The sequence below is a fragment of the Schistocerca gregaria genome, chromosome 1 (genome assembly GCF_023897955.1).
Source record: "Schistocerca gregaria isolate iqSchGreg1 chromosome 1, iqSchGreg1.2, whole genome shotgun sequence".
Taxonomy (NCBI): Eukaryota; Metazoa; Arthropoda; class Insecta; order Orthoptera; family Acrididae; genus Schistocerca; species Schistocerca gregaria.
This window is the reverse complement of record NC_064920.1, coordinates 142,863,722-142,935,810: the sequence shown is the minus strand read 5'-3', so window position 1 is coordinate 142,935,810 and position 72,089 is coordinate 142,863,722. Positions and strand designations below refer to the sequence as shown.

General features: G+C 37.8%; 1 protein-coding gene across 1 annotated transcript; it reads right to left on the bottom strand.

The window, feature by feature from the left end:
• Positions 1-38,174: 38,174 nt before the first annotated feature.
• LOC126335040 (cilia- and flagella-associated protein 57-like) lies at positions 38,175-71,432 on the bottom strand. The gene is made up of 7 exons (XM_049997948.1): positions 71,313-71,432; positions 69,959-70,143; positions 54,035-54,134; positions 45,368-45,549; positions 38,652-38,802; positions 38,380-38,570; positions 38,175-38,313 (listed from the first exon to the last, which is right to left on the bottom strand). The coding sequence occupies exons 1-7, from the start codon at positions 71,430-71,432 to the stop codon at positions 38,175-38,177; spliced, it is 1,068 nt and encodes a 355-aa protein (XP_049853905.1).
• Between the last annotated feature and the right edge of the window lie 657 nt (positions 71,433-72,089).

Below are 72,089 nucleotides of genomic sequence, written 5' to 3'. Positions count from 1 at the left end.
AATTACAAATCCAGTCACATAAATGATATATTATACCATAAGCACGCAATTTCACTACAAGTTGCTTGTGTGGTACAGTGTCAAAAGCCTTCTGGAAATCCAGAAATATGGAACTGATCTGAAATTCCTTGCCAATAGCATTCAACACTTTATGCAAATAAAGAGCTAGTTGTGTTTCACAGAAATGATGTTTTCTAAACCCATGTTGACTGCGTGTCAAGATTACTCATTATGTTTGCCCTCTGAGAATATTCTGCAATTCCACAGCGGATTCCACAATTGGATTCAACAGCAGTTTTGAAGATGACTCCTGCTATTATTTTTGTAGACAGGAGTGATCTGTTCTTTCTTCCAATTTCTAGGCACAATTTTTTGTTCAGAGCACTATGGCATAGAATGGTTAAAATGGGTGGTAGTGCAGCAGCTAATTCGGTATGGAATCTGAAACATATCCTGTTCTATTCTGGAGCATTGTTTAAATTCAAGTGACTTTAAATAATTTATTAGTAAAGGAGACAACTCGCTGTATAAACAAAAGGACTGTGACATCGACAGACACACAAGAAAGAAAGAAAACGTTTATTAGCTTTCATCCGAATTCTTTAAAGAATTAGAATACATATAGCTACACAAACACCCTCTGAGACAGACATTTGAGAAGTAGACTAGGGTGAGGGATTGTGTCAGGTGTGGTGGGTAGAAAGAGAGGCAGAAAGTGGGAGGAGGTGTTATGGAAAGGCAGCTGATGGCTCAGTGGGAGGCAGCAGGTGTGCAGGACAGGAATGCAGCAGGGAAAGGAAGCAGGTGCACAGGAAGGGAATGAGGCATATGGGTACCAGAGACAGTGAGTTCATGTACAGAATGACACTGACATGGAGAAGTGGACAGGGTGGAGTGACAAGACTGGGTAAGGAAGACTGTTGGGTAGAGCACGTGGGTACAGTGGCTCAATGGAGGTTGAGGTGTTCCACCACTGGGTGGTCTGCTCTGGTTTTGGCCACTGTTCGACTATGGCCATTCATACTGGTTGACATCTGGTTGGTGGTCATTCCATGTAGTATTCTGGAGAGGAATTTCAGCAGAACTGGTATATAACATGGTTGCTTTCACAGGTGGCCCTGCCTCTGATGGGATAGGATAAGCCTGAGACAGAAGTAAATAGGATATGCTGTGTGAGTGAATAAGGCATATCTTGCTTCTAAGTCTTCCATTGTAGCAAGGGATTGGGAGGAAAAATGCTTTAAGGATGGACCAGGAAGTTACATATTATGGGCAGGTGGTGAAATATCTCTTTACGAGGGGGCAGGATGGATAATGGATGTAATTTTCAGGCATGATGACTGGTAGTTGAAGTCCTAGCAAAAGGTGTGGTTCAGCTGTTTCAGTCCAGGATGATATTAGGTGATGATGGTAGTTCTACTCTGCAGCTGTTTCTTGAGGATTGTGGGAGAATTATGGGTGTGTGGGGATATGGCTTGTGCAGTCTGTCAGAGGACCAGATGTGGGGGATAGTACCTGTCTATGAACACCTTTATGAGATCTTCAAATACAGGGCAAGGGAATTCTCATTACTGCCAATACAAGGTCTATGGATTACACCTGTTTTCTCCCTCTGACCTCGCTTTCTCACTCTACCCACCTTTCCAACACCATTTCAACCCCAATCTACCTGCGAACTGCAGTTCCAGCATTGAGTGTTTGGCCAGCACAATGTAGCTGCAAGGTGTGTGTGTGTGTGTGTGTGTGTGTGTGTGTGTGTGTGTGTGTGTGTGTGTGTGGGTGCGTGCTCGCATGCACACTCTCTAGCTCATCAAAGAATTTATCCAGAAGTTAACAAATTTTTAATTCATTTTGGTGTGCCTGTTAACAATACAATGCTTCCACCAGTCATTGAGTCATCTCCTCTACTCATAAATTATTTACATTCTGTCAGTATTTTCCATGTCATATTTAAATGAATTTAGCTGTTTCTTAATGTATCTATTGTATCTTCAGCAATAAAGGAGCATGGGAAAACAGAGTTCAGAGTTTCTTCTTTGCTGCTCTCAATTACAAATCCTGCACCGTTCTTCTACATCTGTATCTACATCTATACTCTGCAAACCACCATGAGCTGCATGGCAGAGGGTACATCCCACTGCACAAGGTATTAGAGTTTCTTCCTGTCTCATTCATGTATGGAGCAGAGAAAGAATGATTGCTTAAATGCCTCTTGCATGCAGTCAATGTTCTTATCTTATCCTCATGATCCATATATGAGTGATACATAGAAGTTGTAGTAGATCCCAAGAGTAATCATTTAAGGCTGGTTCTTGAAAAACTTTGTTAACTGACTTTCTTGGGATAGTCTGCATTTGTTTTCAAGTGTCTGCCAGTTCAGTTCCTTCAGTATTTTTGTGACACTCTCCCATGGATTAAATAAACCTTCTCTATATATGTTCAATATCCTCTGTTAGTCCTATCTGGTCCATGTACCACACACTTGAGTGGTATTCTAGGATGAGTTGCACAAGTAATTTGTAGACAGACTGCACTTCCCCAGTGTTCTATCAATAAACCAAAGCGTATCACTTGCTTTGTCTATAACTGAAACTATGTGATCATTCCATTTCATATCCCCATAAAGTGTTACACCCAGGTATTTCTATGAGTTGGCTGATTCCAGCAGTGACATTGATAATATACTCATTGGATACAACTTTTTTTTTTTTCATTTTGTGAAGTGCAAAATTTTACAATCCTGAACATTTAGAGAAAGCTGACAATCTCTGCAGCATGTTGAAATCTTATCAAGATATGACTGAATATTTATGAAGCTTCTCTGATATTACTACATTATTCACTCCTGGAAATTAAAAGAAGAACACCGTGAATTCATTGTCCCAGGAAGGGGAAACTTTATTGACACATTCCTGGGGTCAGATACATCACATGATCACACTGACAGAACCACAGGCACATAGACACAGGAAACAGAGCATGCACAATGTCGGCACTAGTACAGTGTATATCCACCTTTCGCAGCAATGCTGGCTGCTATTCTCCCATGGAGACGATCGTAGAGATGCTGGATGTAGTCCTGTGGAACGGCTTGCCATGCCATTTCCACCTGGCGCCTCAGTTGGACCAGCGTTCTGTGCTGGACGTGCAGACCGTGTGAGACGACGCTTCATCCAGTCCCAAACATGCTCAATGGGGGACAGATCCGGAGATCTTGCTGGCCAGGGTAGTTGACTTACACCTTCTAGAGCACGTTGGGTGGCACGGGATACATGCGGACGTGCATTGTCCTGTTGGAACAGCAAGTTCCCTTGCCGGTCTAGGAATGGTAGAACGATGGGTTCGATGACGGTTTGGATGTACCGTGCACTATTCAGTGTCCCCTCGACGATCACCAGAGGTGTACGGCCAGTGTAGGAGATCGCTCCCCACACCATGATGCTGGGTGTAGGCCCTGTGTGCCTTGGTTGTATGCAGTCCTGATTGTGGCGCTCACCTGCATGGCGTCAAACACGCATACGACCATCACTGGCACCAAGGCAGAAGCGACTCTCATCGCTGAAGACGACACGTCTCCATTCGTCCCTCCAGACACGCCTGTCGCTACACCACTGGAGGCAGGTTGCACGATGTTGGGGCATGAGCGGAAGACGGCCTAACGGTGTGAGGAACCATAGCCCAGCTTCATGGAGACGGTTGCGAATGGTCCTCGCCGATACCCCAGGAGCAACAGTGTCCCTAATTTGCTGGGAAGTGGCGGTGCGGTCCCCTACGGCACTGCATAGGATCCTACGGTCTTGGCGTGCATCCGTGCATCGCTGCGGTCCGGTCCGAGGTCGACGGGCACGTGCACCTTCCGCCGACCACTGTCGACAACATCGATGTACTGTGGAGACCTGACGCCCCACGTGTTGAGTAATTCGGCGATACGTCCACCTGGCCTTCCGCATGTCCACTATACGCCCTCGCTCAAAGTCCGTCAACTGCACATATGGTTCACGTGCACGCTGTCGCGGCATGCTACCAGTGTTAAAGACTGCGATGGAGCTCCGTATGCCACGGCAAACTGGCTGATACTGACGGCGGCGGTGCACAAATGCTGCGCAGCTAGCGCCATTCGACGGCCAACACCGCAATTCCTGGTGTGTCCGCTGTGCCGTGCGTGTGATCATTGCTTGTACAGCCCTCTCGCAGTGTCCGGAGCAAGTATGGTGGGTCTGACACACCGGTGCCAATGTGTTCTTTTTTCCATTTTCAGGAGTGTAGATAACTGCATCATCTGGAAAAATCGTGACTTTACTATTAATATTGTCTGCAAGATTGTTAATACACAACATGAAGAACACTTCCCTGGGGCACACCCAAAGTTACTTTTACATCTGACGATGACTCTCCATCCAATATAACATGCTGTGTACTCCCTACCAAAAAGTCCTCAATCAATTCACAAATTTCACTTGATTCCCCATATCATCATACTTTTGACAATAATCATAGGTGTGGTATGGAGTCAAATGCTTTTCAGAAATCAAGAAACACTGCACCTACCTGACTGCATTGATACAAAGCTTTCAGTATATTATGTGAGAAAAGTGCAAGTTGGATTTCACATGATTGATGCTTTCGACATCCATGCTGGTTGGCATTGATAAGGTCATTCTCTTTGATATTCTTGAGTGTTTGAAACTACTAATCATGGTGGCAATGACTAATTATACATGACCAGAATTTTTGGAGGTTTAGTGAGAGACTGTTCAATAAGATTCTTCTATGGCAGTCATTGAAGACTTCGCAAATTGACCTATTGACAGTTTCATTCAGCATACCTCTGTCTATAGCCTAATGCTTTGTTTTACAGCTATTATGCTGACATTGTTGTTTGTTTGGAGATTTATTTATAGTAGCTGTATATCAAGCAGAGTATCTCTCATCATTAACTCTTCTATTAGGTACATATGTATTCAGTATGCATGGATGTCTAACTTTTAACCTTGAGCCACAATTCTTCTACATGCTTCTGGACAGTTGTCAATGTTTTGAGTTCTTCTTTGAGATGTGACACAACTGACTTTTCATCTAGCATTTTGAACATGTATGTTTCTGTACTTTTTTCATCTGCTCTTTGTACCACAGCAATAATTGTTGCTACAATTGCCTCATGGTCACTGATACCAGTTTCATTAAGCACACCCTCAAAGAGAAGTGGTCTTTTTGCTGCTGCTAGGTTTAATTAATTTCCATCATGAGTGGGTTTCTGAACAATCTGTTGCAAATAGAAGGCATTTAGTAATATTCTGCAGTGTGTCTTAGCAACACATCTCATCCAAAACTGTAATTATCCTAATCAATTGTTGGTTGATTAAAGCCTTCTCCAATAATTTTGATATGACTTAGATACCTCATACTATCAAACTAAGGTTTTTGGTTACATCCAGGTGTGAATCTGACAGACAATAGAAGGGTCTGTTTATAATTTCATGCCCACGTGGGATAGTGAGTGTTATGCAAACAATCTTCCATTCAAAAGTTCTAACTTGGTGGTTTTGAGCTTCTTTTCTATTGTGACAAATGCACCACCTCCCAAGTGAAGTGCTTAGTATATTACAGGAAGGGGAACTATTAAATTTAAAGCCAACTGTTAGAATACTTCACGGGGTAATATTACAGGAATATAGGCCAAACATTCTAGTAGTTACAGAACATGGGCTAAAAGAAAATCACATAGGAATATACAACTTGAAGAATTATATGAAAGTAGCCAGTTTTTGCAGAACTTCCTATAAAGGTGGTGGGGTTGCTATTTTTTCTAACCATAAACCAACTAAAGCCATAAATATAACAAAATATTCTATAGAATTGAGCTTTGAAGCCACAGCACTGGAAACTAAAATTGCTGGGAATTTATGTTGTGTATTAGGTTTGTATCGATCACCAAATGGTGTAATTAAAACCTTCTTTGAACAGCTGGAAGATATAATCCAATACCTCTCAAAAACATATGCTTATTTGATCATTATAGGAGATCTGAACATAGACACAAGTAAAAATACAGACAACACTAAGACCCTACTGGACTTATTGTGCATATACAATCTAAAAATAAAAATAGACAAACCAACCAGAGTAACAAAGCATAGTGAAACTATAATTGATCATGTAATAACAAATATTCCTACATGCTATTGTGACACACAGATAATAAACTCCACATTAGCAGACCATTTTGCAATCATGATAGACATAAATATAAAGACTAGTGATTCAGTGCAGAAGATATGGGAGATGAGAAGACAGAACAACCCACATAACATAAATCTACTAAAAAAGATGTTAGAGGCAGAAAACTGGGAAACAATACATGCAGCGAAAGATGCAAACATCAAATGGAACCAGTTTTTTTCTTTATTCAATTATTATTATGATGTTACATGTCCTGTTGGTAAGAGGCTTGTCAAAAAGCAACAAAAAAAGAAAATCTGGGTGACTGGAAAAGTAATCCATGCCAGAAATAATCTTAGAGTGTATTATGACCTCTCCAAACAAAAAAATACTGAGGCCTACAACACACTGTATAAAATAAAAAAGAAAGAGTACTGTAGTTTTACAGAGAAACTAAAGCATCATTCATCAGGATGTCTATAGATAAGGGAAGAACTACTCACAAGGTTTATGGTCTTTCATTAATGAAGAGAGAGGAAAAGTAACTAATTGGGCAGAGGACATCTGCCCACTGATGAGTGGGAAAAGCAACGCAAACCCTCTAGAAATAGCCAATACTTTTAACAGATATTATATTACTGTAGCAGACCAATTAATAAGACAAAATAAAACAAATGCAGTAAGTAAATTGTTAAACCCCCCCACATACAAACCATACTATGGTTTTCATACCTACAACAGATACAGAAGTGTCAAACCTAATAAAACAACTTAAAATTAAACATTCATCTGGCTTGGATGGTGTCACACCACATCTCATAAAGGAATGCAGAGAATGTTTATTAAAACCATTGACACACATGCTGAATGCTGTGACAGAAGAAGGTATATTTCCAGATTCACTGAAAGTAAGTAAAGTGAAGCCAATATTTAAGAAAGGGAACTGGGATGAATTAGGATATTACAACATTTGCTCAACATTTGCTAAAATCTATGAAATGATAATAAAGAATAGAATTGTAAGTTTTATAACAAACTACAGTATACTGCATTCATCACAACATGGTTTCAGAGAAGGGAAGTCAACAAAAACAGCATCAACAGATATAATTGAGCACATTCTTAATTTACTTGATAGGCAACAAAAGACTTGTGGGATTTTTATGGATCTATCTAAGGCATTTGATTGTGTGGACCACTCAAAATTAATGATGAAATTATATCAGTATGGAATTAGAGGAAAATGCTATGACATACTTAAATCATACATTACAAATAGGAAACAATGCACGGAAATCAGACATACTAGTGGGGGAAATATAACAAACTACAGATCAGAATTGCAAACAGTTAAACACGGTGTGCCGCAAGGGTCGGTACTTGGGCCAATACTATTTATACTCTATGTAAATGACTTCCCTAGCTATATAAATCAGAAACTTATAATGTATGCTGATGACACAACAATCATTTTGCACAGCTGACACAAAGAAGGAGCTTGAGAAGGAAGTACTCCTGAATATCGAAAATGCAAATAAATATTTAACACAAAACAACCTGTTTATGAATCAGTCTAAAACAATGAATGTAGTATTTCAAACCAAGCATAGTGAAAACTGTAATATAAATGTTAATATAAATGGAAAGACTATTAAAGAAGTAACCAGCACAAACTTTCTAGGGACTATAATAGACAAACATTTGGCATGGGGGGAGCACATAGATGCACTGTGTAAAAAGATAAACAAACAGATCTTCATCATGCATAAAACAGCTAAGACTGTGGATGATAAAGTCCTCAGATCAATGTATTATGGACTTGTCTTCCCACATTTGTCTTATTCAGTTCATATATGGGGTAGTGCACAAGCTAGTTACTTAAAAAGAATATTCACAATTCAGAAAAAGGAAGTGAGATGCATTGCAAAAATACCATCAAGACAGACCTGTAGGCATGCTTTTGTACACTATAATATTATGACAGTATATTCACTGTACATATACCAAAGCATAATGGCGAGAAGGTCAAGCGATAAACACCTCCTGAATAAAGATGTACACAAACACGGTACAAGAGGAAATGAAAATTACTACATGATAAACAGAAATCTAAAACTGTCCATGACTGCCCCTGAAGAAACACGCAAAAGTTTCCTTAATAAACTCCCCAAAATCGTTAAAAAAGAAACAGACCTAAAATGTTTTAAAAATCATTTGAAACTATATCTCACAGAGAAATGTATATGCAGTTTGAGTGAATACTAAGATGGTGTTTAAATATGTTATATCACTACTGAAATGTACCTTTAAAATTATCATTTCTGTATGTTGTTTGGATTGTGTGTATGTATAATGTGAAACATGTAATACCTGTATGCTTGTAGACTATTTCTGTTTAATTATTGTTTCATTTATATATAATGAAATCAAGTTTGATGTTAATAGCCTATTGTATGACACACCCAATACTCTCAGCTGGATTTTCAGATGGAGTCCATGGACAAAGAATAAATAAATAAATAAATAAATAAATAAATAAATAAATTTCCCACTTATTTACTCTTTCAGTACATGCCTAGATTTTCCTAAAAAAATCTCACTGATATCTATTTTTGGTTTTAGCCAGCTTTATATACCTTGTATTATATGAGCTCAACTAATTTTTATAACTGCATCTCACTTAAGGACTTTGTTGTAAATCACTTCAACAGTTGTTCAGTAGGCTTTTAATCATTGCTTCTTGTTTTAAGCTAATACTTAGGGATCTCCTACAGCTGTCTATAGCTGGACTGGTTGTAGAGTAGCCTAAGCTAAAAGGAACATATTGTGTGTATTCCACACATGGTCAGCCATGTCTTCTTTAATTTGAAGTTTTAATTCTTTTGATCAGTAATACCTTAAGAAATCTTCATGTAGACATCTTCATCTAGTTCCACATTCAGAAAAGCATTTTTGTCATCCATTTGTCACGTGTATAGTTACTTGTCAATTATGGTTGATACCCATGTTCTCAAGCATTGTAAATGTGCAACAGGTGCACATGTTTCATCATAAGCATTCCTCTGGGCAAAGCCTTTGACTACAATCCTCACTTATGAGGTGCTATCCAAAATTTTTGAGTCTGGTGCTGCCATCTGTTGAAAACTTTACCTTTGAACTAATGATCACCATCATTCTCAAAGTAGTTCCCATCTGCATGTACAAAGTGGTCACAGTGCTTCTGCCACTGGTCAAACGTTTTCTGGAAGTCCAGTTCTTTGAGGGTGTTTATCACCACCAGCAATGCTTCCTGAATCCTCTCTAGAAAGTCAAACTGACAGGCTTACAACTTGAGTTTCATTTTTCTGAATAGTGTGAAGTCGCAAGGTGTCAAACCAGGTAAGTATGGTATGTGGGGTACAACTGCCATGTTAGTTTTTTGCCAAAAAAGTCCTGGTGAGCAAAGACGTGTGACAGGCTGTGTTGTCATGATGCAGCAGCCAGTTCCCTTGATGCCAAAGTTTGGACCATTATTGCTGCATGTTTTCACAGAGCCATCATAAAACATCACAGTAGTACTTGGAATTCACTGTTTGGTTGGGTCGGACAAATTCTTTGTACACAATTCCCTTGGTATCAAAGAAAATGATGATCATGCTCTTCTCTTTGGTCTTCACCTGTCTTGCTTTTTTGGGTCTTGGAGAGGCCAGGCTCTTCCACTGAGATGATTGTTGCTTTGTCTCTGGGTCATAACCGTAAATCGAACTCTCATCGCCGGTGACAAGAAGGTTGGATCAACAGACGCAGTCTGATGAAGGTACATGCACACTTCAGTATGCTGGGCCTTCTGATCGGCAGTCAAGATCATTGGCCCGAATTTTGTGGCAACGTGATGCATGCCCAATTCATCAGTCAACATTAGTTGAAACTTTCCATAACCGATACCAACTTCATCTGCAAGATCTTGAATGGTTCAATGTTGATCCACATGAACAAATTGTTGAAGTTTGCCAACAATGTCTGGCATTTTATGGCTAATGGGCCTTCCAGTATGAGCATCATCTTTGACATCTGTTCGGTTGGCCCTGTACCAATCATGCCACTCAAACTCATGTATACGGATCATGCTCTGCCTCCCAAACACTTGTTGAATCATTGCAAGAGTCTCCTAGCACTTTTTGTGGGACTCACACAGAATTTGATATACACACACTGTTCTGTTCATGGATCCATAATGAAATCACCACACACCAAACATAGAGTATTACTGAAATCACTTTGGGTATGAAACACATCCTCCCAGCTGAATGCCACTCCACACACTGACTCATCAGATATGCAGCTCTCGCCACCTAGTGGTGCAAAGATCTACTAGATTCCACTTCATATATATTTCACTTTCTCCATTTTGACTGTGTTTAATTTTGAAGACCCAGTTTCTGTCAGTTGTGTTCTGCTCTAAACAAAACTCTGTCAACTCTCATTAAGTTTAAATAACTTTCTTTCTTCATTGATTGTTTCCCTCCTTCATCTTCATCATCATATCTCTCTTGTATATCTTCATAGGATTCAGAACATCAACAAATGATTCACTTTCCTAGGCCAGTATTGTATAATTGTCAAATCATGCAGGCATCCTTTGTTCCCTGTTGCTTTGTCAAAGAGTTTTTACCATTCCAGATGTCTTCATCAGTTTTCTTGAATTTTCCATCTTCTTTCTTATTTTTGTCTGTCTTGTGGTTTTCTGTCCTGTTTTCTTCTTCTCCTGGAGTCTATTGTTCACTATTTGTCCCATTGAAAGTGAATTTTGTTTCATCAAAAATTGCATCATTTCCTGACATTACTTACTTCAACCCTTGACAGAGAAATCTGTATCCATTTGTCTAACAGCCAATAAAGAAAGCTACACAACAAAAGACTTTCATCTTTTCCAAGCTGGGTTTTCCTCCATACCACACAGCCACTGGACCTTTTTCCTTTGAAGGCTGTAGTTGGACTTCTATTAGTGATTATGGTGCGGCCAACACTGCTTCCATCAAGAAACTCTTGTAAAGTTTTGATCTGAGAAGCATACAACACTTTCAGACACACTTTCTGCTGTGGAGTACATCACATTGTGAACTTAAATCTTCAGCTCATACAATATATATTCTCATCCATCACCATAAAGAAGGTGGCTTATTTTAAAATTAAAATAAGCTGTAGACATTGTTTAAAAATTCTGGAAAATTGTGGAACTTCTGACATTGTTTCTGGAAAATATACACAAGCAAAATGAGTAAAGTCATCAATACATGTTTAAAACACCCCTTTTATGGTTGTATACACTTGAAGTAACGGGTCCAGTTAGATCCCTGTGAGTAAGTTCTAGAGATCTGACTGCTTTTACTCTTTGTGTTTTAAGGAGCTGTGATGTTTGTTTCCCTTCAGTACATTATGACAAGTATTGTAAACAGACTTATTAGATTTGGGGTTCATTCAGTCAACTTTCACCTATGACTTATCAGTGTAATCATGACTAAGGAGAACCAATCATTCATGCACAGTTCAAGCAATACTGGTTGGCAAAGTTAAATGATACACAATTTCCTTATGTACAAAATTTTGTGTAGTCATTTTTGACTAATTTCTCTGTGCAACAGCAACAAACACATTGTCCTTCTGAATAATACCTTTACTGTTCTCAAAAACTATTAGTAAATCTTTTGATAATAGTTTACATACTAACAGCAGGCAGTAGCTGAGGCCTGAAACAGACTTAATATCTGGAATAAAAATTGGTGTTTTCTTGCCATTTAAATAACTTATACATTCAATTTCACTAACCCCCTAACATGAAGAAATGTTCCAGAGTTCACAACAAAAATTTTAATTGATTCTGGCAATCTTATCACATTTCTCAACTGTTTATTATGATCTGTAGCTCTCAATTTCACATACTTTCTAACTCCAGCTGATGTTTCTGAATATTAATGACCAGCTGCAGAGAAACAGTAATTAACTCTGTCCACAGAATCTGGTGGACCTATTGGCACCAACAAACTGTCATGTTATCTTCTGCCAATAGCATAATTGGATGCAGTATGGAGGGGCATGGGGGCAGCACACTGTTTTCCTGGGTGTTGTTAGGTTTCATGATCTGGTCAAATAGCTTTGCAGCTGACATTATGAAACTGAGTGCACCCCATCCCAGTCCTTTCATCTAGGAAAAATTGCTGGCAATACTGGGAATCGAACCTAGGTCAGTTAGCATGTAATAGAACTGCTGAACACATCTCTTTTTTTGTGTGAAGTATCAATGCAGTTGATATGCTATAATTTAAAATCAAACATAGTCGGTTCCATTATTATAATCATATTTATTATTTTCTATAATTATTCAAAAAGATAAAATTAATAGAAAAATGCTCTTGTTTATGAAATATGACCTTATCTCTTTTGTTATGAAACATAAATTATATCAACTTTACATTTAATCTTTGTATTTATATGCCATATATATTTGTAAATGTCAATAAGTTGAAGCCTGTCATGGTTGCACTATAGAGCCTGAATGTTTAGCTTGAATCAGTATATCAGGAGGGATGTTGTTATTGAGTAACTGATATCCAGGACTGAAACATTACGAAGTTACAATCTATGCCACCTGGTGTTACAACAGTTTTGATGTAAATTAAAAAGATGATATTAAGTGACCTGCATCATAATATTAGACAACATAAATATTTCCCAGTAACAATCCAACTATGTCTCACAGGAACAAAAAGCTACCATCTTGACAAACAGCTAAACAACAATTTCAGTGAGCACAAAGTTAAGTAGGAATAATAAAATTTGATTATTCTACCTGCACTTGCTCATAGTGATACATATTTATGGTGTAAATGCATGCAAAGTTAATACTTTGCAAAGTTAAGTAGGAATAATAAAATTTGATTATTCTACCTGCACTTGCTCATAGTGATACATATTTATGGTGTAAATGCATGCAAAGTTAATACTTTGCAAAGTTTCTTAATTTTTATTACTATTATTCTTTTAGTCAACAGAGCAAGGATCAGTTTAGACCTTGGAGTCTCTATGTCCAGGATAGAAATAAATATAGACATGTTCTGAAATGAAGGAAAATGGAGATATTGTTAACTAATGCATAATAAATTCTCCTAGCACAAACAGACACCTAAACCCAAACAGGTAGTCTTTAAAATTTGTGCTTGTGAATTTTTAATAGCTATGAAAATACTTTTAGGATTTAAAATGAAAAATGTGGGGAAGTGAATTGTTCAAAAATGGTTCAAATGGCTCTGAGCACTATGGGACATTACACACATCCATTCCTGAGGCAGGATTCGAACCTGAGACCGTAGCAGTCGCGTGGTTCCAGACTGTAGCGACTAGAACTCTGTAGGTGGAACTATACTAGACATGGCCTACACCTCAACAAGAAGGGGAAGGGTAAACTGGCTGGGCTGATAAACTGGCTAAGCTGGGGGAGGAACTACATCTCATGGTGGTAACTCTTTTTTAGTGTAAGATCAGTGTCCAGTGGGAAACTCAGCCAGGCAAGTACTAAAGATGTTAAAAAAGTTCAAGATACTCACAAAAGTAAAATGAAAAATGTTAGTATATTTCATCAAAATATTGGGGGATTGAAGAATAAAATTGATGAGCTTCTGCTTTGTTTAGAAGATACAGAAACTGAGAATGTAATAGATGTACTATGCCTGTCTGAGCATCACATTGTCACTGATATGCAAAAGGTTAGCATCAATGGGTACAAATTAGCTGCACATGTAAGTAGAGATAATATGATGAGAGGAGGAGTTGCCATATATGTCAAAAGCTTCCACAGCGCAAAACATTTAGAAACTAAAAATTTTTGTGTAGAGCAACATATGGAAGCATGTGCCATTGAACTAAAACTAAATCATGGCACTTTCATAATTGTAACAGTGTATAGGTCCCCCTCAGGGAATTTCCAGCTATTTCTAGAAAACTTGGATGCTTTGTTGTGCTATCTGTCAGACAGGGGGAAGCAAATTATCATTTGTGGGGATTTCAATGTTGATTCCCTGAAAGAGTGTGATAGGAAGAATGACCTTGTAGTATTACTCAGTTCTTTCAATTTGAGCTCCGTCATTGATTTTCCTACTCGGATAACAAAGAACAGCAGGACATTGATAGATAACTTTTTTATAGACCAAGATAAGTTTAAGGACATAAATGCTCATCCTGTTGAGAATGGTCTTTCAGATCGTGGTGGCTATTAACAATATAAATACTGCAAACTTTAGGGAAAGACTAAAGGAGCTAGACTGGGATGAAGTGTATATGGAACCAAAAGCAAACTTGAAATATAACTTATTTCACGATACATTTTTAAGGGTATTTGAAAATTGTTTTCCCAAGAAAACAGTGAAACATAATTCCAAGAAAACATATAAAAAACCTTGGCTAACTAAAGGAATAAGAATATCTTGCAACCGTAAAAGAGAACTGTATCTAACAGCAAGAGGGAGTACTGACCCCGAAATTGTTCAATATTATAAAAACTATTGTGCGGTACTAAGAAAAGTTATTAAAAAGTCCAGAAGCATGTGTATCATGTCTGAGATCAGTAACTCTTATAATAAAATTAAAGCAATTTGGAATATTATTGAAAGGGAAACAGGGCAACCAAGAGCACAGGAAGACTTTAGTGCCATAAAACTGAATGACAAGTGTACTAACAAATGATCTGAAATTCTAAATATTTTCAATAATCATTTTTTAAATGTTGTGGAGAAAGTAGGATCTAGATCTTCACTAGAAGAGGCAAGACTTCTAATAGAAGAGGCCATAACTGTGCAGTTTGAAACAACTGTATTTCCACCAACCTCTCCCTCTGAAATCAGTAAAATAATAAACTCACTGAAAAGTAAAAGCTCCTACGGAATTGATGGCATTTCCAGCAAGATACTTAAATCTTGTTCCCCACAGATAAGTAGTATTCTCAGCCACGTATTTAATACCTCTTTGGAGCAGGGTGTTTTCCCCGATAGACTGAAATATGCCATTGTAAAACCATTGCATAAAAAGAGGGATACCCCCAATCTCTCTTCTGACAGCTCTATCAAAAATTTTTGAGAAAGTAATGTATTCAAGAGTAGCCTCCCATATATGTAAAAATAAAGTACTAACAAAATGTCAGTTTGGTTTTCAGAAAGGCTTTTCAACAGAAAATGCTATATACGCTTTAACTGATCAAATATTAAATGCTCTGAATAACTGGACATCACCCATTGGTATTTTTTGTGATCTCTCAAAGGCCTTTGACTGTGTAAATCATGGAATTCTTTTAGATAAGCTAAATCATTATGGTTTGAGGGGGGTAGTGCACAAATGGTTTAATTCATACTTAACTGGAAGAATGCAGAAAGTTGAAATAAGTGGTTAATGTAATGTTAATACAACAGCTGATTCCTAAAACTGGGGGGCTATCAAGCACGGGGTCCCACAGGGTTCGGTCTTAGGTCCTTTACTGTTCTTGATATACATTAATGACTTACCATTCCATATTGATGAAGATGCAAAGTTAGTTCTTTTTGCTGATGATACAAGTATAGTAATAACATCCAAAAACCAAGAACTAAGTGATGTAATTGTAAATGATGTTTTTCACAAAATTATTAAGTGGTTCTCAGCAAACGGACTCTCTTTAAATTTTGATAAAACACAGTATATACAGTTCCGTACAGTAAATGGCACAACTCCAGTAATAAATATAGACTTTGAACAGAAGTCTGTAGCTAAGGTAGAATTTTCAAAATTTTTAGGTGTGTCCATTGATGAGAGGTTAAACTGGAAGCAACACATTGATGGTCTGCTGAAACGTCTGAGTTCGGCTACGTATGCTATTAGGGTTATTGCAAATTTTGGTGATAAGAATCTCAGTAAATTAGCTTACTATGCCTATTTTCATTCACTGCTTGCGTATGGTATCATATTCTGGGGTAATTCATCGTTGAGTAGAAAAGTATTCATTGCTCAAAAACGTGTAATCAGAATAATTGCTGGAGCCCACCCACGGTCATCTTGCAGACATCTATTTAAGGATCTAGGGATCCTCACAGTAACCTCACAGTATATATATTCACTTATGAAATTTGTTGTTAATAATCCAGCCCAGTTCAAAAGTAATAGCAGTGTGCATAGCTATAACACCAGGAGAAAGGATGATCTTCACTATGCAGGGTTAAATCTGACTTTGGCACAGAAGGGGGTAAATTATGCTGCCACAAAAGTCTTTGGTCACCTACCAAACAGCATCAAAAGCCTGACAGATAGTCAACCAACATTTAAAAATAAATTAAAAGAATTTCTAGATGACAACTCCTTCTACTCATTGGCTGAATTTTTAGATATAAATTAAGGGAGGGAAAAAAACTAACTTAAGCATTAGTGTCATGCAATATTTTGTGTAATGTAATATCTTGTACAGACATCTTTCATTAAACTGACACGTTCCACATCATTACGAAGTGTCGTATTCATTTATTTATTTTATTTATTTATTAATTTCATGTTCCGTAGATCCAGTTAGTGAGTCAATCACAAGGATATGGAACGTGTCAAATTGTACAGGTTTCAATTTAAACTTACAATAAATACAAGGGCAATTCAATGCCAAATTGTACATAGTCTAAGTAAGACATACTATAAATACAGTAATATATACAATGTCAGCTAAATAACATAACAACTATTTAACAGAAAAAAGTTTCAAATAAAGGTTACAAATAAGAGCACAAGGTTAAATCAGACATTAGGCCTACATGAGTAAATACAGGTACAGCCAATTTGTTGTTGAAAAAACTGTGATTATGCTCAAATGCTCAATAAAATCAATTGAACTAGTTCTAGAGACATTAAGTTTAGTAATGATGTACACTTTCTTTCAAATATTCATCCACAGTATAAAAAGATCTCTCTGTCAGGTAATCTTTGAGAACTTGTTTAAATTTTGGCAGTTCTGTATGAACACATTTGATATGTAGTGGGAGAGCATTGAACAGCTTAATGCTGGAGTAGTAAACTCCTTTTTGTAACAGAGTGAGACGTTTCATTTCGACATGTAGATTGTTTTTGTTTCTGGTGTTATAGCCATGGAATTTACTGTTGTCTTGGTAGATAGAATAATTTTTGCACACAAAGGTCAGCAAGGAAAAAATATACTGTGAGGCAGTTGTTAGGATACCTATCTTTCGAAACAAGTGCCTGCAAGTGTGTCTTCGATGCACCCCACACATTATTCTGATTGCTTTTTTTTGGATGGTGAAAACTTTTTTGCAAGTGGTTGGTTCCCCCAGAACATGATAGCATATGACATCAATGAGTGGAAGTAGCCAAAGTAGGCAACCTTAATGGTGTCAACTTCAGCCACTGAAGAAATTACCCGTAATGCAAATGTTGCCGAGCTAAGTTTCTTACATAGATGTAGAATGTGAACTGACCAATTACATTTACTGTCTATATAAGCACCCAGGAATTTTTTATCTTCAACTTTCTGTATTGGTTGACCTCTACATTTTATGTTAATTTCATTGAGATTACTTTGTGATGTATGGAACCTCATATAATGAGTTTTATTTGCATTGAGTGAGGGACCATTTGAGGAGAACCAATTTAAGATGTCATTAAAGACAGTATTTGTAGTTTGTTCAAGATTGTGATCTATCAAATCATCAATTAGAATTGTGGTATCATCAGCGAACAGGGTAAATTTGCTGTTTGTCTCAGAACAAAGAGGAAGATCATTGATGAAGATGAGGAACAGCAGTGGGCCCAAAACGGAGCCTTGAGGCACCCCACATGTTATTGTGCCCCACTCGGACGAGGCAGGTTTTCCAGAAGAGCCATTTAGCATTACTGTCTGCTTCCGATCCTTCAGATACGATTGCAGCCACAAGCCAACAGTACCATCTAAACCATAGTATTCTGCCTTTTTCAAAAGAATTTGGTGGTTTACACAGTCAAAGGCTTTCGTAAGATCACAAAAAATACCCACTGGAGACATTTTTTTGTTAATGGCTTCCAAAACTTGGTTGCTGAAAGAGAATATTGCCTGTTCGGTACAAAGACCAGCACGAAAACCAAACTGATTTTTGCTTAAGATACTGTGGAAGTTGAGATGATCCACAATCCTCCCGTGTATGAGTTTCTCAAGAATTTTCGAGAAGGTAGTTAATAGGGATATTGGGCGATAGTTTGTTACATCGTTTTTATCACCTTTTTTAAAGAGAGGAATCACTACAGCCAATTTTAGTCTGTTAGGGACAATCCCTTCTTGTAGGGATATATTGTATATGTTGCATAAGACGGGACTAACAAATTTATAACAGTGTTTTAGTATTGTACTAGAAATATTGTCCACACCAGCAGAATTTTTATTTTTTAATGATCTGATTACTCTTATGACTTCGCTTACAGTAACTGGAGGTAAAGATAACTGTGGGATTCTGTTGCTAATAGCTTTCTGTAGGAGGGACAATGATTCTTCCATAGAACCATTACAGCCTGTCTTCTCTGCTGCTCTCAAAAAGTGGTTATTAAATATTTCTGCAACCAACTCAGGTTTCTTTATGATACTGTCCCCAGTTATAATCTCTACCTGAGACATGTTCTCTGTTTTCCTGCCAGTTTCCCTCTTTATTACATTCCAAATAGTTTTAATTTTATTTTCTGAGCTTTCAATTTCTGATTTTATGCACATACTTTTAGATTTATTTATAACCTTCTTGAGAATGCTACAGTAAAGTTTGAAGTGTTGTCGTTTCCTTGGATCATTACAAATCCTGAGAGAACTGTATAACATCCTCTTTGTTCTACATGATGTTATTATACCTGTAGTGATCCAAGACTTCTTGGCATTGCCTGTATGACTATTTCTAACTATTTTTTTTTGGGAAAGATGGACTCAAATAAAGACATAAATTCATTTAAAAATGAATTGTACTTTTTGTTTACATCTGTTTCCCTATGTACTGGGCTCCAATCTATCTCTTTTAGGCTGTCATTGAATTTCATAAGGCCCTCTTCATTTATTATCCTAAAAGATTTCCAGGAATGCTCAGGATTGTTGCACACACTGATGTATTTGAGCCTAAGTAATTGACCACCATGATCAGAAAGGCCAAGGACTGGATGTACAGTGATCTCATTGGGTTTAGACTTATCTATAAATATATTATCTATCAGACTTTTACTGTTAACATTAACCCTAGTTGGGAAATCTACAATTGTCATCAGATTATAAGACTCCATTAAATGTACTAAATCAGCTTTACTATTGCTCTCATTTAGGAAATCAACATTAAAGTCACCAGTAATTATTAAGTTCTTGGACTTTGAGTACAGTTTGGATAGTAAAGAATCTAAGTGCTTAAGAAATACATTCAATTTCCCTGAGGGAGATCTATACAGTGCTAACACTATAACTGTGATGTCATTTACAGTAATCTCAACGCCACATACTTCAATTTGTTGCTCCATACAATGGCTCTTTAAATCTAATGCATTGTAAGATATGTTGTTTTTTAAATAAATTACCACTCCACCTTTTTCCATGATGGTTCTAGAGTAATGCACTGCCTGACAGTAACAGCTTAGCTGCAACCTTTCAATATCTTTCACATGATGTTCACTAAAACATAATACATCAGTATCTTTTATTCCTTGTGGTTCCTCTAACAGAACAGTAATGTCATTTACTTTATTACCAAGTCCTCCCACATTCTGGTGAAAAATTGTCATTGCTTTGGAGTTAGATGCAGATGTAAACTTTTGCCTAAAAAATTATCTGAAGCTACACAAGCAGTACATTCATTACTAACAATTTCCTGAAATATTTGAGATTGAAACTGAGTCTGACTTGATGGCTGGAGCCATTTAAGTGCGATTGGTTCCAACTTTGGGGTACATTTGTGGACATCTTCCAATATTTTTGTTTTTAAAAGGGTACCTAATTCTTTTTTTCCTGATCTGTTCAGGTGCATACCATGTCTTGTAAATAATTCTCGTCCAAAACTGCTTATATCTACAACACAAGTATTGTGTTCTATGGAACAAGTATTAATCTAATCTAGAACTGCTCGGCCACCCAAGCCAGTGAAGTGAATTGTTCGTGCATCAGTTATGTACTGTATGTGCTCCACATTTTTCATTTTAAATTGTGCCAATATTTTCATAGGTATTACAAATTTTGCAAACACAAGTTTACAGGACTATCTGTATGGTGTTAGAAATACATATGGGGGCACGAGAAGTTATTTTAAATATCTCACAAAAAATACTTCAGAGGTACAAATTAGATAGAATCAAGGCCACATAGGGAGTTATCAGGAACCATTCTTATCACGAAACACTCACAAGTGGTACAGGTACACGAAGTACCCTCAGCCACACACCAGCCATGACAGTGGTTTAATATTGCATTGTCATCCAGTTCTGTGCTATGTTGAAAGTTTCAAGTCTTTGGCTCATTGGAAAGTTCGTTTAAAATCAATTGCAAAATTTTTACTGAATAAACATACAGGAAAGTGACCTAATAAGAACATGTTAAAGATAAAAATTTCAGGGTCAAAATTAAGGGAAGAGTCAAATACAGAAAATGTTTTGGTAAGAATATGTCAGTCAATTCAAACTGAAATTACTGAGTTGGTGAGTAAATTGTTAAATGATGTAGACTTATTGACTGAACAAAATTTGCAACTTCTCAAACAAACTCATCTTGCAAATTTGTACATGGAAGAAAAAAAACAGCCAGTGAAATTCACAAAAGATGAATGAAAGTGTAATTTTAGCACCAACAACCTTCATTACAGAATCCACCATTAGTGTTAAAGATGATTTAGCAAATTTGCAAGCTTTAAATGAAAATGTTTCAGAAGATGTTCTTTTGAGTAAAGTAGACAATTTTCACGAAAATACCATATGAAATCCTGTTATGGAAACAGATTGTTTTCCTGTTGCAAAAACTGAAATTTGAACATTAGCTGCAAAAAAACTTCTGAAGAACATAAATTTGGTAACATCAAAATTGTTCCATAAATCTTATCAGAATTCAGTGAAATATCAAAGCTTGATTGGTGGGAGTAGCACCTGAATGTATTTTTGCAGACAATTTAATGTTAACTGAAAAGAACATAATATTAATCCCATAAGCTGTGATGATACATTTGAGGTATATCACTTTGTTGAAAGGCTATCTGATCAGAACTTCACAGTAAAAGTAAAGGAAAGAATACTAAAACATGTGAATATGAAGTTATGCATATGATTTTTCAACAACCAAACAAACTTGGAGTGACTGGTAGTTTAGTGGAGAGCCAGTGTGGAAAATGTGACACTAAAATTATTTTTGAATTTAACTGCATAATGAAAAAAGACCAAAGGGCAACCAGGTAAGAACATGCTTCAGAGAGACAACAATGGTGATTTAAAAGAAAAGTGTCTTACAGATAATGCAAAAGGCATCACTTATGTTTTGGTAATAAGCACTTTCTTGTCCTGTCAGATTATAGTTTGTGAATGAATTATAATCTATAGAGTGGTAGGTTTGCTGTTGTACACTGATTACCTAATGCCGTTGCCTTTATTATTATTTGACTTTAACTATGTTGTAGGATGATTAATACTGAAGAATTTTTCATTCCTTGTGCTTTAACTTTGGTCATGTTTTGTGTAACAGAAAAATATTGTCAAATGAAGTCTAGGATTATTTGGATCATTATTACGGTATCTATGTTGCCAATACTTTATGCAAAATGATATTATGTAATGTCTTTTGGATTTTTGGTTGATTGGGTTCATAGAAGTGCTATTCATGTTTTTGGACACATTTGGAAAAAAAAGTATTTGATGCTAGACTTGGTCTTTTAGCATTTGTTGTCAGTACTTGTGCAGAATGATTATGAAAAACTGAACTATCAAAGAGCGTCTGGGTTAAATAAGTAATACATTAACATGAGGCCATGTTAAATAATGGTTTATCTCACATCAGTCATGTTTTGAGGAGATTATTGTTTTCAGACAGAGAGGATTGTTTTTCAGATCACAAAGATAGAGCTCAAAAGCTGTGTACTGAATGATTATAATTTCATAACTGTCAATATTTTTGTGATGCACCCTGGCAGCACATTTGCTTCTACTTATGACTATGATAATCTATTTCACAGTTATCTGAGGATGAGTTGTCTTGAAATGTGTAATATTAAAGTCATTCATTCACCAACCGATGACCGTCTATTAAGTGATGTATTCAGCATTCTGGCAGTACTGCTCCAATTACACAGAATGGTCACACACTTTCCGTATCCTTTTTGTTGCATCTTCAGTCAAAGTGGAAGCTCTATTACTTAGAGATAATATGTTCAGAAATTATTTTCTTAATAAATGTCAAAAATAAATGGAAAAATGGATTTTGTATGCTAATTTGGAGAAGAAGTTACTATTTTCAGACTGCAAAGTTTAGATGACAGTATATATCAAGCAGTAAGGAATCAGGCTAAGCAATATTTAAGTATCAATTTATAAACATAGCATTATCTGTTCTAAAACATTTGTATTGCAAATAAGCTTTGTTAACTACTAGAATTATTTGCTTCAGTTTCAATGTTTTGTTGACAGGGAACTGGAAGCTTTATTAAATTTCTTAAAACATCTGTTAACGATTCTGTTAACTGTTGCACTATTTATATTAGGTTACTAGGCAGGTTCATTTTCAAGCCAGGCCTACCGAGTCTGTACTGACAGTTCCTGATCCTAATAATAAACATCAAAATAACAACATATGCTTGATAAATATTTACAGAATGAATGCCACAGTCTGCATGTCTTTTGATTTTGGCTTGGTAAGAGGCATGTATGGATGGTGAAGCTCATTCTTCAAACATTTATAAAGCATGTCTTGCTATGTTGATGTTTATTATTTGGGCCAGGCACTGTCAATGTAGCCTCAGAAGGCCAAGCTTGAAAATGTACCTAACTAGTTACCCAATATAAATACTGCAACTATTGTAGAACAATTAATAAATGTTTTAAAGAATCACTTGCAACTAACAAACTTGAAATTTTGAACTTTATAATGGCATGTTGTCATAAGAACATAATTAGAACAGTGATGTTACAATGCTAATCAAGGATCTGTACCCAACTTCACAAGACACAGTTCAGATGATATCTGAACAGACCTATGAGTGGTTCACAGCAAACAACTAGTCTTAATCTCATTATGCAATTTCAAACAAACATATCTTTGGTCAGACAGTATATGAAACATCCTATGGAAAATTCTGTGGGCCCAGTTGTATAACAAGTAAAAATTGAACCAACACTTGAATAAACTCTACTTGAACCAGTTGTTTACAGGAAAGTTGCCATAGCAACAGACAATCAGAGCTTGAATTTTATTGCACCTGCTGTCCTGCACACTGTTGTAACATTATTTTGTTACCACGTGTGTCAGCTACCAGTCAGTAGAGGACAACAAATGGGGTCAGTAACATAACTGTTGCAATTTATTCTTATATGTTTTGTTTCTCACTATGATTTTTTTCTTTCTTTGTGTGTGTGTGTGTGGGGGGGGGGGGGGGGGGGGGAGGGGATAATACATGAAGCTAACTGTGAAATTACTTAAGAAAATGATAAGACTTTTATTATCCTGCAGAATCAACTGTATTCCACACGCTTATGGTGAATGAATGAACATATTCTGTACAAACCTGCACTAGAGCCATATTGTGCTTGCATATAACAGCAAACTGATGTCATCACCCCCCTCCTCTTTTGATATTCAACTGTCAATTATTCCATTATTCTGAATCAGGCACAATTAAAAAAGTCAATTAAGCATATTTTGACACTGAAAGTATCTCTCCTTGTGCTGACCTAAAGACAATAGTGCTCACTTATATTCCGTATTTTCTTTCCATGTTGTGTTATTCAAGTACCTCTGGTGTAATACAGCTAACATAAGTGAAATGTTAATCCAGCAGATGTGAGCAGTAAGAACACTGTTTTAAGGACATAACTGTAAAACTTGTAAAGGCCTTTTTAAATACCTTAGAATTCTTACACTCACTTTCCAACACATACCAGGTGATAAAAAAATCAGTATAAATTTGAAAACTTGATAAACCACGAAATAATGTAGATAGAGAGGTAAAAATTAACACACATGCTTGGAATGACATGGGGTTTTATTAGAACAAAAACAAGCAAAGTTCACAAAGTGTTCATGTGTGTGCACATGATAGCAAATCGTCAGTGACTGCACATGACAATTGAGTATAAAAGGAGCTGTAATGAGAGAGAGAATCAGATGCACCAGCAGTCACAGCATGTTGACGTTACCTGAAAAGGCACTTTTAGTGAAGCTGTATTATCAGAACGGGGAATGTGCTAGTTCAGTGTTATGATCCTATCACCATAGGAAGGGGATTTGAACAGGTAAAGGTCTGCTGATAAATGAAGCTGTGATGAGAATGATTTCGAAATTCGAAGCCATGTGTTGTTTAGACAATAGACCCTGTAGTGGCCAACTGAGCACAAGGCGTAATGCTGCTGAGACTGTTCAGGAAGAAATGGAGACTGTAGCGGGTTCATCTATGCATGGGGAAGTCAGTGCTTGTGCAGTCGCACATCGCACCGGCATTCCATACACTACTGTTTGGTTGACACTTAGGTGTACCCTTCGATGCTATCCGTACAAAATCCATCAACATCATGAACTGTTACCTGGCGATTTAGTGAAGCGGAGGGCATTTGCATTCTGGGCATTTCAAAAGATGGCAGAAGATGACGATTGGTTGAGTAACGTGCTGTGGAACAATGAAGCTCATTTCATGCTCCGGGGTCTGTCAACGTCTACAACTGCAGAATTTGGGCTACCAAAAATCCTAGAACTGTCATGGAAACTCCATTGCATGACGAGAAAGTCAAGGTATGGGTTGGATTTACCACATGTACCGTTATCGGGCCTTTTTTCTTCAAGGAAATGCATGATTCTGGTTTTGTAACTGCTACCATGAGAGGTGAGAGGTACGCCAATATGTTACAGAATGGCATCATCCCCAGCCTGACTGATAACCACCCACTGGAACATACGATGTTTATGCAGGATGGCACTCAACCCCATATTGCTAGACACGTGAAAGATCTCTTGCGCGTGTCTTTGGTGATGATCGTGTGCTCAGCCACTACTTTTGTCATGCTTGGCCTCCCAGGTCCCCAGACCTCAGTCCGTGCGATTATTGGCTTTTGGGGTTACCTGAAGTCGCAAGTGTATCATGATCGACCAACATCTTTAGGGATGCTGAAAGACAACATCCGATGCCAATGCCTCACCATAACTCCGGATATGCTTTACAGTGCCCTTAACAGCATTATTCCTCGACTACAGCTATTGTTGAGGAACAATGGTGGACCTATTGCGCATTTCCTGTAAAGAACATCATCCTTGCCATGTCTTACTTTGTTATGCTAATTATTGCTATTCTGATCAGATGAAGCGCCATCTGTTGGAAATTTTTTGAACTTTTGTAATTTTTTGGTTCTAATAAAACCCCATGTCATTCCAAGCATGTGTGTCAATTTGTACCTCTCTATCTACATTATTCCATGATTTATTCAGTTTTCAAATTTATACTAACTTTCTGATCACCTGGTATAACACCAATGATTTTTGTTGCTGATGTCAGAAATCAGTTTCCACTGAACTATGTTTTACACACCACCACATAAGACAAAATATATTTATCATTTAGAGTTTGCCTCCTTGTCTAGAGGTCGGGATGGAGTTTTGTTCCCTGATAAAAAGATGTTCAACAATCTCTCCAAATCTTCCAATCATAATACCTAAATGTAGACCAGGAGTGGTTTAAATTCAAAGAAACAGTACTGACAGCTACTGAGAGACATGTAACAAATAAAATAATAAGTGATGACACTGATAGGTCTAAACTGATAAGAGATGGTAATAAGAAATGTTACACAAAACAGGCTAGAACACTGTTGCAAAAGCAATAGAAACAGGATGCCAAACTTAAAAGAACAAAAAACCTTCACGCTTGACAAAGTTTTACAGAAATTTGAAATGCTGTATGAACTTTAATGCGAGATGCTTTTAATACTTTCCACAATCAAACTCTGTCTCAAACTGTGGCAGAAAATCCAAAGTGATACTACTTGTACATAAAGTACACCAGTGGAAAGACACAATCAATACCACTACTGCATGATAACATTGGTGATGCTACTAAAGCCGAGTTACTAAATCCAGTTTTCCAGAATTTCTTCTCCGAAGAAGACCAAGTAAACACTCCAGAATTCGAACCAAAAACAACTGCCAACATGAGTAACTTAGAAGTAGATATTGTCACTGTAGCAAAGCAATTTAAACCCCCTAATAAAGGTAAGGCCATGGTTCTGACTGTATACCTGTCAGTCTCCTCTCAGAGTATACTGAATACAATATTACCATATCCTATATTTAGCAGTCATATATCACTCATTGAAAGATCTGTATTTGCACAAGTCACAACAATATCCAAGAAAGGAAACAGGAGTAATTTGCTGAATTACAGACTTATATCGCTAACATCAACTTGCAGCGAGATTTTGGAACATAATGCTGTGTTCGAACAATATGAGTTATCTCAAAGAAAATGATTTATTGACAAACAGACAACATGAATTCAAAAAATATCATTCCTGTGCAACAAAGCTAGATTGTTATTCTCTTGAAGTAATGACTGTTATTGACTGGGGATGTCAAACTGATTCCATATTTTTAGATTTCCAGAAGGCTTTTGACAACGTATGTCACCAGTGGCTTCTAAACAAAAATACATGCCTATGGACTTGTCTCACTTGTGGGACTGGATCCTAGATTTCCTGTCAGAAAGGCCATAGTTCATGGTAATTGACAGAAAATTGTTGAATAAAACAGAGGCAATATTTGGTGTTCCCCAAGGAAGTGTTATAGGCCCTCTGCTGTTCCTGATCTACATAAACAACTTGGGAGACAATCTGAGTTGCTCTCTCAGATCATTTGCAATGATGTCATTTAGGATCTTATAAAATTCATGAGATGATCAAAATAAATTGCAAAATGATTTAGACAAGATATGTATATGGTGTGATAAATGGAGTTGATTCTCAATAATGAAAATTGTGAAGTTGTGCACTTGAGTACCAAAAGGACCCACTAAACTCCAGTTACACAAAAAAGAACACTAATTGAAAGGGTGTAAATTCAGATAAATACTTAGGGACTACAATTATGAATAGCTTAAGCTGGAAGGATCACATAGATATTGTCACAGGTAAAGCAAACCAAAGACTATGATTTATTTGTAGAACACTGAGAAAATACAGTAGGACTACTAAAGAGACTGCCTGCACTATGCTTGTATGTCCTCTTCTGGAGTATTGCTGTGTAGCGTGGGATCCACATCAGATAGAACTGATGGAGGGCATTTAAAAAGTTCAAAGAAGGGCAATTCATTTTCTACTATCAACAAATAGAGGAGAGACTGCCACAGATACGATATGTGAACTAGGGTGGCAATCATTTAAAAAATGTGTTTTTCATTGTGGCAGGACATCAAGAAATTTCAGTCACCAACTTTCTCCCCAGAGTGTGAAAATATTTTGTTGGTCCCCACCTACATAGGGAGCAATGGTCATCATAATAAAATAAGAGAAGTCAGAGTTGGCACAGAAAGATGAAGACTTCATTTTTCCATGCCCTGTTTGAGAGTGGGACAGTTGGCAAACAGCTTGAAAGTGGTTTGAAGAACCCTCTGTGAATTTCAGAGTAATCATGTAGATGTAGATGTGGATGTAACACAAGATGAGCAACTGTTCATCTCAACCAGCCCCAAAGAAAACTGAAACATACTTAATTAGGCACGAGTTCTACAACTTGCGTGAATGTGTATGTGTTTTCTTTGTCGAAGACTGCTTTGGCCAAAAGCTATAATGTTTGACAGTCTTCTTATTATGCCTGTCTGCAACTCATTGGGGCAGCTTTATGGTGAGTAGAAATCTATACTTTTCCTAATATTGTTGATATTCCAACCTGAGTTTCCATTGTTTGAGCAATAGTTCAGTTATTGATAAATACAGGGATGGCCTAAGTGACTCATCAGGTTTCAAATCATTGTTTATTTACAGGTATATGAGTGATACATGAAAAGATAGATACACTTTCCAAGCTTCTGGTACATTCTACAAATGTTGAATGTGTGCATCTTTGATCACCTGACACAATGTTTCCATTAATGCCAGTCACTGCAGCAGTGATGCATTCCTGCAGCATTGTTGGAATTGGGGACACACAAGCTTTGTCCTTAGCAGATGCCCACAGGAAGAAATGATATATTGTGATATCTGGCAACCTATGGGGAGGGGAGGGGAGAGGGGTAGCAGAATGGCAACACAGGAACATCACTAAGACCAGTGCCCCGGCAGTTCTCTGTTGAGAAAGGCATGAACCATTATACTTCGTTGCAGTGGAGTCCTGTGCGTTTGAAAGATGAAAGTTGAGGAGGCAGCAGTCAGTTGTGAAACAAACACATCTCCAGTCACAAGGAATGTGACACCATCCCTTCAATGTAGAAAAAGGCAATATGGCACAGAAGACATTTATTTTTGACAAATATCTTTCCAACTCCACAAGGAGATGCTCCAATTCAGTACCCAATATTCCCACATTGTGATGATTCACATTTCCCAAAAGATGGGAAGTCATCTTGTCCCTACATATCAATGTCGCTGCAAAGTCATCATCACCTTCCATGGTTTGCATTTGGGTAAAAAACTCCAGTCAGCAGGCATCATCATTTAGAATTTGGTATTGTAACAGTTGAAAATGATAAACGTAATGCCCAGTTCACAGTATGCATGGTTTTTGTGAGTTGCACACAAAGCTCTGTCTCATGCATTCCACAGATTCCTCTGAGACATGGTTGCCCTATGCTTTTCTCTTCATAAAGGCAACTGGTTATCACAGAAATGTCAAAACCAACACATATTTGTGTATTTACATACAAATTCATTCTGAATGCTTATAACCGAACAACATTTCACATGTTCTTATTATGAAAAGGAAAGTTGATCCTCACCTATTAAAGACCTTCTCTCCTTCTCCCGGCCCCTACAATGGAACACTTTTTCGCCCCCAACCCTACCAATCAGACTCAACCAAAGACCAACACTAAACCCTGCCTAACCCAGTTCACTCCTCCATCAAATTGTGATCCACTCCCATTGCCCCCAAATCATCTCCTGTTAACTTTCCAGAATTTCATAACCTTGAACCTTGCCTCATCATCTTTCCCCAAAGCCCTTAACATGCTCACTAACCTTACATCCACAGAAGGAACTGCATTGCACTATCTAAAAATTGATCCCAACCTTATACCTGCAGACAAACATTCCATCAGTGTTCTTTTGAACTGCAAGGATTACCTAGCAGAAGGACTCCACCAGCTCTCAGATACCTGCACCTACAAACCTTGCTACAGTGACCCCGTTCCACAAATCCATCAGGATCTCCAGTCACTGCTCAAATCCTTAGGCCCATCCCAGAACCTCTCCCTGGAGTCCACCTCTCTGCTCATCCCTACCACTCCTCAGAATCCTACCTTTTACATGCCTCCTAAAGTCCATGATCATAACCACCCAGGATGCTCCGTTGTGACTGGTTACTGTGCCCCCACTCAGAGAATCTCTGCTCTCATACACCAACACCTTGAACCTATTACCTGGAAACTACCTTCCTATATAAAAGATACCAACCATTTCCTCCACTGCCTCTCGACAGTTCATGTCCTTTACTACATTGTGCCCTGCTCATCACTATTGATGCCACCTCCCTTCACACTAACATTCCTAATGCCCATGGCCTTACTGCTATTGAACACTAACTTTCCCAATGCCTGACAGATTCCAGGCCGACAACTGCATTCCTAGTCAACATGACCAACTATATCCTCATCCACAATTACTTCTCCTTTGAAGGCATTACCTACAAACAAATCTGGGGTATGGCTATGGGCACCCACATAGCACCGTCCTTTGCCAACCTATTCATAGGCCATCTAGAGGAATCCTTCCAAAAAAACTAGAATCCAAAGTCCTCTCACCTGGTTCAGATTTGCAATATGGATCGAGGGTGAGGACACCCTATCCACATTCCTCCAGAACCTCAACAACTCCCCCCTCCCCCTCAACCCATTTGCTTCACCTGGTCATACTCAATCCAAGAAGCCAACTACCTAGAATTTGATCTCCACCTCAAAGATGGCTGCACAGTACCTCAAGTACCGAGGGTCTCACTGAAGCCTTCACAGACTGTAATTATCCTCCCAACCTTGTACAAACACAAATCTCCCATGCCTTAACTTTCTAGTCTCCCAACACCTCCCAAAGTGCCACCCTCCCGCCACAGAGGAGCATTTCCCTTGTAACTCAGTATGAACCAGGACTGGAGCAACTGAATTACATTCTCCACCTGGGTTTTGACTACCACTCATCATGCCACAAAATGGGAAATGTCCTGACCACTATCCTTCCCACCCCTCCCACAGTGGTATTCCACCCACAACTGAACTGACATTTCCCACCCCTTCCACAGTGGTATTCCACCCACAACTGAACTGACATTACATACTCGTCCATCGTTACGCAACCCCTACTCCCAACCCCTACATTATGGCTCATACCTCTGTAATAGATATAGATGCAAGACCTGTCCCATACATCCTCCCACCACCAACTACTCCAGTCTGGTCACTAACATCACCTATATCATCAGAGGCAGGGCTACCTGTGAAATCAGTCATGTGATTTATAGACTAAACTGCAAGCATTGTGCTGCATTCTATGTAGGCATGACAACCAACAAACTGGCAAACTGTGGCTAAGAAACAAGTGGACCATCCTGTTTCTGAACACACTGCCAAACATAGTATCCTTAATTTCAATGACTACTTCACAGACCGTGCCATATGGTTCCTTCCCATGAACACTAGCTTTCCTGAATTGTACAGGTGGGAACTTTCCCTGCAATACATCCTAAGTTCCTATAACCTGACTGGCCTCAACATATGTTCATTACTGTCCTCATCCATCCCTCCCCCTCACTGCCCCAGCCTCCTCCTTACCCTCACCCAGTTGCCACTCCCACACACACGGGTGTTGCTGCTCACAGTGTGTTTTCAGTTGCCTGAGACTGCAGTCATGTGTGTGAGTTGCGTTTATGTTAGTATGTTGTTTGTGTGTGTCTGTTGTCTATTGTTGATGATGGGCATAATGACCAAAGGCTTTAGTTTTGACAGTCTTTTTATTGTACCATCTACAACTCAGCATCTCTGCTATATGGTGAGTAGCAAATTTGCTTTTCATAGTATTGTTACATTCTGTCCTGGATTTTCCATTGTTTGGTTTCACTTATTCTGACACAAAAACTCTTCTCCTGCACTGGCACCATTATGCAGATCCCTGTCACAGGCCTGCAATCTAGTGTGCTTGAGAGGTAAAAGGTGAGCATTTTAGACTTGGTAAGCTTGTCTACCTTTTCATGTATCACCCTTATTTGTATGTCATATACTTTTCAATAAACAGAGTTTTGAAACCTGATGAATCATTTAGACTAAGCCTGTATACAAGTGCACAGATTCATGTTTAGCATGTAGTATTATGTATTAAAACATACAGTTAGCTACACACTATGCAGCATAGATGTTAAGTTGCAAAAATGCACAACAGAAAACTGTCAAACAAGCAAGTATTTGGCCTCCTTCCAAATTAAAAAAAAAATACTCCTGGCAGCCAGAGACAGTGGTCATGTGAGTGTGAGTGCATTTGTGTGTGTGTGTGTGTGTGTGTGTGTGTGTGTGTGTGTGTGTGTATTGTCTAACTCAGAAGGAGGCCTTTTGGTTGAAAGCTTACTTGTTGGCAGTCTTTTTATTGTGCCCATCTGCAACTCAATGTCTTTACCATATGATGAGTAGTGATCTATCTTTCCATTATACTGCAGTATTAGTAGTTTTTTCATTGTTTGAGTACATTCAGTTTGTTTGTGTTGTTTTATTAGCTGTTTGAGGTACTCCTTGGGTAGTGTGTGGTGTTAGTCAGCAGGTGATTGTTTTGTCACAGCAAGTATTGTTCAGAGGTTCCAACTCCACTTGGATATTGTAAGAAGGACCTCAGAATAATAATATGAAGACTGTCAAGAAAACTGATATGAAGGAATGTAAATGCTATGCATATGAGAAAGCTCTGAGTCTGCCTTTTTAGTAATGGTGTAACTGTTACTGAACTATCCATACATAAAGTCTGTTGTACAAGTTAATGTAGTAAATGAATACTGATATTTAATCATATGGATAGTTCAATAACAGTTTTGTTACTAAAAAAACAAACTTGAAGATTAAGCTTATCCATTATGGATGTTTTAGAACATGTGACTGTTAACTGAATGTAAATACATAAACTTTTTCATGTACATATCATATTCATTTTTGCATATCAATTTCCTTCCAGTCTTCAACCTTTTATTCCAAGGTCATCCTTATGCTGTCCATGTGGAATTGGAAGCTATGGACCATACTTTCTGTGATGAATCAGGCATTTGATGACTAACTACAAATGCCACACACTGCCCAAAGAGTACCTCGAATAGTTAATAACACTATATGCAAAACATAGATCTGTGCACTCATGTATTTATCAACAACTGCACAATCACTCATTCATGGAAGATTATGACAGCACAGAAAACTTCAGACTACTAACTTTTAAATAAGAAAACTCCTGAATACAATTACAAAAAATTCTGTACTCTCACCTTTTTATTTACAAATTAGGAAAGTATAGGATTAAAATTCATCAGTCATCTCACAGTTTTGATGTATCCCACCAAGAATTCCTTTCCTGTATTAACCTCTTCAACTGAGAGTAGCACTTGCAACCTACATCCTCAATTATTTGCTGGGTGTACTCAAATATCTCTCTTCCCTTTCAGCTTTTAGCCTCTATAGCTCCCTATAGTCCATGGAAGTTGTTCTCTGATGTCTTAGCAGATGTCCTATAATCCTGTCCCTTCTTGTCAGAGTTTTCCATATATTCCTTTCCTGGGTGATTCTATGGAGAACCTCATTCCTTATCTAATCAGTCCAGGCTAATTTTCAACATTCTCCTGTAGTGCCACATCTCAAATGCTTCAATTCCCTTCTGTTCTGGTTTTCCCATAGTCCATGTTTCACTACCATGCAATGATGTGCTCCAGATGTACATTCTCAGAAATGTCTTCCTCAAATTAAGGCACATGTCTGATACTAGCACACTTTTCTTGGGCAGGAATGCCCTTTTTGCCAGTGCTAATCTGGTTTTCTATTTCTTCCTCCTTGCTCTGTCCATCATTTGTTATTTTTCTGCCTATATAGCAGAATTCCTTGACTTCATCTATGTTTGTGAGCCCCAACTCTGATGTTAAGTTTCTCACTATTCTCATTTCTGCTACTTCTCATTTCTTTAGTCTTTCTTTGACTTACTCTTAATCCATATTCTTCACCCATTAGACTGTTCACTCCATTAAAGATCCTGTAATTTTTCTTCACTTTCACTGAGGATAGAAATGTCATCAGTGAATCTTTTGATATCCTTTAATCTTGAATTTTAATTCCACTCTTGAAACTTTCTTTTATTTCTATCATTGCTTCTCCACTGTATAGATGGAACAGTAGGGGTGAACACCCCTTTTAATCTCAGCACTTAGTTCTTCCCTCTTGGTTCTTGTACATATTAAATATTATCACCTTTCCCTATAGCTTACCCCTACTTTTCTCTGAATGTAAAATCTGTTGCACCATTTTACATTGTCAAATGCCTTTTCCAGGTCCACAGATCCTATGAATACGTCTTCATTTTTGTGTTATTTGTGTCATAAGTCTGTAAGCGAGATTTCCACACTCCAAAACATCCGTAGGTCCACTGTTTCTGATGTCATAGTGAAGCGGAAACATAAAGGGACACATACAGCAAATACAGTGTAATAGACAGGTATCTATGCAGACCATCACACAGAAATTCCAAACTGCATGAGGAGCCACTGCAAGTAGTATGACAGCTAGGTGGTAGGTGAGAAAACTTGTATTTCATGGTCAAGCAGCTGCTCATAATCCACACATCATGCTGGTAAATGCCAAATGATGCCTCACTTGCTGTAAGGAACATGAACATTGGATGATTGAACAGTGGAAAAATGAGGTGTGGTGTGATGAATCATGGTACACAATGTGGTGATCTGATGGCAGTGTGTGGGTGTGGGGAATGCTTGGTGAATGTCATCTGCCAGCTTGTGTAGTGCCAACAGTAAAATTCGGAGGTGGTGGTGTTATGGTGTGTTCATGTTTTTCATAGAGAGAGCATGGACCCCTTGTTGATTTTCATGACACTATCACAGCAGAGGACTACATTGAAGTTTAAAGCACCTTCTTGCTCTGGAATGCTGACTTTGTGCCAGGCCTCAGTGACTGACATCGATACTTCTCCTCAGTGCAGCACTCCATGAGAATGGGCTTCCACTCCCCAAGAAGCCTTCCGGCACCTCCTGATTGAATGTATGCCTGCAAGAATGGAAGCTGTCATCAAGGCTAAGGGTGGGCCAACGCCATATAACACCATATTGAATTCCAGTATTACCGATGGAGGGCACCATGAACTTGTATGTCCTTTTCATCCAGCTGTCCAGATACTTTTTAACATAGTGTATCTGAACTATTGTTATCAGTGTTGGTTTGCAGTCACTTCAGATGAGAAGAACTCTTATCATTGAACCATTCACAGTAACTCATTATCTGCCCCACTCCCATATTCATAAGGAATCCTACTCCTGTTATACCATTTTCTATTGCTGTTGATACTACCCTACACTCTTCTGACCAGAAATCTTTGTCTTCTTCCTGTCTCATTTCCCTGGCCTTCACTATATGTAAACTGAGTTATTGCATTTCCATTTTCAGATTTTCTAGCTTTCCTTCCATGTTCAAAATTCAGACATTCCTCACCCCCACTCATAGAATGTTATCCTTTCATTGGTTATTTGGTCTTTTTCTCATGGCCACCTCCCTCTTGGTAGTCCCCTCCTGGCAATGTGAGTGGGGTGCTATTCTGAAATCTTTTGCCAACAGAGAGATCATCATGACACTTTTTCAATTGCAGGCCATATGTCCTGAGGATACACATTATTTGTCTTTAATGCAGTGGTTTCCATTGCCTTTCACATCCTCATGCTGTTGATCACTGCTGATACTTCCACCTTTCAGGAGCAGTTTCCCACCCCAAGGGCAAGAGAGTGCCCTGAACCTCTGTCCGGTCCTCCACCTGCCTTGATAAGGCCCTTTTCAAAATGAAGGTGAATTCTTATGCCATAAATCTTTGGCCACCATTACTGGTGATTTGAATCATTAGTGGGGTTTAAATCCAGGACTGAGGACATTTTGATTATGACTAAAAGATGCTGCATCTAGAGCGTGGGTGCTCCCCCCACTACCTTCCCCCCCCCCCCCCCCCCCTCCTGCAAGGCAAGGTATCACAAAATGCAAAATGTATCACAAGGCTCCATTTTCAAGCCAATCCTTTTCTTATGCAGTGTAAATGACTTACGTGCAAATATAAATTACTCATCAATTCTGTTTGCAGACAATATTTCTATTTTAACTGAAGATGATAACACAGAAAAAATTTGAACTCTATAATGTGTATACGCAATACCATTGAAAATTGATTTCGGTTTAATGGGTCAAAATTGAACACTGCAGTAGTACATTTCAAAACCAAGCATTCAAAATGTGTGGAACTTAAAATACAGCATAAAAATCACTTTATAGATAAAGCAAATGCAATCATTTCCTTGGACTAAATGTTGGCAAGAACTTAAGCTGGAATACATGTTATGTCTTCCTAACAAATAAATTAAGCAGTTTTGCATTTGAAAAAGTTAGCATTCTTAATTTGGAAACTACGAATCTCTAATGTTTCCTCCATAAATTTATGAAATTGTAGTCTTCCTAAGCAGTAAAGAATAATTATGCAAGGAGGATCATTTTAACCACACATATGAAACATAACAAGAGTTTTATGCTGCCCACACACAAATTGCAATAACATGCACAGCCTTCAAGATATATGGGGTGGCAGTATGTACAAAATTAATGGAAGAAAACATATTTTATGTAAATCAGAGATACTAAAAATACGGCTACAGCAGATGCTGTGGGAGAAATGTTAGCATTTGGTAGAAGAATTCATGCTGAATGAAATGGTAATTTGAGGAGAGGGTTGCTCAGTATTAGATTTTCTTATGTACATGTTTCACAGAACTGACAATATAACGAAGAGGTTAAATTTCTACTCACTGTAAAGATGAGATGTTGATTTTCCCCGCCATCTCCTCCATTTCATGACAGAATTGAATTATTATTAGGATGTTATTATTAAAATTGATTGTTTGTTGTGAAATGTTTGCTGTACCTGAATAAAATGATTTGTATTATGTGTGTTATGAGACATAAACAATTCATAACTCATTATCTGCCCTCAGAACTTCAATTCTATGAGCACCTCTCTTCTACTCTCCAAACTTTGCACAAGTTTTCATGAACACTTTGCTATACTAACAACACCAGTGTGGGAAGAAAGGTTCATGCATATAAATGGCCTAGATGTAGCCTAGGGCACTGTTTCCAGCATGAATCTTTCACTCTGCAGCAGAGTGGCTGCTGTTTTGAAACTCAGATTAGTGACTTTACAGTGTTCTTACTGTTATCCAGACATGACGCATACCTAGTCCTCACAACTACACTTTTATATTGAAACATATTTTGTAAATAACCTGCTGGCGCAAAGCACTTACAGTTTTATGGAAATAATATAGGCTTATTCATAACCCCAGAAACATAACTTAATTTTAATTCAATCTGGTCTTTCTTTTCTTGAATCACGTCTTGTAATGCTAGTATATTTCACTGTTTTATTTAACTTCTCTTTCAATTTCATTAACTTATCTTCAATTTCTGAAGTTCTACAATGTATTCCCTCTACATAAAAAGTACCAGGATATTTTGGGTTTATAACATTCACATAATTGTTTATTTAGCCAAACATCACTTATCAAAGTGCAGAAACAGATGTAACCTGACTTGTCCCTTGGCCTAATGCCATTGCCTGAGCTCCCTCCCTCATTGCACTAGTCACAATATTCTTGAAAGCCTTCAACAAGCCTATCTATGGAACACTTGGCAAGACAAGTAAATAGCACTGAGTCTTGGCAGAATAAAGCTAGCTGTAGTGTCAGCTCAGGCCAAGTACTCACAAATCCCAGACCCTGAGATTAACATTATTAGTTATCAAGATAGTTATGCAGTCATGTAGCAATCTTGAGATGAGTTATAGACATCTTGAGATGAGTTCTATCCTAGCAAAAATTCTACCTCATTCCCTAAAGTTATATTATACCACGCACCCAACTTACACAGTATCATAGTCCATCTTTGTGCCATTAATGTTTCTATTACTTTGATCATAGGTTATTCTACTGATTGTATGTGACCCATTTACAGTAACTAACCTGTTAATTCCCCTGCTAGCTCACAGTGAACCCATTAACTAGAATATCTCTCTACTTTTCTGATCAAAAGTAGGTCACATCCAAATGCAGGTACATCCTATACTAGCTGATGCACAATTACTGTGGAAGAATGTGTGTTGGTATAAAAGCTAAGCTGATGGTAATCACATGAATCGCAACCATTAAGCTATGGCTAACTACAAAGTCAACCATCCATTTGCTGAATATGTTGCACACTAATGATTTTGACAGCCATATCAACACCTTTGGCACCACTCCCCTCTCCCCCTAGCACTGTTTCCCGTGGCCTTTCAGGTGGTAAGTACTCCTTCACTGCATCATCCATTCCACAAAGCCTCCTCTAGTTCCCATTCTCATCCACTCCATTTCCATTTCTTTCTACTGCAGAATTTCTGCTATGAGCCATTAATATTGTATCCATATTTGTTCTCTGTTCAGGCTGCCCATTGTGAGGGTATGGAAGTACCAAGAAAGCAATACTATTATTGAGATTTTCAAAGAGGAAACTTTGAATATTCTGACTGCTATTTTTCATTTGTTCATACTAAGTTGCTACCTGCTGTAGTAAAATGATAGTGCTGTTCATACTTACATCCATCATTTGTTCTTCCTTATTCTGGATTTGTATATCTTTGGGTTGAATTTGATTTCGAAGTTCTTCTGTTTTATAATGCAGTATAAATTTCAACTTACTGAGTTCTTGATTACTCTCTTTCAAATCAGATATTCCTTTCTCCTGCAAAAAATGGTAAAAGTAAAAAAAAAAGGAATGAAATTTTATAACACGTACATTGTAATGTTACTAGGCATGTATTGCCTTGTCTTGGAGGGCGTTGTCTCGTTGACAGAGTTCTTGTTTTAATTCCTCAGTATCCTTTTCCAATGAAGCAATTTTATGCTGGAACTTATGATGCTCAATTAATGTCTCATTAAATGTTACAGCACATTCTTCTCCTGCTTTCTGTAAACTATAACATGAATTAATGTACACAGTTATTATGAAGTTATTAGATAGTATCAGAAAACAATGACTGTCAAACACATATTTACATGGATTAGATGTACTGTCTTAGGGATATAAAGTGACTGCCTTGTAAACAAATCTATATAAATGAAAGGCAATGTCCTGATTGACAGAATCAGCATCACCCAGCCCAAATGCCTAAGGATAGAAACTTGAAAATTTGACAGAGTGTTAACCCTAGATTTTAGGCATTGTTTAAGAATGGATTTTTTCAAAATTCCACCCCTGAGGGAGTAAAATAGGGATGAAAGGTTTTTTGAAAATCTGTCACTATTAAGGTCAGTTTGAAGCTAACCTTATGAAAATTGGTGTTTGGTTTCTCAGTCTGTGTGTGTTTCAGCATTTTTGGGAAAATCCAACCAATAAGGGGGAAATAGTGGGTGAAATTTTATTGATAATAAATTTTTGTAAAAACTACTAAAGCATTTTCAAAGCTAAATCTATGAAAATTTTTATTCGGATTCTCTACCGGAAATTTAAAAAAAAATGTTTCACTGGTTTTGGAAATTCAACTGCTAAGGAGCTGAAATAGGCAATGAACATTTTTTTTAGAAAATATTTCATTATATTATAAAATTTTTAAATCTAAATCTATGAAAACTGGTGTTTCAGTTCTCAGTTAGATATAAAGAAGTATGTGTTAGGGGATGAAAGTTTCTATGGAAATATAACCACAATAGTGCAAAAGGCATTCTTAACAAACATGTTGGGCTCTAGCTACCAGAATCATTTTTTGGTGAGAAGTATATTTAGAAAAGACCATGCTTCTAGGGCCTTAATTAACATGACAAGTTCAGAAGGTGTTGCAATTTGTGAAAAACATAAAAATTTGATTAAAGGAAAAAAAACTCTGTGAGGACCAATTAGTTTACATGACATGGGATTTTCAGTTACAGACCATACAAACAGTATCATAATTGGTTTTGACATCTTAGCAAGTCATGATCAGATGAAGTGTTTCAAAAGAAAGAAAATGGAAGTAGTAAAATATTAGCAAACTAAATTACGAAATCAAATTAATTTATATGTACCTACCTACACACACTTGAATATATTACATAGTAGTTTATCGAAGTACAACTGGACAAGTGAGAAGAATCATTCACATTGTAAATATATCTGCCTTCTTATCATTGGAGCTGCATTAAATAACAGGCTGAAGGAAGTTACACGGAACGAATCAAGTCCTTGCGGCACAAAAGCATAGAACTTTATTAAGTTACTTTTTGGTAGTTTGTTGTCATGCTTTTGTTGAAACTTGATCATTTATTTAGCTTATGTTTTGAAACAGCCATAAAGAAATGAATAATATTATCACTTCGTATGTTCCTCTTTCACTGACTTATTGAAAGTTTTCATTAAAGTCTTTTGTGAGCCTTCCATATGAAGTAACTCTTAGTACCATAGTGAACTGATATATTTGTATTTGTAGCAGAACAATATTCAAGTTTGGTTTGCAAAGATTTATTTATTTCATTTAGTTTTAAGTGTAGTGGGGCTGCAGTTGACCTAGTTCATTGAAGATTTCTATACCATAACTTTTTACATGCAATTTAAACATGCTTTCATGTTTTTTGTATCAAAATATATCTGTGTGATGTGATATATTCTCTACTTTTGAATGCTGAATGTTGCAAAAAATGTATTTCATATTGTACACACATTAAATTTTTTTTTTTGCATCACCTCGATTCTGAGAGGTCCCAAACCTGTACAGAAAATTGGAATAGAGATTAATGTAAACATCATTTCTGCCCTTTTTATTGCTCATGAAAACCACACATTGTGTGTTGTGCCTCCATACTGAGAGACCTTCAGAGGTGGTGGTCCACATTGCTGTACAAACTTGTACCTTTAATACCCAGTAGCATGTCCTCTTGCATTGATGCATGCCAGTATCCGTCTTGGCATACTATGCACAAGTTCATCAAGGCACTGTTTGTCCAGATTGTTCCACTCATCAACAGTGATTTGGCATAGATCCCTTAGATTTATATTAGATTAGATTAGTTTTTCGTTCCATAGATCCATGTTGAGGAGATCCTCGTGGATGTGGAACATGTCACCTTTTTTTTAATTTTTAATTTTTATTTTTTTAAAGCTGAAATAACAATACTAATAGTATAAATATATACAACACATCATTTGTTTCTATTAAAAATTTGTCAATGAAGTAGAAGGAGTTGGCCACTAGTAAGTCTTTCAGGCTCCTTTTAAACTGATCTCTACTTGTAACTAATTTTTTTATGTTTGCTGGCAAATTATTGAAGATGAGTGTTCCTGAGTAGTGGACCCCAGAGAGGTTAGTTGGTCACATTGTCCATAAACAGCCCCTCTCAGTCTATCCCAGTCATGTTCGATAGGGTTCATGTCTGGGGAACATGGGGCCACTCTAGTCCGGCAATGTCATTATCCTGGAGGAAGACATTTACAAGATGAGCATGATGGGGTCACAGATCATTCCTCTGATTTTTAGTGAATATCTATGTGAATAATGGGATATTTTTTAGAATAATCTTTACAAGTTTATTAGCATCATGCATGTAATAATTCATAGTAAACTGATGGTTGTGACTTATAATGGCACATTCTGAAGATGATTACCTCAGCAGTATGCTGCTGATATGGTTGCACTATCGGTTGGAGCATGGCATTCACATAGCCATTAGGGCGCCTTCTATGACTGCCAGTGGTGTAAGTCAGCCCTATGTAATGACACCCCAATACATCAGGGAACCTCCATGTTGCTGCACTCACTAGAAAGTGTGTCTAAGGTATTCAGCCTGATTGGGTTGCCTCCAGACACGTCTCCAATGATTATCTGGTTGAAGGCATATGCGACACTCATCGGTGAAGAGAACATGATGCCAGTCCTGAGCGGTCCATTCAGCATGTTGTTGGACACATCTTTACCGCACGGTATGGTGTTGTGGTTGCAAAGATGGACCTCACCATGGGTGTTGGGAGTGATGTTGTGCATCATGCAGCCTATTGCGCACAGTTTGAGTCATAACTTGATGTCCTGTGGCTGCATGAAAAGCATTATTCAACATGGTGGCATTACTGTCAGGGTTCTTTCAAGCCATAATCCATAGCTAGTGGTCATCCACTGCAGTAGTAGCCCTTGGGCAGCCTGAGTGAGGCATGTTATTGATAGTTCCTGTCTCTCTGTATCTCCTCCATGTCTGAAAAATATTGATTTGGTTCGCTCCAAGATGCCTGGACACTTCCCTTGTTGAGAGCCCTTCCTGGCACAAAGTAACAATGCAGACATGATTGAACCATGGTACTGACCATCTAGGTATGGCTGAACTACAGACAACATGAGCCTTGTACCTCCTTCTTGGTGGAATGACTGGAACTGATCAGCTGTCGGATCCCCTAATAGGCACTACTCATGCATGGTTGTTTACATGTTTGGACAGGTTTAGTGACATCTCTGAATAGTCAAAGGGACTGTGTGTCTGATGCAGTATTCACAGTCAATGTCTGTCTTCAGGATTTCTTGAAACCACGGTGACACAAAACTTTTTTTGATGTGTGTAGTGTCAGTTTTAATCTACATTTGTCCTTCATATAATTTTAACAGCAGTAACCTTGTTCAAAAAATCATTCCTCTGAATTTTAGTGTATATCTATGTGAATAATGGGATATTTTTTAGAATAATCTTTGCAAGTTTATTAGTGTCACGCATATAATACTTCATAGTAAACTGATGGTTGTGAGTTACAATTGCACATTCTGCAAATTACAGGAGAAGTGTCTGTATTGGTATATTAAATAATGGAAAAACCCAAAATGCAATAACAAGAACAAAATGTATGGATTGCTGATGACTACATAGGGGAGGCTGTGAATAGGAGGCAGGCACATTTAAAGTACATTTAAAAGCAGATTCATAACTCACACACATGGTCACTGTTGTCTCTAGGCACTAAGGTCTAATGGCAGTGAGCAGCGATCTTAGCTGGGTGAATAGTGGGTTCAAGAAGAAGTGTGGGTGAGCAAGAGGAAAATTAGTAGGGTAGGGGTTGGGAGAGACATTGTAGTGCTGCCTGTGGCAGGGTGTAGTGATGGGGCTTTGACTGAATAGCAGACTTCAAATTTCACCATCAGGGTGTTGCATTGAGGGGTAAAAAGAAAGCAGACAGAAGCAGGGAAGAGGAAATAAGAGGAAAGAACTCTGTAGGTCCAAAGGAGGGGGGGGGGGGGGGTGTTATAATGCATGTGTGAGGCTGGAGTGGGAATGGGGAAGGTAGTGGTCCAAAAACAGCTCTCCCAGCTTCCGTACTTTTTCTGCCCCACATACCCCCTGGCTGGCCATAAAGGATAATAGCTTTGTGACTTATTACCATCCTGCATTGAGGCAAGCAAATTATGCTCTCTGCCAGGGTTTTGACTACCTGTCATGCCCTGTATTCAGAAATATGCTCCCCACCATCTTTCCTACACTTCCAACCTCCCACACTGGCATAATGCTATCCATCCAGCATATGCAGTATCTTTGCAATTCCCTAATCCACTTCTGCAACCAACCCCTTGCCCCATGTCTCATATTCCTGTAATAGAGCTAGATGTCCTTCATCTCTCCCCTACTATCATGCCACTACTACCTGCCCCATTCCTGTCACAGGCATCTCGTAGTGTCATCAAAGGCAAGGGGCACCTGGGAAAGCAGACATGTGGTCTATCAACAAAGCTGCAGCCACTGGGTGGCAATGCATGTGGGTGTAACCACTAACAAGTAGACTTTTGGAGAAATGGCTGCCATCAAACTATGGCCAAAAGAGAGGTGGACCATCCAGTTACTGAGCATGCCACTTAACAAATCCTTTGTGGTGTATGCCATCTGGATTCTTCCTGCCAACATGTTCTGCTAAAATGAACAGGTAGGAACCCTCTCTGCAACATATCCTTCATTCTTGTAACTCCCATCCACTCTCTCCCATCCTCAACTTTTGACAGTCCTTGTACTCCATCCACCCATTCATTTACAAATGAATCACTGTAATCATCAAAAACATGCTTATTCTCATTTGCAATTACAGAGTCCTCTAAAATCTGTACAAACTCTTCCTCAGAAAGACTTTCACATGAAGAACTAGTCATTTCATGCTATCATTAACCCCTTTTTGTCACTAATGAAAATCATCAATGGTCACTGTCATCCAGGAATATGATGTGATCATTTCTTGACAAATAAGGACACTGCTCCATGGTGAAATTTTATCCTTCCTTTTATTTTCTTCATCTCAGATCTTAGTAGGACATCCGAAATTGGTTTTCATTTCTCAACATCTCATTTTCATGACAGGCACTTCACATCATCTCACATCATGACATACCAACTCCCAACTTACTACTCTGTGACTGAATGACTAAGCTATTGACAATCGAAGAGATATGGATATTTTTATATGAAGATATGTATTTTCAGGTGATATACTTGATTTTTAACCAAAGAGGCACTACTAATTAATATTTCATAGACAAAAGCATTTCTCTAATAATTTTAACCTTTTGAATAATTATGGAAGACAATAAGTGTGATTATAATACTGAATCTGAATATTTTTAACCTCAAAAATGAACAGTACTGTGAAGTATATTAGAAATGAAAAATTAATTACATTTCTCATAAAAATAGTTAATTTTATATTAGTATTGAAGAGGCATGTTGAACACTTTGATTACAGTGCCTACTAACATTAATGTAATAAATACAACACAGCTGCTACAGTTAGGCATCAAGTTAACTCAGGTTTTCATATGTGGCATCACTATGCAGCATTGATGCCTATCACATTGACATTTGAGAATGGAGCTTATGAGAGCTATGAAAAATTGTCTCATATGAACATCAGAGTGGAAAACAAAATTGACAGTGCTGAGCAACACAGCAACTTGCCATGTAGCAAACAAAACTTATGAATTTTTGAAGTAAGCTATTCAGATAATTTGCAGAAAGAGTTGCTAATACAGTATGTTTTTAATTTTCTTTCCATCTCATTGGGGTTCTCAAGTTATTTCTTTATGCTAGACAAGAGACTATTAGATGGCTTTGTAATAGAGTTCATAGCTTCATTGTGAACTGTAGATAATGAGGGAAAGTCTACAAGAAATTTTTGTACCTTGTATTATGATTGATGTGAGTCATTGCTCGGCTGTTACTGATTTTTAGTGTCAATAACAAAAACCATGAAGATGTAAATGTAGTGGGAAGTGAGTGTCATTCTTGCCACTGGATGCCTCACATTATTGGCAGTGTCCATGAATAAAAATTTTGATGTTTTTTTCAAAACATTGAGCAAAATTTCTAGTAACATTATTCAGCCATAAAATTTTTGAATTACTTCAAAATGTGCAGCAAAATTACTTAATTCTACACTTGAAATAAGATATACGCCTCATCAAAAATGGATTGTGCAAAGAACACCTAACACTGATAAATAAACTCAAAAGTCTATGCAATATGATCTGTGTAGATGTGATTAATTAAAATGAATACCTTTTAAGTCTGTTTTTCCAAACTGTAGCTTCTTTTCTAAAACTATCACTTATATTTCTTTCCTCTCTTAATAACTGTTCATACGCTGTCCTTAGATCTACTGTCTCATGGTCAGCATCATCTTCAATCTGCTGTTTTATTTCTTCATGTTTCTGTGTTTGTTTTTCTACTTGCTTCAGAAGCTGTATTAGGAAATAAAATAAATTTAGTAATACTAATGGATTTCTGATTTACTGTGCATAATTTTACAAAGTCAGAATCATAAGATCTTTAACTGTTTTCTTTCTGCAATCATTATGAAATGTATCCCTAATTGTGAACATTGCTGTATCCTAAGGAAATAATAGAAAATGAACAAAATGTTGTTTACACAAGAACTATGATGACACAAATCAGCAATTAAATTTATTGAGAAATAGGACAATGCTGTATGTTATTAGCAACTAATGATCAACACATGTTGCAGTAAAATCCTTTACTCTATTGTAACTGACTCAGTTATAAGTAAAAAGTGTTTATTAAGAAATAGCATTCCTACAATTTCTATTTGAGTTCAAAGGTAAGTTGCATTGTCCACTGGATTGCCATCACAATTATGTTTCATACTGATATAAAACAAGATGTGTTCAATGATACTAATCACAACTTAAAGGATGTATCTGTTGTACAGAGCAGAAATACTGAACATTCCATCCTAGATGTGGAGAAGCACTGTCCTCAACAGTGCTTTCTTTCTATTGTGGAGTGAGTACTGAGATATTCAAACTTTTTTAACCCCACAGAATATGCAAATAAAGACACCAACATAACAATATGTTAAGCATTGCCCACTTCCAGCTAGGCCTTTTCATCAGGATGTCACAGATATCACAGGCTGGTCATAACTGTGGCAAGCCAATATAAAACCAACTGGCAACTCACTCTCAGATTTTCTTTGCTAGCTGTTGTTATACAACTCTGCCTCTCCCAAGTGATTTTTGACTGCTACTGTAGTTTACCCAGACTGGATTGGACTAGTGTTTGAGTAGTGACTGCCATTATTTCTAATTAACGTGTGACAAGTGACAGGCCTGGTATAACATTTTTGTATAGTGCGTCTATTGGACAAGTGTTTGAATTCTGTCACTGAAAGACTTATGGGGTATGGTTTATAACATTAGAATTGCAATACCCATGCACAATAAAATGGTCAAGCTTGGACTTACATTAATTTAAATTAAGCTGTATTATTGTTTGCTTTTAATCTATGATCATGAAATGTTTGTAGGCCCTAAATCAAGTGTTAAAATATTGGCATCAATGAGGTTCTAGTTTTGTTTAATTAAGCATTACTATGTATATGGATGCTTCTGAATTTTTGGCAGTAACAGGAAAACCAGGATCACAAATTGGTGAAGCACTTAGCAGTTCTCCACTGCAACAGTCAGAGGCACTGCGAGCTATCCTAACATTCCAGCCATTTAACAAATTCCAAGAACAGGAAAACCAGGATCACAAATTGGTGAAGCACTTAGCAGTTCTACACTGCAACAGTCAGAGGCACTGCCAGCTATCCTAACATTCCAGCCATTTAACAAATTCCAAGAACACTGGGGAAATATTTCTAGAATATCTCATGCTGGACTTTCAAGGGCATGATATAAAATGTTCACATCACTGGCAGGACTTTTGCTTTCCATGAATGCACAGTTATAATATCTGATGCATGAGTATTACCTTCACCTGACATATCTTCTTCACTATAAGAGCACTTTTCCAACAAAATGCATATGGAAGTGGCAGGTATAGAATTCTTACCATACTACAAGTCAGACACTGTAAGTTAAGTGTCTGTGATTGTGGATTTGCAGGGTCAGAGTAGAAAATGTCAATTTACTTATATGTGGAGGGTCAATAAAATGCAGAATTTAATACATGATATAGTGATTCTCTCAGCCCCAGATAAGTGCGTCTGCATGTCAACCTTACAAAAATGTGACCCTTTCTTTGCCGAAGCAATGCAAATTTCTTGTGCTTTTGAATTATAACAAGCCACATACAAACTTTATCAACAGACTTTGAAATTCCACATGTATCCCAGAGCAATAATATACAGTGCAGTGGGTTTCTGGAACAGTTCCATTTAGTGGTGGTCAAGCGTTCTCATACTCCATCAGTTCAGGCTAGTACCAAATGTTGTTTGCAGTGATGTAATTTCTTTCCAAGTTGCCCAGAGTTTTTGTCCTTGCAACACAGATGGGAATATTGACGTATAATGATTGTTATAGGTGTTTATACAGAGTTCATATAGCAGATGTATGCTGTAGCCTAGTAAATATTGGCCCCAGATGATTCAAATTTATAACATTTCAACATTTCAGGCAGTGATTATGTGCTGGGTTCATGACAAATTTTATTACATTCAAAAGTGCAAGAAATTCCAGTGACTTTTCTTTTAGATATTGCCACAATGGCTCCTGTCATTAATCAGTCTACGTGTGGAAACACCCTTCATCAACCAAGTGCAATAAAAGTTATGGATGTATAGTCACCATGAGGCACCACTTTTATGTCTTGGCAGCTGCCAGTCACATATAATGAGGTCCCTCAAACAGTCATTTTTGATTGTGGCAATCTGTCAATTAAGAACTTTTTTGGTCTCAACATGTATCCCATCTTTGAATTTTCATTACATCATGAAGTGCACTACACTGGCTCATCAGTACCCTGTGAAATGATTTATACATCTTATACACAATTTTCGCTACTATCTGAAAGAATTTCTGGGAAGGTGGTTGACTTTCTGGCCCGCATTGTCTTAAGGCCAAGAGTAAGTCCGCAATTTTGCAAAACTCATCCGATTTCACTGGCCACAAAGGATGAGATTAAAATTTACCTAGACATATTAGAACAACAATATGTTTTGTCTCCCATTTCCTACAGCCCATGGGTTTCACTTTTAGTGTTGATTATGAAGCTGGGGGGTCTTTTTGGTTTTGTAGACATTTCATGCAAACCATTACTGTACAAGAAGACACTGATTTTTATACATTGCCTCATCCAGATGAATATTTTGGTATCTTGAACAGGGTACTGCAGGGATTCTGTAATGTATGAATTATTTTAATGATGTTGTGGCCACTGTGCACACAACAGAAGAACATTTGCATAACATACACCTTATTTTTGCATACCAAGGTCTTAAATGTAATGTACTTTCTTTTAAATAGCAGTCAGTTATTTAGGCTGTATCATCAGTGAAGATCTCTGGTCCACCAGAGAATATATAAAGGCTATTCAGAATGGCTGTGTCTGTATTAAGAAAGGAACTTCAAGCATTTTTAGAAAAATTGCTAACCAAGCAATTGTCACAATAATGCCATCTGGCTTTTCAAAAATAGCAATTGCTTTCCAATCAGCACCTTGTCTTGTGACTTATCAGCCTCACTTGCCACTGATGTTGGCAACAGTTGCAGTTCCAGATGGCATTAGGGCTGTTCTCTCTTATAACTTAAATAAGGATGCCATATAGCCAATTGCATTTATGCCAAAAACACTTACTCTAGCCTAAGACCATTATTTTCAGATCAAAAAGGATCTGTTGTCTATCATATTTGGTGTTCATAAATTTCAATTTTTTTTGTATGGTTGCAAATTTCATCTTACCACTGACCGTATGTTGCTTATCACTTTTTCAGCCTAAAGCAAAATTGACAGAATATACGGGACATTGCCTTCATTGATGGGCTCTCTATTTCAAAAATTTCCAATATTCCATTCCCTATCATACTTCTTCTCAATACTCTAATGCAAATACTTTCCTCTGCCTTCGGGAAGATACTGATCCTGGATTTGATTGTTAGGGGACAGTTTGTCTAGAGTTAGTTAGTTGTCTGGAGCAATTGCTTGACAGGTTCCCTGTAAATTCCTGGGATGTTGCAACAGAATCTATGAGTGACACACATCCACAATGAATCCTGCAATATGTCCATATTGGATTCACCTACCAAGGCCTCTGGTGCAGAATCACCTGGCCTTTGCTCCAGTACTTTTTTATTTTTCATCAGCGGCACCAAGTTCAGGTTCAGAAAGGTGTGGTGCTCCTTACAGAAGATGACAAATAGTTCTGAGTGGTGGTTCCATCTTAGATGCGATGCTTCAACTGCTTCATCTGTTCCACAGGGGCAATTGCTCCAGATGGCTGACTAACTATAGAAAAACTATCCCCTAGTAGTTCAACAACTAGAATGTAAGTATATCTACTGGACTTGTATGAATGACAGTCTTGCATGGGTGGTTCAATGGAGCATCATTTTCTGAGCGCACCAGGCAGGCCCACCCCAGCTGCTTCCTCTCCTGACAGTCTGACACAACCATGGGACAGAGCTCATGCCATTTTCTGGGCCCTTTCTTGGGATCAATTCAGCCAGTCATTGTGGACCACTGCTTCCAGTTCTCTTATGTTGTCCATCTCCAACAGACACCAGCACTCACAGTGGAATCCCTGGAATAGATCTTCTCAGCAGAGCATCCACCCCAAATGTTAGTGATTGACACATCAGCTGAAAGCTACTGATTTCAAAAGGGTTTACACATGCAATGGAATTAAATATCTTACCAAACCCTCTTCCATTCAGTGTCAAAGAAGCTGGTGGAATGGTTTATTTGTACATTCAGTACAAGAAGTCAGTGGGAATTTGTCCAGGGTTTGTTGGAGGTGCTGATCAAAGGAAAAACAAACCATTTCCTGGTGATGAAACTCTATGACAGGGCACTGGGAAGGTAAGACAGGGCAACTATATTGGCAAGATGCCCAATGGGATGAAAGTGAAATTTTGTAGTTGTATCTACTTAAAAACAATACCCATCACTGTAGACAATCTGTCATTTTCAGTAGCTTAGACCAACACCCAAAAATTAATATTAAAGGTTTGTGGACAGCTAACAGGTGGAATTTGCTGCTGTACAATAACACATAAAACTTCATTACACTGTAAATTATTGCTAAAGCCTCCTTCTCAACTTGCTAGAAGTTTAACTGTGCTGTTGTTAATGTTTTGTAGGTGTATGTGATTGATTATTCATAGCTATCTAACTATTTATGGGATAAAATTACCCCTCCATTAAAGCATCTATTTCAAGCCTGATATATACAGAGAAAGGCATTGCTCTGTTTTGAGACAATACTTAAGCTGTTGAAAACCTGCTGATAGGAAGCCAACAACAAAAATTTTGTGCTCTTTTTGCACAGCTGATTAAGTGGATGCACAGTTTGTGGAGTTTGGGTATACACTTTGTACAGTAGTTGATCTTGGCTTGAAAAGCTTGTTATTGTTTGAGGTTAGTGGGCATTGCCATATTTGTTACCATACCTACATGGTCATGAGCTGGAGTAATACAGCTGCTACTGAGGATATGCCCCTCATATTTAAAGCTGGAGTCAAAAGACATGCACTTGTCTGATTAACAATGCATGCTATTTTCCAAGAGCTGTATGAAATGGGAAACAAGGTTCCTGTAGTGCTCCACTCACTGTACACCTGTTATGGTTATGTCTTTTAAAGTGTTAATGTGGGGTAGAACTTCCTGAATCAATAGCTCTAAGAGTTTATAGAATATGCTGGGTCCACTAGTAATCCCAAATGGTTAATGATTACACTGGTACAAGCTGCATGACATATTTAAGACCATCAACGGTTTTGATTCACTATCTAATAGAAGTTGTAGCTAAGTGTCTTTTACATCAATATTTGAAAAATATTGATGTCCAGATACTTTTGCTAACAGATGTCAGGGGGAGGCATATGGCAGTGATCAATGTAAGAAACCAATTATGTTTTTTAATAACAATATCTTTCCATACAAGCTCTGATTTCCATTATTTTATGGTGGTGATTGTTTTTCCGTATGTAGATCAGTGTCAACAAAATAATTTTGTATTTGGAGGAGAAAGTTGGCGATTGGAATTTCGTGAGATGATTCCGCCACAATGAAAAATGCCATTCTTTTAATGATGTCCAGCCCAAATCCTGTATCATTTCAGTGACACTCTCTTCCATATTTTGTGATAATACAAAATGTGCTGCCCTGGATGTACTCTGTCAGTCCTATCTCATAAGGATCCCACACCACAAAGCAGTATTGTAAAAGAGGGTGGACAAGCATAGTGTAGGCAGTCTCCCTAATAGATCTGTTACATTTTCTAAGTGTCCTGCCAATGAAATGCAGTCTCTGGTTAGCCTTCCGAATAAAATTTTCTACCTGTTCCTTCCAATTTACATTGTTTGTAATTGTAATTCCTAGGTATTTAGTTGAATTTATGGTCTTTAGATTTGCCTGATTTATTATGTAACTGAAGTTTAGTGAATTCCTTTTAGCACTCATGTGGATGACCTCACACTTTTCGTTATTTAGGGTCAACTGCCAATTTTCACACCATTTCACATCATTCAGACCATGGAGATCAGTGAAGAGATGCCTTGTTCCTGAAGCCATATGGGTTCAGCCTTAATGACAGCAAGTAGTAGCAGCTAAGCTCTATAAAAGTTTGGTACTGCTGAAGGTTTCATATCAGCATTAACATTATGTACATAACCAACTGATGGTTCAAAAACCGCTTTGTATGTATTTAGAAGAGAACTGATGTCATAAATGGCTTAGTTTTGGACACCAAATTTGCATGACTTCATTATTAAGACCGTTAGTTCACTCTCAATGATTTCATACTTAGCTGTGTATGACAATTCTCTGAGGAGAGATGTAATCTTTTGACAGTAACACTTGACTCATCACTGGGCTATCTACTGTGAAAGTAAGCCAATCTGCTGGTGTGTATCTTCACTGGTGCAGGCAAGAACTTCTTGAATGGTCTCTGCAGCAAATGAGGCATGACTGGCACTTTGTCAGCTTGTACATAAATGCTTCAATGTCAAGAGTGGAAGACATCTCTGACCTGCTGGCATAGTATTAAAAAAAGTCTTTATTAAATGCTTATGGGATCATTAAGATTGACATACTTACATCTTTCTTGAATGGCAGTGATACAGGTGCCCATGAATTGGGTGAGACTTACGAACATAAAAAGTAGATGATGATCAGAATTATCAGCTGGATTTTGTCCATGAGAATGACTAACTCCTTCTAATACTTGAATGTTAGTGAGGTTAGTTTCAGCTTTTGGAGCTACATTGAATGAATTAGCAATCTTGCAACTTCACAGAGACCAGCATTAGATGTGTGGCTAGTACTTTAGCTGTATCCTTCCTATTAGGGGCTAGGTACACACCCACATCATAAATCAATGATTTCATACAGGAAACATTACAATTCTGACAAAGGAAATTGCACTGCCATGCAAGACCCTGAAAGTAATCAGCTTATGCTGAGTAATACTATCCACGTTGGTTATGAAACTGATTAATTTGTAGCATAGCTGCAACTAGGTGCATATATGACCACATAGTTAACTGAAGGATAAATCACTAGGGTTTAAGAGATGTCACAATTTTTAAACTGCTTTGTACAAATGACTGCAAAGTAAAGTACTTCAATATGTATCAGAAACATTATGAGCAGATAAACAGGACAATGCAATTCCAAATGTTCAAGGTATACATCCCAGCTCTCTGAAGCTCATCAAAGCAGGTGAAGGTGAATGACAATGGGGCCACAGTAATAATCAGTGACTGATGCTGCTGCTGTTGAGACAACAGCTGAAGGATAGCAGCATGCTGTTTTTATTGGCTGGCCACCAGATTCTCCCTTTCTGCGAGCTGACAGGCACATCCATGGACAACAATCAGGCTTCAACAATGGTCAAATTATTGGATGTGTCACATCCCAAGAGATGTCTCCACTTGAAGAGGTCCCCAGGCCCAAGCAGGATTCTTCAGAACCATAGTAAGGTGCTGGTGGTTCCTTATCAAATAAGCCTCAACAATGAACAATTAAATGGTTAAAATTTTAATAATACAGAAAAATACACAGAAGTTTTAGAGAAAGCAAGCAGAAAGACCAAGATAAAAGAGAGAAGCAAAATAGAAAATATTTATGGAGAGAAGCATATTGTATCTGAGAGAATGTGTGAGTCTGACTTAGAGAAATGCAGGAAAAATTTGAGAACTGTCAGCCACAAGATGTTAGGCACAATATACATTGGAAAACATGTTTCTTTCTTTTCAATATTTCTCACTTCCTTTCATGTATCCCCTTTAGTGTTTGTGATCATTATGCTTATTTGTAACTGCTCGTGTGTGCTACTCTTTAGGCAGATTCTGATTTGTACTGAAAAAATATTTTTCATTTGGACTGTGTACGTGAATTTGCTTACTTCAACATTTGAATTATGTTTGTTGTTTTTGCTGTGCGAGGCTTACGCCTGGATCCATACACCATAAACTCTATTTACAAACTAATGGCTGTGTCCATTTGCTGCCCATCTTTATTTCTTTTACAAAAATTTTTTAAATCATCATGTTTGGAAAACTGAATTTAATCCCATTCACAATAACTAGAGGTATCTCAAATTTCTAGTTTATTTATCTAAAATCATATCAGATTCATCTATTTTAAAAGAAATACCTCACATATGAAGTAAATTCTACATATATTCTTAGATTAACAATCGAATAGTTCAATAAGAATATCATAAAATGCTTTCAGAAGATTTCTCTACAATTTTGAACTTACATTTTCAAATTCCACTGCCTTTTCTTGTACTTGTTTCTCATATGTTTCTATTAGATCATTGATGCACTTTGCCTTTGTTTCAAGTAATTCTTGCAGCTCTCTAGAAACACAAACACAAACAAAACCTTAGAAACCATTTTCAAAAGCAAACTTCATAAAAATTGCATCAAATAAAATGGAAAACTATTCATATGGTTGAAGTTGTGTTAGAAAGATGAGAAGGAGAAAAGGAAAGAGTGCTTGAAGAATGATGACAAAGACAGAGAGAGAGAGAGTGTGTGTGTGTGTGTGTGTGTGTGTGTGTGTGTGTGTGTGTGTGTGTGTGTGTGAGAGAGAGAGAGAGAGAGAGAGAGAGAGAGAGAGAGAGAGAGTCAGAATTTAAGGGAAGATTTGTAGAGTTTGTCAACTATGTAAACGAATACAAAAGAATATTTGGTAGAGTAGTTAAACAGCCAAAACAAATGGCAAACAGTAAATACATATCAGATGCAACAAATAAATCAAAAACTGTATGGCAGATTGTCAGGACTGAAAAAGGTGCTGAAAAAAAAGCTTTGACCATAAATTAAAAATAGATGGAGAAGTGATTACAAACTCCAGACATATTTGTGAAGAATTCAACAGATATTTCATAAATTTTAGCAAAATTGACAATCTCCCTTCTCCAAACATAAGTCCCAATATAATGTGGCACAGATCAGTAGAATTCAAACTAACTCATATATACAGCTATGAAGTGGCCAACATTATAAAATCCCTAAAAATCTCAAATCTGTGGGCTGGGATGTAGTTCCAACAAAAATAATACAGAAAGGATGTCATAATATTGTACCCCAATCCCGTCACATAATAAATCAATTGTTTGATAAGGGCTGTCTTCTGGACAGGCTGAAGTAGAGGAAGTTTGACCTATCCACAAAAAGGGCAGACAAGAGGACACAGGAAATTTTCGCTCAGTATCAGTACTACTAATTATTTCTAAAATATTTGAGCAAGTAGTGTATAACCAACTAGAAAAATATAACAATAACAACAATCAAATACTGGAAAACTGAGCATGGAATGTAACAATATTATGAGAAGGAAAGTTCCCACTCACCATATAGCAAAGATGCTGAGTCACAGATAGGCGCAACAAAAAGATTTTCACACTTAAAGCTTCTGGCCAATGGCCTTTGTCAACAATAGACACACATACGCACACACACACACTCCTGCAAACACAACTCATATGCACGACTGCAGTGTCAGGCAACTGAAACAACACTGGGTGCAGTAGCACCAGTGCATGATGAGGATGTGACCAGGTGGGCAGAAGGGAGAGGATGTGGCAGGGAGTGGTAGGGATAGTATGGTGGGGATGGCGGACAGCGAAGTGCCACAGGTTGGGCGGCCTGCAAGGAATAGAGGAAGAAGTGTGTGTGTGGGAGGGGGGGGGGGGGAGGGAATAGTGGAAAAGGAGAGAAATAGAGAAAATAAATAAAAAATAATAAAATAAAATAGAATAAATAAAAAAAGGCATTACCTACAAACAAATCGGGGGTACGGCTATGGGCACCCACTTGGCACCTGGCACCATCCTATGCCAACCTTTTTATGGGCCATCTAGAGGAATCCTTCCTAAACACCTAGAATCCTAAAACCCTCTCCTGGTTCAAATTCATTGATGACATATTTGCTATCTGGATCAAAGCTGAGGACACCTTATCCACATTCCTCCAGAACCTCAACTTCTCCCCTATTTGCTTCACCTGGAACTACTCAACCCAACAAGCCACCTTCCTAGATGTTGACCTCCACCTCGAAGGTGGCTACATCAGTAACTCCATCCATATAAGATGGTTCAAATAGCTCTTAGCATTATGGGGCTTAACATCTGAGGTCATCACTCCCCTAGAACTTAGAACTACTTAAACCTAACTAACCTGAGGACATCATACACAACACTGCCTGAGGCAGGATTAGAACCTGCAACCATAGCGGTTGTGTGGTTCCAGACTGAAGTGCCTAGAACCACTCAACAACATTGGCCGGGCTCCAGATAATATCCACTAAACACCTGCAACATCTCCACTTCGACAGCTGCCACCCATTCCATTCCAAGAAGTCCCTTCTATACAGCCTTGTCACCCATGGTTGCCACATCTCCAATGACAGGCAGCCCCTCTCGAAATATACTAAGGGTCTCACTGAAGCCTTCACTGACCGTAATTATTCTCCCAACCTATTATAGAAACAGGTCTCCCATGCCTTATCTTTACAGCCTCCCATCACCTCCCAAAGCCCCACTGTCCAGTGACAGCGGAACATTCCCCTCATCATTCAGTACCACCCGGCACTGGAGCAACTGAATTACATTCTGTGCCAGAGTTTTGATTACCTCTCATCATGCCCCGAAATGAGAAGTCCTACCCACTATCCTTCTCACCCCTCCCACAGTAATTTATAGATTTATTCCATGTGATCTGATGGTACACAGTGTGTTGCAGATGTCGGAAAATATCATTTAACATTGTTAACATATATTAACATAGGCCTATAGTATCCTAATGTATTATATTGCTCAATATTTTCAATTTAACACAAACATTGGTTAATGTTTTCAGGCTAGCACATGTTTTCAGAACACTCAATGCATAACAGCCAGTACTAATTCTGGCATTTACCTTTCCTGTATGTGTATTCCATTTCAGGTTATCCTGAACCCACAGACCCAGGAATTTGAAAACAGTGTCGGTATCTACTGACTGGTTATTTACAGTGGCAAAAGGCTGAGAGGAATGTGCATTTTGTGTTGTGTGAAAGTTCATGGAAGCTGTCTTTTTGGTGTTGATAGTTAATCTGTTGATTTTAGCCCAGTTGCTGAGTCATTCAGTGGCCAAGTTCACAGCTTTTTGCACAGCCCCTGTATTCTCCCCTTTGAGGAGTACAGTTGTGTCATCAGCAAATATTATTGTTTTGTGTGCATCAACATTCAGGCTCAAGTCATTAATACACTCCTGGAAATGGAAAAAAGAACACATTGACACCGGTGTGTCAGAATCACCATACTTGCTCCGGACACTGCGAGAGGGCTGTACAAGCAATGATCACACGCATGGCACAGTGGACACACCAGGAACCACGGTGTTGGCCGTCGAATGGCGCTAGCTGCGCAGCATTTGTGCACCGCCGCCGTCAGTGTCAGCCAGTTTGCCGTGGCATACGGAGCTCCATCGCAGTCTTTAACACTGGTAGATTGCCGCGACAGCGTGGACGTGAACCGTATGTGCAGTTGACGGACTTTGAGCGAGGGCGTATAATGGGCATGCGGGAGGCCGGGTGGACGTACCGCCGAATTGCTCAACACGTGGGGTGTGAGGTCTCCACAGTACATCGATGTTGTCGCCAGTGGTCAGTGGAAGGTGCATGTGACCGTCGACCTGGGACTAGACCGCAGCGATGCACGGATGCACGCCAAGACCGTAGGATCCTTCGCAGTGCCGTAGGGGACCGCACCGCCACTTCCCAGCAAATTAGGGACACTGTTGCTCCTGGGGTATCGGCGAGGACCATTCGCAACCGTCTCCATGAAGCTGGGCTACGGTCCCGCACACCGTTAGGCCGTCTTCCGCTCACGCCCCAACATCATGCAGCCCGCCTCCAGTGGTGTCGCGACAGGCGTGAATGGAGGGACGAATGGAGACGTGTCGTCTTCAGCGATGAGAGTCGCTTCTGCCTTGGTGCCAATGATGGTCGTATGCGTGTTTGACGCCATGCAGGTGAGCGCCACAATCAGGACTGCATACAACTGAGGCACACAGGGCCTACACCCGGCATCTTGGTGTGGGGAGCTATCTCCTACACTGGCCGTACACCTCTGGTGATCGTCGAGGGGACACTGAATAGTGCACGGTACATCCAAACCGTCATCGAACCCATCGTTCTACCATTCCTAGACCGGCAAGGGAACTTGCTGTTCCAACAGGACAATGCACGTCCGCATGTATCCCGTGCCACCCAACGTGCTCTAGAAGGTGTAAGTCAACTACCCTGGCCAGCAAGATCTCCGGATCTGTCCCCCATTGAGCATGTTTGGGATTGGATGAAGCGTCGCCTCACGCGGTCTGCACGTCCAGCACGAACGCTGGTCCAACTGAGGCGCCAGGTGGAAATGGCATGGCAAGCCATTCAACAGGACTACATCCAGCATCTCTATGATCATCTCCATGGGAGAATAGCAGCCTGCATTGCTGCGAAAGGTGGATATACACTGTACTAGTGCCGACATTGTGCATGCTCTGTTGCCTGTGTCCATGTGCCTGTGGTTCTGTCAGTGTGATCATGTGGTGTATCTGACCCCAGGAATGTGTCAATAAAGTTTCCCCTTCCTGGGACAATGAATTCACGGTGTTCTTATTTCAATTTCCAGGAGTGTATACAGGAGGAAAAGTAGGGGTCCCAATACTGAGCCCTGTGGAACACCTTGCTTTACAGTTTTATTACTTGATAGTATTTTGGTTATTGAGTTGCTTTGTCTATTAGTATATTTCATGCTGACTCTCTGCATCTGATTGGTTAGGAATGTAGCAATCCAGTTGTTTGCAATTCCTCTAATATCATAGTGTTCTAATTTTTCCAGTAATATTTTGTAGTCAACAGAGTCAAAAGCCTTTGACTGATCCAGAAATATGCCTGTTATGGGTTGTTTTCTATCTAACAGTTCGAATAGCGTATTTATGCAATCATATACTGCAGTTTCAGTAGATTTGTTGCTCCTGAACCCATGTTGAGCTAAACTTAGTAAATCTTTTTTTTTTTTCAATGAAGTCCATCATTTTTTTTGTACATTAGTGTTTCAAAAACTTTAGAAAAGCAAGATGAGATTGGGATAGGCCTGCAGTTATTCATATCTTTATTATCACCTTTTTTGAGGACAGGAATTACTTTAGAAAGTTTTAGAGGGTCAGGGGAGATACCTGCCTGGAAAGAACAGTCACAGAGTTGAGTTAATGGTTCAGCAATTGTGTGTTCACAATTTTTGATTACAGCTGCTGGGATACCATCAATTCCAGCAGAATATGAAGTTTTTAACTCTCTGAGGGCTTTTGCAACATCATTTTTAGTAACTTTGGTAATGAAAATTGACTCTGCACATGTGTGATATTTTTGATTTGCTGATTGGTAACTTGTGTTAGGATTATTTTGGACCAATTTTTCAGCTATGCTCATAAAGAAATTGTTGGAAGAGTTCACTACAACTTCGGGATTAGATATAGATTCATTGCTGAGTTTGATTTCTATGTTCATGTGTGAAGCTTTCATTTCCCCTCTTTCCCTTTTACTGATATTCCACATTGCTTTTACTTTATTGCTGGATTTGTCAATGTACTCATCATTCTGCATCCTTTTTGCTTGTCTTATCACTCTTCTTAGGATACATGTGTAGTTTTTATAGTATTCTGTTAGTTGGGGGGAGTCACTACTTTGTTTACATAACATGTGAAATATTCTTTTATGTTTGCAGGAGATTTTTATAGCTGGTGTATTCCAACTCTTGTTTCTATTATTATTATTTATTCTTACTGGTTTTTGTGGAAGGACTCTTCAAAGTGGTGGATCATTTTGTCAAGAAATATTCGACTGTCCACCGAACCTACACAATATACTCGTCTATCCTTCACACAATCCCTGCTCCCAATCCCTTACCTCATAGCTCATACCCCTGCAATAGACCTAGATGCAAGACCTGTCTCATACATCCTCTCACTACTATCTTCTCCAGTCCGGTCGCTAATGTCACCTATCCCATCAAAGGCAGGGCTACCTGTGAAACCAGTCAAGTGGTCTACAAGCTAAGCTGCGACTACTGTGCTGCATTCTATGTAGGCATGACAACCAGCAAGCTGTCTGTCCAGATGAATGGCCCCTGAAAACTGAGGGCAACAAACAAGTGGACCACTCTGTTGCTGAACACGCTGCCAAACATGATATCCTTCATTTCAATGACTGCTTCACAATCTGTGCCATATGGATCCTTCCGACCAACACCAGCTTTTCTGAATTGCACAGGTGGAAACTTTCCCTGCAATACATCCTATGTTCCTGTAACCCTCCTGGCCTCAACCTTTATTAGTCACTGTCCTCAGCCATTTATCCCCTTCCCTGCACCCATTCCAGCACTACAAAGCCATCATTCCACCACCACCTCCAGCCTTTTTATTTTATTTATTTGTTTTACTTTATTTTATTATTTTTATTTATTTCTCTTTATTTCTCTCCTTTTCTGCTACTTCCCCCCTCCCCCCCCCCACCCCACCTCTTCTTTACCTGCTGCCCAACCTGCAGCACTTCACTGTCCACCATCCCCACCATACAATCCCTCCCCTTCCCCATCCCAGCCTCCTCATTTCCCCCACCCAGTCACCACTCCCATCATGCACTGGTGCTGCTGCTCCCAGTGTGGTTTCAGTTGCCTGACACTGCAGTTGTGTGTGTGTGAGTTGCGTTTGTGTGAATGTATGTGTGCGTATGTCTGTCTATTGTTGACAAGGGCATTGGCCGAAAGCTTTAAGTGTGAAAATCTTTTGTTGTGCCTATCTGTGACTCAGCATCTTCGCTATATGGTGAGTGGCAACTTTCCTTCTCGTAATATCGCAATGTAAAACAACATTATTCTTAATAATCAGTATGGATTTAGAAAGGACCAAAGCACTGTGCATGGTGTTAATGAACTAATCACTAAAATAAGCAAATGCCTTGATAACAAGGAGAGCATATCCGTTAGTTATACAACTTAAGGGTGTGAAAGATTGCTGTAGTTGGAAGGAAATACAAACAGCTGTAGCCCAGGGTCCAAACTAGGCCCATTACTATTTCTATATTGTATAAACAACATGCCGGGTAAGGTAACTTTAGATACGATTCTGTATGCAGATGACTCAACAGCAGTAGTCTGCTGTAAAAACACTGAAGAATTAGCACAGAAAACGAAACATACTCTTCAAGAATTAGAAAATTAGTTAAATAATAGTGCTATGAAACTAAACCTAACAAAAACACAAATTGTACACTTCAGGACCAAACAAACTGTTGAATATATAGCACAGATAAGTTATGAAGACAGAGAACTGATAACTGCAGAATCTGTTAAATTTCTGGGGATGATCATAAACAAGAACTTGTAATTGACTGATCACGAGGATTGTTTACTGAAGCAGTTAAATAGTTCTGTTTACACAATGAGGGTTAGCTGTTAGGAAAATTGTATATCATGCATATTTTATATCAGTTTAAGATAAGGCATAATTTTTTGGGGAGTTGAAAAAGAAACCCTCCTCAGCTACGCTTCAGAAAAAATTATCAAAGCTATGACTGGAACGAAAAATACACAGTCATGTAAACCTTTATTTACAAGTCCTGACTTATTGATAATTCCTTCCATGTTTATATATGGAAAACTTCTCTTTGAGTTAAAGAACCCACACCTTTTTGAGGAAAATTCATTTACACATGCTTATGAAACAAGGCACAAACAAGATTACATGCTACCTTGCCACAGACTAACATTATTTGAAAATACTCCATATCACATGGCAAGCTTAGCAATAAAATGCCTTCAAAGCTGAAGGACTGCAAGCTGGCACCCACAGGTGCAAACACTGAAAAATACTTAAAAAGTAAATGTTACTACAGTGTGGATGACTTTATAAATGAGGAAAAGATGTAGGAGATATTACATTTGTTTTGTTTTCCTGTTTTTCCTACATTACATTCTATGTGTTTGCTTATGTTTCCTTTTAATGGAGCTATATGTTCTTTTTATATGTTTCCATATTTATAAACTATGTATAATGTAAACTACGTATCTAAAGATCGAGATGTATACAAATATATTACTTTTATGAAAGTATGTGCTCTTTGAAATATGTCCATGTTTATAAACTAGAAAAACAGACATGAAAAATACTTCAAAAGAATGATTTTAAACCACTGCAGAAATTTTAAGAAACAGGAAGAAATATAACATGTAATTATCTTTTTATGCTGCAATCTGCTTCTGAGAGTATTCATATGCTTTATTTTAATGTATAGAAATTATTTTAAGGTATGCTTAGGTAGGCATAGAAGTATTCATTGACGAGTCACCAATGTTTCAAGCAAATGATTGGATGTAGCAAGTCATGTGACAATAAAGATTCTATTCTATTCTCCAGCACCAGCTTTCCTGAACTATGCAGATGGTAATTATCCTTGCAACATACGCTTTACTCCTGTAGCTTCTTTGTGTACTGCACCTCACCAGCTCTGGTATGTGTATCACATGCCTGCGTCATGCATCTGTCATCCATTCCAATCCATTCCCAGTCAGCAAACCTTCTGCCCCCCTCTTAGATAGTAGTTACACATACCCAACACTTCTTACTGCTTCCTACCTCTCACTCTCTCTACCCACCCAACACAACCCACACCCCAGCCTAGTTCACTTGTCAAAATACAGTGCTGTCATGTCATCTCCAGTCACCCAAATGTAGGGTCACATGTGTGTGTGTGTGTGTGTGTGTGTGTGTGTGTGTATAAAATACTCATCTCTTTCGCTATTCATTAAGTAGCCTCTTTTACTCCTAAATTATTTACAAGGAAAGAAACAGTAAAATCTTGGACAGGAAAAAATAAATAAATAAATAAAATAAAAATAAATAAATAAATAAAAAGCACTTCAACTGACTGATGAAAGAAGATAGTACAAAATGCTCAGGAGAGACAGGGAAATATACAGTATATGACACATAGGAATGAAATAAATGGGAAGTGCAATGAAGCCAAGGTAAAATGACTGCATAAAAATATAAAGAAATTCAGTATACAGAAAAGTCAAAACAGTCTTTGGAGAAATTAAAAGCATAAACATCAACAATATGAATACAGTGGGAATATCATTATTAAATGTGGAAGAGAAAGAGAATAAATAGAAGAAATACACTAAAGGCTTCTATGATGGAAGGACTTGTCTGTCATTATGATGGATGAAGAAATGGGAGTTGATATGGATGACATAGGGTATCAAATGTTAGAGTCAGAGTTTAACAGAATGTTGTAAGACTTGCACCTAGATAAGGTACAAGGCATAGATAATATTCCTTGAAATCATTTGGGGATGTGGTAAACAAATGACTATCCAAGTTGGTGTCTACAAACTAAGAGACTGGAGAAATACTATCAGATTCCCAGAAAAATATCACTGATACATGCTTGAAGACAACAAGGGCAAACAAGTATGAGAACTTATCACACAGTCAGCTTTACAGCTCATGCTTCCAAGTTGCCAACAAGAATATCGCAAAGAAGGATCTTTTGGATGACAATCAGTTGAGTATCACACAAGGTAATGGTACCAGAGAGGCAGTTCTGTCCTTGTGTTTGATAATGAAAGTAAGACATAAGAAAAATAAATATATGTTCATAGAATTTGTTGGCCTAGAAGATGTTCACCATTCTGAGAAAAGTAGTAGTCAGAGAAAGATGGGTAATATACAACATGTGCATCAACAACATGTGGAAGAACCAAGATGGAACAATAAGAATGGAAGGCTAAAAATGAAGTGCTTGAATTAAAAAATAATTGAGGGCTTAAGATGCACATGCACATGCTACTCTGAGATAAAGAGGTTGGCACAAGGATGTAGCCTTCCTCCCCTGCTGTTCAGTCTGTTCATTTAAAAAGCAATGATGGAAATAAAAGAAAGGGTTAAGAGTGTGATTAAAATTCAAGGTGAAAAGATATCAGTGATAATATTCACTGGTGACATTGCTGTTCTCAGTGAAAGTGAGAATGAATTGCAGAAATGGAATGTACTTCTAATGGGTACAATATACGGGCTGAGAGTAATTTAAAGAAACAGGAAAGTAATGAGCAGCAGAAATGAAATTTTTGACAAACTTAACACTAACAGTGGTGACTGTGAAGTAAAAGAAATTAAATAAGTCTGCTAACTTGGCAGGAAAATAATATATCATGGACAAAACAAAGAGGAGATATAAAGTAAACCAGGTCAACATCTAGTATAAAATCAACAACTAGTATAAAATGTAGGCTTGTTGTATAGAACACAGTCATAGAACATGGACAAACTGGAAAAGAAGACAGTCAAAGTGTTCAACATTTGGTGCTACAGAACGATACTGAAAATTAGATGGTCTGATAAGATAAGGAATGAGGAGGTTTTCTACAGAATTTGCAGAAAAAAGCAACATGTTGTGGAATATATTAACAAGTTGGAGGGGCAGGATGATAAAACTTATGTTAAGACATCAGGGAATAACTTCCATGATAATAGAGGCAGCTGTAAAGTGTAAAAACTGTAGGGTAGGACAGAGACTGGAATACATCCAAAAAATAATTCAGAGTGTAGGGTGCACATGCTACTCTGAGATAAAGAGGTTGGCACAAGAGAGAAAGACCAATGGCTCAAAAACATACTCGTTCTTTTCACCATTATTTTTCATTGACTATATCAAAAACTATCTGTGTTGCGATAAATAGCATACTTTCAGACAGGTAAAAGTACCACACAAAATTCATACTACATCACCAATTGTGAGCTAAATTTGTTCTTTCTCCTAATTTTTGAAGTAGTGTCCACATATCAGACACATTAACATCAGTGGGTATCTGTGTGATGATAGGCATATTTCATGAGGGAAGAAAATGTATATTATGTGTGTTTGTCACAAAGTCTGCTATTTTTGAATTTTGTTATGGAGATAGTGAGCATTAGCTCTCTGAAACAGTTGCCAGACATAAACTTTCCCATAGATTTTGGAATCAGTAAACTTTTATCCAAGTTTTCTTGTTTTTGGAACACAAAAAGTGTCATCAGCATTTCCTTTCAGTAAAAAAGAAAAAGAAAAGGCAGCATAACAAATCCTGAGATTAAAAGCGACTTTTACAGTTTTTTGTTCATTTTTCAGTAAATGCAGTTCTAGACATATGATATGTTTGTTGTTGATTATAAGCATTTGAGAATTGCCTTAACTGCTGTTAAAGAACTGGAACCTCCTGTCAATGGGTGTTGTTTGGACTCCTGAGAGACAAATGCCACAGTTAAGAAAGGTACCTCAAGTACTGTTCTATCTCTGCATCTTCTCCAAGAAATACAGGACCTATTAGAACTTGTTGAACTGATTACGAATAGCATGTCAGTGGCAGATCTAGAGCCCTTTACATGGGAGCAAGAAGAACTTATGGAATTACACCCAATCCTAGGACCAACAAGTTAAAGTTGCTGTCTCCCACCAAAACTGGAACTAAGCCAGTGTGACAAATTTCACCTATTGAAAAGTAGCCAATGTTTTTACTTAGGTAGTAAATGAAACACATCTTAGTGCCTCTTGCACTTGTGGATTCAGAAATGACAACATTGCAGCATGGACTACAACAAAAAGGATTTTTCATCTGAACAAACAATGCAGGCAAATAATAAGCCCCTATACTTTTTATTCTGCCATGAACCTCAATATATAAAATTTAATTCTTGTAGAATAAAAAAATGCATCCTTTTAATATTTCATATGAACTAACATTGAAATAGAAATCAACAACATCAGGGCTCTGAATGAACAATGATTGTAAATGATTTTAAGGAAAATGAATTTGAATGTACTATTTTTCAGATTATTAATGATTTAAAATTATTCAAAATATGAGGTGGGTTCAAAAAGTATCGGGACTTTCGTAGTTTCACAGATTGTATTAGCCTGGTTCTCACAATTTTTCATTGTTGTGTTGGTAAATATGTCTGAAATGTATGTGTACATTGGTAGCTATATTGAATGTTTAGTCTGTTGTCAGTTGTCAAGAAGGTTACATGTTTTTGCTAATGTGTGGTGATTATTGATTTGTTTTAAAAATGGATCAGAGAATTTGCACTATATTTTGCTATGAAATGACATAAAATGAAATAAAGTTTTGGAAATGTTGAATATTGCTTTTGGTGAGTCTGCTGTGAGTCCAAAATGGCCGTGAAGAAGCTGAAGATGACAAACATTCTGGATGCTGCAGCACATCAACAACCAATAAAAGCATGGAAAAAGCGAAATAAACGATTATGAATCATCACCAAATCACAATCAGAAAAGTTTCTAATGATGGTGGCACATCCAGCTGGTTCATGGCAGGAAATCTTTACAGATGTTACTTAGTATGAACGTATGACAACAAAATTTGTGCCAAAGGTGTTACATTCCAAGCAAAATCAGAAGAAAGTGGAAGTTTCTCAAGATTTGCTAAATGAAATCAGCTACAGTGCAGAACTACTGAAAGCATTTCATATCAGATAACAAAACATGTGTGTGTGTGTGTGTGTGTGTGTGTGTGTGTGTGTGTGTGTGTGTGTGTGTGTGTGTGTGTGTGTGTGTGTGACATTGAAACTAAGAGTAAATAGTCATAGTGGAGGCAGCCTGGATCACCAAGACCAAAAAAGCTCAGTAAGGGGAGCAAATGTAAAAGTTATGTTCACAGTTTTCTTTGATTTTAATGGCATAGTGCATCATGAGTTCCCCAAAAAGGCAAACAATTAATAAGAAGTACTGCATGCAAGTTCAACACCATTTGCAGGATGTTATCTGAAAAAAAAGCCCAGTTTTGTGGCAAAATAATTTATGGTTTTTGAATCATGGTAAGGCATGTGCCCACATTTTACTGTTTCCTCAGGAATTTTTGGTGACAAACAACACTTCAATGTTGCCCTAACCTTGATGTTCACCAGATATGGCCCTGTGTGACTTTTCCTGTTTCTAAAAATAAAGAGAACCTTAAAGGGCTGCTATTTTACAAGCTGAGATTAGATGAGATTCAAAGGAAATCACTGAAAGAGCTAAGCACTATCCTAAAGATTAAGTAAGTTTCATTTGTATTTCAGGTATTGGAAGAAGCACGATATTTTTATTTATTTATACTGCCTGAAAATAAAATCAAGCACTCAGAAATGGAAGGGAAAATAAAATGAAACTTCATGGGTTGAAAGTGTATGTGATGTTATTTCAGTGACCACAATATCAGGTCAAATCTATAGAGAAATTATCATTATGATCCACTTATTGTTTTATGTTGCACCCCCTCTGACCCAATGCATGAACTGATTTGGGTGGTATGGGTGTCATAGAGCCACTGTTTTCTCTCCTGAAGCAAGGTGGAGAGGCCACTGATGGCAGAGGGCATGGTTCGCTTTGCAGTAGTGCCAGTAGAGTCTATCAGTAGATTGGGTTTCTGGGTTTCACTGGGTTTGGCCTGCACCTCAGTAGGTATGGGAAGGGAAGGCTAGCAAAGCTTATAGGTTACAGTGTAGTGGGTGGTGGTGGGATCACTCATGGAAAAATCCCTGTAGTAGTTGCTATTAGAGCTGCACCTTTTTTAGACTGAAGTCATCTGATGGGTATATTTGCTTAAAGGAAGTCCCTCTAATTAAGGGCTCAGAGGACATCATGTTTCCAAGTAGAGAAGAAATTAGCATACATCATCAAAATATGAGAGGTATTAGAGATAAAATTAGTGAATTGCTTATAGATGTAGATGTTGACTCTGAAATTATTGGTATATTGGAGTATGACTTAAATAATTTGACAATTCAGAGGCTTCCTTTACAGGATACAGGTTAGCTGGCTTTTTTTCAGGCAGTTCCTTGCGAGGTGGGGGAATGGCCATGTACGTAAAAAACATTATTCCATTTGAGTCCATTGATGTATCTTGGTGCTGCACTGAACAATTGTTTGAATGTTGTGCAGGGAGTGATTTAGTGTGCAGGGAGTGATTTAGTGTGCAGGGAGTGTAATTTAGTGAAACTAAACGTCTGATTTTTGTTGTTTACAGGTTCCCTAACTCTGACTTCAGAGCATTTCTGCTCAAGCTAAGGGGGATTCTTGATTCACTTCATAGGAAGTACCAGAAATTAGTAATATGTGGTGACTTCAAAATTAATTTTACATAATTGTGCAAGAAAAAGGGTGCTGGTAGATCTTGTAAATTCATATGACATAATGCAGACTGTGTTTTTTTCATCTATGGTGCAGGGAAACAGTAGCACACCCATAGACAATATTTTTAGTCATTCTTCATTACTAGATGGGCATTCTGTTACTAAAAGGGTGAATGGTCTTTCAGACCATGATTCACAAATTTTAACACTAAAAGGATTTTGTACTCAAACAAATATCAAATGTAATTAGAAACTATATAGGGAATTCAATGGCAACAGAGAGTTTTTTAAATCTCATCAAGGAACAAGAGTGGCAGGATATTTATATTGCTGATAACATAGATGACAAATATAAAGCTTTCCTCAACACATTTCTCATGCTCTTTGAGAGTTCTTTCCATTAAAACATTCTAAACTGGGTACTGGCAGTAAAAGGCAGCCTTGGTGGCTGAGTAATGGGATATGGATGTCATGTACAACAAAGCAGGAATTATTTCAAAATGTTCGAGGTAGTCACAATCAAACAACAGTAGCCCTTTACAAACAGTATTGTGAGGTGCTTAAAAATGTTAATAGGAAGGCAAAGAGTATGTGGTATGCAAATAGAATAGCTAATTTATAGGATAAAATTAAACCCGTATGGTTTATTGTGGTGTCTGGTCAGCAGCAAAATGTCGACAATATGAATTCAGTTTGTAGTAAAAATATTTCTGCTGCTGATAAATCAGTTATATGTATAGTATTTAACAATCATTTTCTCAACATTGCTGGTGAATTAAACAAAAATTTAGTTTCTACGGGGAATCATATAACTCTCTTGGCAATTGCCTTTGTGGGATTGAAGTCTGAAATACTCATCTGTGATACAGACAAGTGGAAGATTGAGTGAATAACTAAAACACTGAAGACTGAGGATTCCCATGGGTATGATGGAGTGCCTAACAGAACATTTAAGTACTGTGCTGCATATGTTAGTTCTGTACTTAACCATTTTTGTAAGTTTTCCTTTAGGAATGGTCAGTTTCCTGAACGATTAAAGTACTCAGTAGTAAAGCTGCTTTATAAAAAGCAAAAAGGGATCATGTAGGCCTATTTCTATGCCATTAGTGTTTGCTAAAGCAGACCTCTCTCTGCTGCCATATCAAGAGAAGATGCAACAACAGTTGCAATGCTGACAGTCTGTAGTGCTCCAGACTGTCACACTGTCTTTGTGGATATTTGTCTTGCTACAAACAAAGACATTGCTTGACTCAGTATACATGACATTCCTTTATGATCCTGCACAGCCAAGTGAAATATATGTCCACCCTCTTGGTTGCTAATCAAGTAGGAGCATTGTGATCATGTATGGCATCAAATACATGTATGGCATCTGAACCCATTGATTCAATATTGAACTTGTGCTCACGGTTTCCCTACCAACATAAGCAGTAAAATTGCAGAACTATAAATGACTTGCAGTAGGCTACAATCCTGCCAGTACCAAATTCCAACAGTTCTTGACAGACATTTCTGCTTTTTACAAGAGGCCATATGCAGGCTTCTCGCAACTGATCAACATTCAAATGCAGTTTCTGAATGACGAACCAATTGCATAATCTTTACTTATATACAGAATGCAGATGGCATCATTAAAATGCTAATCATTTGCTTATTGAAGCACGTAGTACATTTCATGCCAGTTATATGTTCATTCCCTGCTCCCCTCATTGTGTTGCAGTTTTTATGGCCAGGGGTGTATATTAATTATTGTGCTTTCATGTTATCTTTCAGTCTAATGTTTCAGTTTCCTTATCCATTGCAAAAAAGTATTACCCTTAAAACAGTCTGTTACCTATATCATAAAGAGAACTGTGTCAGTATTTGTGTTAAATATTTTTCATCTTAGAGTAAATTGTTAATTATGATACTGTGCTGACAGATTTTGAAAATTAAATATAATTGCATTGTATATTACTTGTAACTTTTTTACCTTTCATAATCTGCTCTCATCTTAATATCTGCTTCTTCCAGTTCATGAAATCTGTCATATTCAAAAACTAGTTTAAGATCATAATGCTCTGTAATGCTCTGTAAAGTTTCTTTATGGCATTCATCCATTTTTGTTAGGTCGTTGTTCAGTTCATTCATTATTTGTGCATGCTCATTTTCCAGTTGCTAATGGCAAAGATCAGTGAATTATTCAATGAACGAATAGTTGATATATTTTGCTACAAATAAAATAACATGAATTTCCTTTCTGTGTTACTAAAAATAAAAATCATCTGCAGCACATATATTGCACATATACAAAATGTCTTATCCACTTTAATTGAAAATTCAGTTACTAAATAAATAAATAATTAATTTTTATTCGCCATTTAGTACACAATGTACTTGAGTTTGTGTAACTGCAGATTATAAATATTTTTTTAATATGGAACACTGTGATGTGTCATTTTCTAAATAAATCTTCTGTTCTCTTTAAAGAATAAGCAAATATGCAAGTTAAATATTACTGCATAGCTCACAGAAGTAGACACAGAATACAAGGAATGACAGCTTTTTAAAATAACATGTTTTCTGCCTATAGAGAAAGATGACACTGAATTATTATGTATAAGAAGGGTGGCAGTTAATTAAGAAATCAAAAATTGGTTGACACTCCTAAAATCATGTCAAATTATTTTAACATCAGGTATGAAACAAACAGTGTGAAACAAGACTTTGGACACTGCAAAGATATGCCGAAAATCAGTGCTCTGCAAATGGCTAGTGCAAGTAAAACTGAACTTCATGCAGACAGCCAAGCACAAAGTATACTGAATTTCAATGCAACAGCAGCCAGAATTTAACTTGCATAATAAAGGCAGGTGCTACAGTTCTACATCAGTAAGGAGAAGATTTCCTTGTTAAGCAGAATTTATCCATCTTCCTGGCAGGTAGTAATGATGCTGCAAGGGTGGGGGGGTATCTTTTAATCTCACTTAAAAGAAGGCTGTCTGAGCTGAGAAGAACAAATCCCATCTTTGCTTCAGTGTCACACTGTCATGACTTGATGAAATGGCTGTGCATAAGGAAAAATATTCAAATACCAAGACATAAAATATTTTCAGACTATTTGAAAACGCATTATCTGTGGACATAGGCAATTTGGGGAAAAGATTCCAAACCACATGTAGTTTTTACCTCAGTAGTAACAAAGATTTTAGATGTAGTAAATAAGATTTCTAATTTGCAGTATAGTGCTACATAGATCATGCCTCTCATGTACAAGAAGTACATGTTATCTGAAGAATCAAGTGCAGAATGTGCTGCCAGTGATGCTCCATGACTACAAGCCAAACTATCAGAGAAAAAAGTGTTCCCAGTGTAATGAGTTCACACAGAAGAATGTGAAGAACAAAGATGGGCTGTGTACCTGTACGGCCTACACTGTATGGAGGTTCCCCATCCTTTGGAAACATCTCAAAGTGCCCTGTAACAAGAAGAGCAACTATTCTGGGTGATGATTTCTTTATGGTATCACCCCTACAAGCGGAAATCACAGACTTTGGTCATTGTTTAAGTGGTACCAGTCCAAGAAGTAATAATTTCTTAAACAATTCCTGCATCAGTGTGCTTACCAGTACAGGTAAAAAGAGTTCAAGTTTACTGGGAGTTGTTAAGGTAACAAAGTTTAGCAACAAGTCAAGAAATGACAGTACTAAAATCTGTGTGTTTTGCTTCACTATATTCGGTGTCTCAGAAGCAAATTGGAGCTTCTAAATCTTGACATAAGCAAAGCAGAATTTATAAGCTGTATATATGTGTCATGTCTCAAGGAACACCATTTAAAGAGTGGAATTGAAATGACTGGCATTTATGGCTACACATTAACAGTAAGCTATTGTAGAATCTGCAAACTACTTTAAAACTAATACAATATTTAAATCCCCAGACATAAGCATTTAAATCCTCAGACATAAGCACTTACTGTGTAGATCTTCACTCTGAATTCTACTGAACTGAAATGAGGACAAATTAATGGTAGTGTTGGCAATTTACAGGGCTCTTGCAGTGAAAATATGTGTTTTTTCTAAACCAGATGGAACAACTTTTGAGCCAGGTATGTTCCATAGCCA

Bases quoted from the DNA above. Each gene is read 5' to 3' on its own strand.
- LOC126335040 (XM_049997948.1), bottom strand. From the start codon at position 71,432: ATGTTTCCAAAGGATGGGGAACCTCCATACAGTGTAGGCCGTACAGGT. The intron at 70,144-71,312 runs GTTTGGCTTGTA...CTTTGCCATTAG, and splicing joins GAACACTTTTTTCTCTGATA to CAACTGGAAAATGAGCATGC. The intron at 38,803-45,367 runs GTATTCATTTTA...TTCATGTTATAG, and splicing joins TGGAAAAACAGACTTAAAAG to TTTACAGAAAGCAGGAGAAG.